This window comes from Pristiophorus japonicus, chromosome 12 (assembly GCF_044704955.1).
Source record: "Pristiophorus japonicus isolate sPriJap1 chromosome 12, sPriJap1.hap1, whole genome shotgun sequence".
Classification (NCBI taxonomy): domain Eukaryota; kingdom Metazoa; phylum Chordata; class Chondrichthyes; family Pristiophoridae; genus Pristiophorus; species Pristiophorus japonicus.
Window position 1 is genome coordinate 121,296,981 of NC_091988.1, and position 72,089 is coordinate 121,369,069.

The 72,089-nt window shown below is 46.3% G+C and overlaps 1 protein-coding gene and 2 non-coding genes across 3 annotated transcripts; 2 read left to right on the top strand and 1 right to left on the bottom strand.

Moving 5' to 3' along the window:
• Positions 1-11,945: 11,945 nt before the first annotated feature.
• tpx2 (TPX2 microtubule nucleation factor) lies at positions 11,946-60,078 on the bottom strand. Its single transcript, XM_070895899.1, has 16 exons — positions 59,757-60,078; positions 57,432-57,581; positions 55,605-55,710; positions 49,776-49,889; positions 49,128-49,220; positions 47,112-47,248; positions 43,076-43,224; positions 41,887-42,064; positions 24,451-24,586; positions 22,806-23,025; positions 22,303-22,401; positions 19,681-19,857; positions 18,712-18,858; positions 18,275-18,386; positions 16,085-16,260; positions 11,946-12,223 (listed from the first exon to the last, which is right to left on the bottom strand). Exons 1-16 carry the CDS (start codon positions 59,854-59,856, stop codon positions 12,110-12,112), a joined length of 2,208 nt encoding a protein of 735 aa, XP_070752000.1. The 5' UTR covers positions 59,857-60,078; the 3' UTR covers positions 11,946-12,109.
• Positions 31,481-31,553, top strand: trnav-aac (transfer RNA valine (anticodon AAC)). The gene has a single exon. It is a non-coding gene; the product is annotated as a tRNA-Val (tRNA).
• On the top strand, positions 31,561-31,649 carry trnar-ucg (transfer RNA arginine (anticodon UCG)). The gene is given in 2 exon segments: positions 31,561-31,597; positions 31,614-31,649. It is a non-coding gene; the product is annotated as a tRNA-Arg (tRNA).
• Positions 60,079-72,089: the final 12,011 nt, after the last annotated feature.

Here is a 72,089-nt window from a genome sequence, read left to right on the forward strand (position 1 = left end):
CAATTTCTGCGGTCTGGAGGAGTCCGTGTTCCATGTTTTTATGGAGTGCACAAGGTTGCAGCCCCTGTTCCATTATTTGAAGGGGCTGCTCCTGAAATTCTGGCTGCACTTCAGTCCCACTCTCCTGATCTTTGGGCACCCTGTGCGGAGGGGAGCGGGTAGGTCCGAAGACCTCCTCGTAGGACTGCTCCTGGGCACGGCCAAGGGTGCCATCAGCCGGTCCAGGCAGCGGGCGGTCGAGGGGGTCGTTCAACCTGACTGCCTGCCTCTCTTCCGCTCTTAAATCCGGTCCAGGGTGTCCTTGGAGATGGAGCACGCGGTGTCCACCGGTACGCTCGCGGCCTTCCGCGAGAGGTGGGCACCGGAGGGACTGGAGTGCATCATCACGCCCGGCAACCAAATTTTAATTTGATTTTACGTTTTTTAAATTTAATTTGTTTTAATTGCCGGTGCTTTTAGTGTCCCCCTTCCCTTTTATAGGGGGCACTGGGGAAAATTGTGATTTTAGTGCCCAAAAAAAAAACCAAAAAAAGAAAAACACAAAAAAAAACAAAAAAAGGGGGGAAAAAAAAAAGGGGGAAGAAAAAAAAAAAAGAAAAAAAAAAGGGCCTTGTAAATGTCTGGAGTGTCACCCAGGTCGGGTGGTACCGTTTAATGTTTTATGTTTTTGCAGGTGAACTCCAAAAAGAGTTTCATGCACAAGGTCCCCCAGGTCCTTCTGCACCGCAGCATGTTGTAATTTCTCTCCATTCAAATAATATTCCCTTTTACTGTTTTTTTTCCCAAGGTGGATGACCTCACATTTTCTGACATTGTATTCCATCTGCCAAACCTTAGCCCATTCTCTTAACCTATCTAAATCTCTTTGCAGCCTCTCTGTGTCCTCTACACAACCCGCTTTCCCACTAATCTTTGTGTCATCTCCAAATTTTGATACACTACACTCCGTCCCCTCTTCCAGATCATCGATGTATATTGTAAACAGTTGTGGTCCCAGCACCGATCCCTGTGGTACACCACTAACCACCGATTTCCAACCCGAAAAGGACCCATTTATCCCGATTCTCTGCTTTTTGTTCGCCAGCCAATTCTCGATCCATGCTAATACATTTCCACTGACACCGCGTACCTTTATCTTCTGCAGTAACCTTTTGTATGGCACCTTATCGAATGCCTTTTGGAAATCTAAATACACCACATCCATCGGTACACCTCTATCCACCATGCTCGTTATATCCTCAAAGATTTCCAGTAAATTAGTTAAACATGATTTCCCCTTCATGAATCCATGCTGTGTCTGCTTGTTTGCACAATTGCTATCTAGATGTCCCGCTATTTCTTCCTTAATGATAGTTTCAAGCATTTTCCCTACTACAGATGTTAAACTAACCAGCCTATCGTTACCTGCCTTTTGTCTGCCCCCTTTGTTAAACAGAGGCATTGCATTAGCTGCTTTCCAATCCGATGGTACCTCCCCAGAGTCCAGAGAATTTTGGTAGATTATAATGAATGCATCTGCTATAACTTCCGCCATCTCTTTTAATACCCTGGGATTCATTTCATCAGGACCAGGGGACTTGTCTACCTTGAGTCCCATTAGCCTGTCCAGCACTACCCCCCTAGTGATAGTGATTGTCTCAAGGTCCTCCCTTCCCACATTCCCACATTCCTGTGACCAGCAATTTTGGGCATGGTTTTTGTGTCTTCCACTCGAAGCAAAATAATTGTTTAAGGTCTCAGCCATTTCCACATTTCCCATTATTAAATCCCCCTTCCCATCTTCTAAGGGACCAACATTTACTTTAGTCACTCTCTTCCGTTTTATATATCGGTAAAAGCTTTTACTATCTGTTTTTATGTTTTGCGCAAGTTTACTTTCGTAATCTATCTTTCCTTTCTTTATCGCTTTCTTAGTCATTCTTTGCTGTCGTTTAAAATTTTCCCAATCTTCTAGTTTCCCACTAACCTTGGCCATCTTATACGCGTCGGTTTTAATTTGATACTCTTCTTTATTTCCTTGGTTATCCACGGCTGGTTATCCCTTCTCTTACCGCCTGGAATATATTTTTGTTGAGTACTATGAAAGAGCTCCTTAAAAGTCCTCCACTGTTCCTCAATTGTGCCACCGTTTAGTCTGTGTTCCCAGTCTACTTTAGCCAACTCTGCCCTCATCCCACTGTAGTCCCCTTTGTTTAAGCATAGTACGCTCGTTTGAGACACTACTTCCTCACCCTCAATCTGTATTACAAATTCAACCATACTGTGATCACTCATTCCGAGAGTATCTTTTACTAGGAGATCGTTTATTATTCCTGTCGCATTACACAGGACCAGATCTAAGATAGCTTGCTCCCTTGTAGGTTCTGTAACATACTGTTCTAAGAAACAATCCCATATGCATTCTATGAATTCCTCCTCAAGGCTACCCTGTGCGATTTTGATTTGGCATATCGATATGTAGGTTAAAATCCCCCATGATTACTGCCGTTCCTTTTACACCTGCCTCCATTATTCCCTTGATTATTGCCCACCCCACCGTGAAGTTATTATTTGGGGGCCTATTAACTACGCCCACCAGTGACTTTTTCCCCTTACTATCTGTAATCTCCACCCACAGTGATTCAACATTTTGTTCATTAGAGCCAATATCGTCTCTCACAACAGCCCTGATATCATCCTTTATTAACAGAGCTACCCCACCTCCTTTCCCTTCTTGTCTATCTTTCCGAATTGTCAGATACTCCTGTATGTTTAATTCCCAGTCTTGGCCACCCTGCAACCACGTTTCTGTAATGGCCACCAAATCATACCCATTTGTAATGATTTGTGCCTTCAACTCATTTACTTTATTTCGAATACTGCGTGTGTTTAGGTAGTGTTTTAATACTAATTTTTAAACCATGATTTTTAGTTTTGACCCCTCCTGCAGCCCCTGTATATTCATACATATTGTCCCTTCCTATCACCTTGTGGTTTACACTTACCCCAGTGCTATTCTGCTCTGTTGCCTCCTGCCTTTTGCATTCTTTCTTGGGGTCCTGTTCATCTGAGCTCTCACCCACTCTGACTAGCTCAGAGCCCTCTCCTGGGTTCCGAATACTCCTCGCATTGAGGCACCGAGCTTTCAGGCTTGCCTTTTTATTACACTTTGACCCTTTAGAATTTTGCTGTACAGTGGCCCTTTTTGTTTTTTTGCCTTGGGTTTCTCTGCCCTTCACTTTTACTCATCTCCTTTCTGTCTTTTGCTTCTGTCTCCATTTTGTTTCCCTCTGTCTCCCTGCATTGATTCCCATCCCCCTGCCATATTAGTTTAACTCCTCCCCAACAGCACTAGCAAACACTCCCTCCGAGGACATTGGTTCCGGTCCTGCCCAGGTGCAGACCGTCCGGTTTGTACTGGTCCCACCTCCCCCAGAACCGGTTCCAATGCCCCAGGAATTTGAATCCCTCCCTGCTGCACCACTGCTTAAGCCACGTATTCATCTGAGCTATCCTGCGATTCCTACTCTGACTAGCACGTGGCACTGGTAGCAATCCCGAGATTACTACTTTTGAGGTCCTATGTTTTAATTTATCTCCTAGCTCCTTAAATTCATCTCGTAGGACCTCATTCCTTTTTTTACCTATATCGTTGATACCAATGTGCAGCACGACAACTGGCTGTTCACCCTCCCTTTTCAGAATGTCCTGCACCCGCTCCGAGACATCCTTGACCCTTGCACCAGGGAGGCAAAATACCATCTCGGTTGCGGCCGCAGAAACGCCTATCTATTCCCTTTACAATTGAATCTCCTATCACTATCGCTCTCCCACTCTTTTTTCTACCCTCCTGTGCAGCAGAGCCAGCCACGGTGCCATGAACTTGGCTGCTGCTGCCCTCCCCTGATGAGTCATCCCCCTCAACAGTACTCAAAGCCGTGTATCTGTTTTGCAGGGGGATGACCGCAGGGGACTCCTGCACTACCTTCCTTGCACTGCTCTTCCTGCTGGCCTTCCATTCCCTATCTGGCTGTGGACCCTTTACCTGCGGTAAGACCAACTCGCTACATGTGCTACTCACTGCGCCGAGATGGTCATGGCCATTGAGGCTTTTGACAATGCGGGCTCCCCCATCACAGCCCACCAGATCAAACTCTGGACCAACAGGGACCCCCTCCTATCCATGATAAAGAAATGTGTCCTGACTGGGGACTGGGCGCCCGCACACAGGGCGTGCCCCGAGGAAGTCAGGCCATTTCAGAGACGGATGGATGAGCTCTCCATCCAAGCCGACTGCTGCTATGGGGCAGCCGGGTAGTCATGCCCCAGAAAGGAAGGGAAGCGTTCATCAGGGAACTCCACAGCGAGCACCCTGGCATCGTGTTAATGAAGGCCATTGCCCGGTCACACGTGTGGTGGCCAGGGATTGACTCAGACCTGGACTACTGGGTTCGCAGGTGCACGACGTGTGCCCAGCTGGGCAATGCCCCCAGGGAGGCCCCACTCAGCCCGTGGCCCTGGCCCACCAGGCCATCGTCACGTATTCACGTGGACTATGCGGGCCTGTTCATGGGAAAAATGTTCCTGATCGTTGTCGATGCATACTCGAAGAGGATCGAGTGCATCATATTGAACTCGTGCACGACATCCATCACTGTGGAGAGTCTGCGTACGGTTTTCACGACCCATGGCTTGCCGGACATCCTGGTCAGCGATAATGGCCCATGTTTTACCAGCCCATGAATTCCAGGAGTTTATGTTGGGCAATGGGATCAAGCACGTCCGGACAGCGCCGTTCAAGCCGGCTTCCAATGGCCAGGCGGAACGTGCGGTCCAAGTCATAAAGCAGGGCATGCTACGCATCCAAGGACCCTCCCTTCAGTACCGCCTATCGCGCCTCCTGCTGGCCTACAGGTCCCGGCCGCACTCACTCACGGGAGTCCCGCCAGCGGAACTCCTCATGAAACGCACGCTCAAGACGCGGCTGTCCCTCATTCACCCAGACCTGGCAGACATTGTTGAGGGCAAGCGTCAGCCCCAAACCGAGCTCCATGATCAAGGCTCAAGGGGGAGGTGTATAGAAATAGATGACCCAGTATTTGTTCTTAACCATGCTTTGGGACCCAAATGGCTTGAGGGCACCGTAATTGGCAAAGAAGGAAACAATTGTTGGGTTGTATCAGGGAAAATTGCTGGGTTGTATTGGGGACAACTGCTCGGTTATATCAGGGACTGTTGCTGGATTGATTCTGTGGACAATTGCTGGGTTGTATTGGGGGACGATTGCTGGGTTGTATCGGGGGATACCTCACTTGTCATCGCCGGCTGCATCGCCACTGTACTGTTTTTTGTACCAGAAAACTTGCATCTGGAAGTAAGAAAACACAGCTCACACAGTTGTAGTAGAAAGCAAACGTGGTTTTAAGGCTCAGCGGCTGTGGGGGTCGGTTGGAGGATCAGGGGCTCGGGGCTGCGGGGGGGTTCAGGACCTGGCAGAGGCTCAGGGCTCGACACTGCGGGGGGCTCAGGGCTCGGCATTGCGGGGGGGCTCAGGGCCCGGGTGGAGGCTCAGGGCTCGGCACTGCGGGGGACTTGGCACTGCTGCTGGATGGATCGGAGGCAACATGGTGTTGGATCAGGCCAGTTCTGGTTTCAGCTCAGGCATCGGGGGTTGGTGGGGATGGAGACTTAGTACAATTAGTTACTCTACCATTTTATATATCTGTAGAAGCTCTTACTATCTGTTTTTATATTTCTTGCTAGCTCACTCTCATATTCTATCTTCCCTCTCTATAGTTTATTTTAGTTGTCTGTTGCCGATTTTTTTTAAATTCCCAATCCTCTGGCCTCCCACCAATCTTGGCAATTGTTTTTGTATTTTATAGTCTCTTGAACACTTAACTCTATTTATTTGGGAGATCTCAGACAGCCATGTGGAGCTTTAAGATGGCGTTCCTTCACTGACCCTCTCTTTCAATACAGCTCCCTATACCTCCTAGCTAGAGGGCACTATACATTATCTCATTACACCTTTCCTTTCATAAGAAACAAAAATAAATTAGTTAGCTTCAATATAAACTGGTAATTAACCTCTTATGAATACATGTAGTAAACAACTACAAGTTTAACAAACAACAACAAAACTTTGTCTTATTGATTCTTTATCCATGTTTTACACTTTGAAACATAGTTTTTTTTATGTCACTGTTCAGTCCTGGCCAGTAAACAGATTCTCTGGCACGTCGCACCAGTGTGAGCAGCTTGAAGTCGCTGACGAATGTCGGATCTCAGGGATTTTGGGATGACAGAGCAATAGCCTTTGAAGACTATGCCATCCTGTGTTGGGAGTTTGTCACGAACTTTGCAGTATGCATGTGTTTCAGGCTGGCATTTATGTGTGGTTTCTGGCCATCCCGTTGTGATTTGTTGTATGACCAGTTGTAGTGTGGAGTCGCTTGCAGTTACGCGTTGTATCGTAGTCAGTCTTTGTTTGGAGAGTGGGAGAAAGTTCACCATGTGGATGCATTCCACTGCAATTTCTGTCGGTGATCTCTCCACGTTTTCAAGGTCTGCGGGCAAGAGGGTGTCTGCTAGGTACATTTCTTTTTCTGGTTGATACTTTATTTTGACGTCACATTGGTTGAGCTGAATGAGCAGAATGTAGTCGCTTGCAGATAACGGCTTGTGTCATATAGCAACCAAAGGCTTATGGTCTGTCTATAGCGTGATCTTGAGAAATCGCTATAAATATTGATGGTTTCGTTCCATTCCGAAGACTTGAGCAAGCAGCTCCTCTTCGATTTGAGAGTATCGCGTTTCTGCTGGAGTGAGCGCTTGGCTCACGTATGTGATTGGTTGTCCCTGTTGCAGAAAGACGAACCCGAGACCCTTGCTCGAAGCATCTCCTTGACCTTCGGTTGCAAGTTTGTGGTCAAAGTACCTGAGCACCGGAGAATCTGTCACGGGTTGTTTAATAGCTTCAAACGTTTGTCTTGTTCTTCAGTCCATTTCCAGACCGTGTCTTTATGAATAAGCCATCGCAGAGGCTCACTGAGGTCTGAAAGATCTGGCAAGGTATTGGCGAGGTACTTTGTCATGCCGACAAATCGTTGTACACCTGCGACATCCTGCAGTTTTTGCATTTCGTTGATTGCGACCACTTTGCTTGGGTCGGCTTTGAGTCCATCACTAGATAGTATGTGTCCCATGTATTTCACTTGGGAAGTCTTGTATTTGAACTTATCGAAGTTTAGTTTGATGTTTTGTTCTCTGCACCTCTGCATGAATTTGCATAAGTTTGCGTCAATATCATGATTGGCCAGTGATCAAGATATCATCTGCAATCTTGTAGACTTCATCTAGACCCTCGAGGTTCTGGTCTAGCTTCTGCTGGAAGACTTTTGGGGCAGGACTGATGCCAAATGGCATTCTATTATACGGATATCGTCCCCATGGAGTCTAGAAGGTCGTGAGGTAGGTGGACTCTGTGTCTAGTTCACATTGCAAGAAACCCTCCTTACAGTCTGCTTTAGTGAAGACCTTTACATTTGACATCAGTGGCAAGATGGCATCGATCACAGGAAGTGGATAGTGTCCACGTTTCAGGGCATTGTTCAAATGTTGAGGGTCGATACATAGTTGTATCTTTCCATTTGGTTTTTGTACAGTCACTAGACTGGATACCCAGTCCTTCGGTTCAACCACTTTCGTGATGATTTGTCCTTTTTCCAAACGATCGAGTTCCTCTTTGAGCATTTGTTTGATCGCTATTGGTGTTGCTGATTCATTAAGTTCAAGGTGAATTGTCCCTGGCATGCGTCCAGGTCCCTTAAACACGAGCGAGACGTTTGCCTTGTTCGTAGTTTGTGATTCGCGTGATTCATTTATCACCATGATATTCTGATGCTGCACTTTTATCAGTTGTAGCTGTTGAGCAGTGCATGAGCAAATCAGTGGTGCACTTTGGCACTCAATGATCAAAGAGCACAATGTAATTTTGCTTGTTCTTTATATTTTCCAGTGGCACATTGTAATGTGTCCCTACCACTGGCATAGTTGCATGGTTGTCATATAGTGACAGTATTGCCTTAGATTCTTTTATCTTTAAGCCTTTCTAAGGAGTATCTAAGAGATAGCACATTGCACGTGGCCCCACAATCTGTTTGCATTTTTACCATTTGACTTTTAATGGAGAAGGTAGCCATAATCTTAAGATACTTTCTGTCAGCTTTGTCCTTGATTGTGTGGTCAACTTTACCAAGCATCTTTACATTATTTCAAAATCAGAATCAAAACTCTTCATAGTGCATGAACTTTTGGCTTTATAAGGTTCAAAAATCCACGGCCGCATTTTATTTAAACACCCTAAGGACAAGAAAACTAACATGGGATCGTTCTATTCATTTTAAATGAAAATTTTTGGCCACCAAACCCTCAGACCAGGCAGGCTGGGAAGCATGTGGGCGGATAGACATTGTGGAGTCTGGCTCACTGGCCAATGGGGGAAAAGTGCATTCTGGCAGGCCAATCAGGGGTCAAGTCGGGCCTGAAGCGGGGAAATCCTCAGCCAATAGGGACTACCTGGCCCAGTTTGAAAATATGACTCACCCCTAATAAATGTGGACCATCATCTACCTAATTAATATGGACAGTGGACAATAATGGCCCATCAAAGGGGAGGCCCAAAACGATTGACTCCCAGGACTGTAACAAAGGACCAGCAGACTTTTAGGCACTAATGTGCACTGAAACAATACCCCTATCCTCACACCTATCTGTACCTGTGACATCTTCTGATTAAATATTCAAAGCTATCTCCCCGCCCAAACTTACACAATGGACCACCAACTGAGTTTGAGTGCGAAAAGGCTAGAACTAAATTGGTTATAGGACCCACAGAACCACCGGGGGTGTAGAAGCAGCAGGAGAGCTTGGAGCTTGGATCGAGAGAGAGCTCCCTCTCGCTCTCGCTCCACCAGAGAAAAAAGCGGCAGTTCCGCAGGCGAAGCCACCGAGACTGAAAACCAGCAGGCAGTGGCACTGACTTCCCACAGCTGAGCTGAGCAAGGAAACCAATCAATCAGAGATTGGAGGTTGGGGTCAGCTTTTGGTTGTTGGGAGTCAGCTTGTGGGAGTTGAGTCAGCTTTTCACAGGGCCCTCGCCCTGGGGAAGGTGTGCTTAACTCCAGCAGCTTTTTGCTTAGGAACCAACCGAAAGGCAAAGAGAAGAAACCGACAACATCGAGGAGGAAAACTGAACCGACCAACAACGTAAAACCCACCCCAGAGGGACCCCGAGCTGAAATAAGTGCCCCCAGAACCCCGGAGTTGATAGGATTGTGAGTATAGCCCAAACCCCCTCAGACTCAATGTAGGATCGGAATTGGTAAGAAGGGTGTGAGTGGAATGTTTTAACCTCTTATTTTCCCCTTCCCTGTTGAGATTTTTCATGTCGAGTGAGATTGTGCCATTACTGCTATTTTATGACCTCTTCCTATGCCCTCTATCTTTGTGTTTACTATTCTAAATAAACAACATTAGCCATTTTGTACTCTTACCCACTGTGTCTGGTGCCTCATTACTCACCCATCCTCATAAATCGCACGTACAGAACCCACACCCCAAGCTCCCCTAACAGCTTGCCCTTATATTTAGGGTTACGTGTAGACTTCTGCCTCGATCCACTTTATCTGAACTTTTGAGAAAAGTGAATTTGTTTGCTGCAACTTGTGCAGGTTTTCCCATATGCTGGGCATTTAGTTTTTGACAGCTCATGTCTTGTCACAATTTCTGCAATTGTTCGTGAACTCTGAATTTTTTGTGGGTCGGGGTATCTGACAGCTTTGACATCTTGAGTCTGTTTTAGTGAGCTTCATGGATTTCATTTGCGCAACTGTGGCCTCTGTAGCTTTACAGAGCATCACACATTTATCGAGTGTTAGGCTTGATTCTTGCAACAGCCTCTTACGCAGAGTGTTATCGGATATTCCGCACACTATGTTGTCTCTGATGAAATCATCCCTCAAATTGCTGAAATCACATGACTATGCCAGCTCTCTCCCTTTCATGATATATGTCAAACCGCTCGCCCCCTTGTACACGGTTGTTAAACTGGAACCGTTCATAGATGTTGGTTTTACCTTTAGTGCTCATCCCAGAGCTTCAAAATAATCTCAATTTCCTGCTCGTCTTCCTCTGATTTGTAGGGAAGATTATTGTGGATATTTAGGGCATCGCTGCTAATGGCAGTGATATACGTTGCAACCATAATTGTTTTTCCCACAATATTCCTGATAATTTCACAGCTGTTTAGCAATTTTGAAAGACAACTGGAAAAAATTCAGTCACCTGCAATGGAGGTGGGAGGGGAATGTGCACAGGAGTTGGCACGGTGGTGGTTATAGCTCACTACAGTTTAGGACTTTGAGTTTGTCACATACATGTACACAGCTCAAATAACCAGAGGACTAGAACAAGTCTAATAGTAAAATATCGCTATATAATTTTAGAAAGTTTTTCAATCGAGGTTCGACAATAACTTATGCCACTAAGTTTACTTTACTAATGTCTCTAGGATTATTTTACAAGCTTATGACTATTTGCACATGGATCCATGAAGGGCAATAATGTATGGGAAGCACACTGCACAATTCAACGACAATTTTGATCGGCTCAAAACAGTCTTAGTTCCAATTCTTTGGTCGTAGATGCGTTCGATGAAAGATCGGAAGTCTCTGCTTCTGTTTTTTTTTTATAGTTTCTTGAACACTTAGTTCAACTTAACTATTTGGGAGATCTCAGACAGCCATGTGGAGCTTTAAGATGGCAATCCTTCAGAGACCTCAATACAGCTCCCTTTACCTCCTAGAGGGTGCTATACATTCTCATTAGTTCTCAGATACCATCCTTTACTTTGTTAGCCATGGATGGTTCTCTGAAGTCTTCTCACTGGAATATATTTTTATTGAGTGTTATGAAATATCTCCTTAAAATGTCACTGCTCATCAACCATCAGACACTTTAATCTATTTTCCCAGTTCACTTTAGCCAACTCTGCCTCTTTAGTCTCCTTTATTTAAGATCAGAACACTGGTTTGAGATCTGACTTTCTCACCCTCCAACTAAATTTGAAATTCAACCATGCTATGATCACTAGATCATTTATTAATCCCATCTCTTCTGCAGCTGGTCAGTGACACCAGGGAGGCAATGTACCATCCTAGAGTCACAACTGCAGAAGCTTATTTTAAGTACAGCCAGCCTTTCTAGTTTATTAATTCTTAACCCATCCAAACTTTGTCAGCTATCCCAATATTGCCATGTGGCTTGGTTTGTTTGATAAAACATCAAGGTACTTCATGGGTGCACGATGTTAAAGTGCTATATAAAATGCAAGCTGTTAGTGAAGACCCCAAAACAACTAGCCAATCCTTTGAAGGGATCCAAGAGAAAGTAGCAAGTTGGATCCAAACTTTGCTGAGTGGTAGGAAGGGTTGGTGGGGGTCTGGAACTCTGTCTGAAAAGGGAAGTAGAGGCAGGAAACCCACATCACATTTTAAAAAGTACTTGGATATGCACTTGAAGTGCCATAACCTAAAAGGCTACAGACCAAGAGCTGGAAAGTGGGATCAGGCTGGATAGCACTTTTTCAGCTGTTAGACACAATGGGCCAAATGGCATCCATCCATGCAGTAAATTTCCATGATTCTATCATTCATAAGCAGCAGAGAGCACATCCTGGTGAGGTTCGACAGTTTGATACATAGAAACAGTGCACCACACAAGGAGCAGATCGATATCATTGGCCCATGTCCAGGAACTGGAATGAGATTGCTCAGACCTTTACCTACCAGTCTTCACAGGTTAGAACCCAAGTGCCAGGGTTAAAGCAAGACCACTTTCACACTAACAATGCACCACTTGTATGTGGAAAGTAATAACATAAAATGATAGACTCTAGCCAAGAATGAGTAATTAAAAAAAGTTAACTTTATTGAGCAAAACAAATTCTGAACTAATGATTACAAAAAAAACTTAGTGAAAGTTATAGCAATAATTGAAGTTAGAAACATCAGACAGCACCAAACCCACTCTTGGGATTCTGAACAGAATACTGAAGAGTTAGTATACATTACAGCCGGTAAAATCTATCAGAAAAATTTGGAGTGCGTGGAATGGTTAGTTGCTCCTCACTGGCTTTGATTTCCACTTTCTTGTAATGTCGAATAGGATTTGCTTTGTGCACCTGCAGAGAGAAAAATGAAATGGTCCAACAATTACTCAGATTATCCAAAAGCTGCAGATTCATGTTTACAAACTGACACCAAGATTCCCAGGTTAAGGATATCCAACCTGCCACAACACCATTAGTACAATTATTACACTAGAAAAGTGTGTGTTTTATCAGTCTCAAGAACATAATCAGAGCAGTAGTAGGCCATTTAAGATGATCGTGGCTGATCTGATCTTAGAATCATCTCCATTTCCCTGCCCACTCCCCATAACACTTCACTCTCCTAAAATCACTCAAAAATCTGTATCTCCACCTTAAATATATTCAATGACCCACCCTCCACAGATCTCTGGGGCAGAGAATGCCACAGATTTACAACCCTCAGAAGAAATTCCTCCTCAAATTTTAAATGGGCAGTCCCTTATTCTGAAACTATACCCCCTAGAGTGGAAATATACTCTCTGAATCCACCTTGTCAAGCTCCCTCGATCGTATATATTTTGATAAGATCACCTCATTCTTCTGAACTCCAATGAGTATAGACCCAACCTATATTAAGTCAACCCCCTCATCTCCAGAACCAACCTAGTGAGCCTTCTCTGAACTGCCTCCAATGCAAGTATATCCTTCCTTAGATATGGAGACCAAAACTGTACACAGTACTCCAGGTGTGGCCTCAAATACCCTATACAGATGTAGCATTCTAATCTCCAAACAGTTAGGGTTTAGGGGGAAGGACAATTTTTTCTATAGAATACAAATCCTGCACAAAGTGGGAATTCCTTTCAATGGTGGCAGGTAAAATTCACATTAGCTCAGTTTTTCAAAGCAATGTTTTAGCATTTTACTAACCCCATCTGCTCAGAGCAATACTTTCAAATGCAGAGACAGATATATCCACTATACTATAACCCAATTACACAGCATCTTACTGTGGCCTCCAATCACTGTCAAATTACTTCTGAAAACAATCAACTGCAGTGCATGTTACATTTCCTAAGAGAATTGATGATCCTGCAACAACTTTTTATATAGCACCTTTAACTAGTAAAACCTCCCAAGACAACACAGAAACTGGACACTGAACCATATAAGGAATTACAGCAGATGACCAAAAGCTTGGTTAGAGGTAGGTTTTAAAAGGAGCATCTTAAAAAAAAAAAAAGAGGAAAGAGGGATAGAGAGGCAGAGACTTAAGGAGGAGATGCAGAGCTTTGGGCCCAGGCAACAGAAGGCACAGCCACCAATGGTTGAGCAGTTATAATCAGGGATGAAGAAGGACAGAATTTGAGTAGTGCAGACATCTCAAGGGTTGAGGCTGAAAGATGAGCGATAGGAGGAGTGAGGCCATGGAGGGATTTGTAAACAAGGATGATAATTTTGAAAGCGAGGCATTGCTTAACTGGGAGCCAATGAAGGTCAGCAAGCACAGGGGTGATGGGTGATCAGGACTTGGCTGCCTGTGTCCTAACTCACACCAAATTTTGGATGACCAAGTTTATGTAGTGTAGAATGTGGGAGGCCAGTCAGGAATAGTCAAGTCTAGAGGTAACAAAGACATGGATGAGGGTTTCAGCAGAAGCAAGCAATGTTAGAAGTGGTTTCATTACCCCAGAAGATTGAAAGTAGTGCTGAACAACCAATGGATAAACAACTTCTTCCCCCCCCCACCAACTCAGAACAGAATCATAGAATGGTTATAGAACAGAATGCCATTTGGCCCATGCCAACTCAGCGAGTCCCACTCCCCTGCAAATGCTGTTCCTTCAGATACTTATCCAACTCCCTTTTGAAAGTGATGAGTCTGCCTCCCTTTCAGGCTGTGCACTCCAGATTTTAAGCACACTGAAAAGAATCAAGGTGACTCGAACTTTTAAAAAAAAAAACATCTTAAATCTGCATCCTCTAGCTCTCGACCCTTCCGCCAATGGGAATAGTTTCTCTATCTACCCTTGTCCAGACTGTTCATAAATTTGATCAACTCTCTTCAATCTTCTCCAGTCCAACATAATAGAAGCCCCTCATTCCTGCAATCATGCTCAAACCTTTTCTACCCCACCCTCCAAGGCCTTCACATCCTTCCTAAAGTGCAGTGCCCAGAATTGGACACAATACTCCAGTTGAGGCCATCAACATCTTCCTGAAATCCATCACTCTCCTCCTCACTGTACTTCCAAGTTGTGGGTCATCAGTGCGGGGAGTTTTCAAAATGAAAGCCAGAGGAAACCTGGCTGCCACAATTGATTAGAACTTCTATCCACTGTGGGTCAGTCGGTTACAAGAGCCAGGCCATCGAGTAAAAGCTCCACACTATAGGACAGAGAATCAGTCTGGACCAGTAGTCACTAGAACAACTACTTAATTTTTCTCCAATGTTGCTCTTCAGCCCCAAGACCCAAACTCAGGGGTCTAAGTTGAAGGGAACATCACAAGCAATGCAGCCCTACAACACCCACCTCCCCAGAACAAACATTACTGTTTGGGTGTGCCAGGTTTCACTGAGCAGTTACTCCATCTATACTCAGCTCTCACCATCCCCCAGCACTGACAGATGCACCTTACCAAGCTCAGGAAACTGAGCAAGTCCTTGACAGACTCCTAGGCCAGTACCATATACCTGAACATTTGGTAAAGAACTCTTGTAAGCATCAAATCATTCAAGACGATGAGTTTAAAAACTATCTAGTTAAAGTCCATGGCCCATTTTAACAATGCAAGAACAGTCTGTTCTGGCCTTCAAACTGAAAGGCCAAGCCACATTCAAACAGTGTTGTTTGCAGAGTTATGCGACTGCCAGATACATGTGAATCTGTGGCAGTTATGCAAACCCAGAAAGTCACTGCAGTATTTAACAAGCCTGGCTGAGCAGTCAGTTGGAACCCATGACAGGCTAAACTACCTTGTTAGATGAAAATAAACTGTTGATAATGGTTATATACAGAATAGCTTGACCTTTTATTTCAGTTAGTACATGAATTTGTGCAGCCACTGGTTCATCTATTCAATAAATTTGCACCTTAAAAATCTAAAACTAGCCCAGATATAATGTTCAATCAATTCTCAGTATAGAGTCGCTATAGCTACTGAATCTATTAGGCAGTCCCTCAAAACGAGGATGACTTGCTTCCACACCAAAAAGGGATGAGTTCACAGATGTTTCAATGAAGGACTTAATATTCCAGGTCCCGAACTACATCGTGAAGGGTGGAAGATGCCTGTACTTGGATTTTTTTAAAAATTTATTAAAACGTGGGGTGACCGTTGCACACCAGCCACCACGGGCTTGACAGAGCGAGGTCTTGGTCCAGTGGCAAGGATTACCCAGGACGACTGGAGACCAGCTCTGCTGCATGGACCTAGTGCGCATACATATCGCAGTGTGGGCTGGCCCATGCTGCCCCTGAACTCTTGCCTCTCCTGGGCTTTGATCACATCCCTCTACATTCTTTCGCCGCTCCTGCTGAATCTGCCCACGCTCCAATCACCAACCTGGACCTTGATGTCCCTCTTCGCTGCAGTCACCCTCCTGCACCAGCTCACGTAGTACCTTGCTGTGGCATGGCGCCACGCTGCCCATGGCTGCTGCTTCTTTTATGGCCCCGACCTGCTGCTGATGGTCTCTCGGGGCTGGATCTACCTTGTAATTGGCAAAGAGTTTCCACCCATTGTCCCAGGCACACCATCAGAAACTTTCCTGCTGTCACAGCCAGTGCATACTATCGAAACTGTAGCAAGCTACAACTCACCAGAGAGCATTCTAAAATGTAGAATCTGAAAGATTTGTACAACCCCAGGAGTAGTGAAATTACAAATGCTAATAGAACAATTACACCCAGTCCCTGCCCTAGAGCAGGCAGATAACCAGCTACTCACTAGTTCCTGCCGAAGTCGGGTAGTTTCTGCTCTTTCATTCTCTTCAATTTCTTTCCGTCTTTCCTGGTTGACCTTCTCTCGCATGGATTCTTTCTCTGCTTTGTACATTTCGAATTCCATGCGCTCTTTTGCACGCTTCTCTGTTGCCAACTCAAAGTTGTCCTGAAGCACAGAATCTAATTTTGGAAACAATGAAAAACAAAGGTTCAAAGATATTTGTGAAAGCAGGGGAAAAAAAAAAAACTACATTAAAAAGGAAAGCGATCCAAAAATACAAGGAAAAGGCAGCAACACAAAAAGGAGCTGCCTCTTGCAGTACCTTATCTATGGCAGACTGCCTTTAAATGTAGATAAAGATCCACTGTACTCCAACCCCAGCAAAAGGTCAAATCTCTTTCCCTCCCCCAACTCTATCATTTGTATATTAAAGGTGGCAGTGTTCCAGAATATTGGTCTTCACCTCTGATCTTGAGGAACTGCCATGTCTCCATTGCTAAAACTGCCAAGCAGCACTTTCCCCTTTAACTGCTAGCACTCGAATATTGCTTCCAAATTTAGGGAAGCTCCAACAACTCATGCTCTTAGCAAAGATACCAGGAAAAGCTGGTCCTTTGATAGAGATCTTTCTCCCCAATCATAGGCAGTCCCTCGGAATCGAGGAAGACCTGCTTACATGCCAAAATGAGTCCTTAGGTGGCTGAACAGTCCAATATGGGAACCACAGTCCCAGTCACAGGTGGGACAGATAGTCGTTGAGGGAAAGGGTGGGTGGGACAGGTTTGCCATATGCTTGGTTTCTGCATGCTCCCGGCGATGAGACTCGAGGTGCTCAGCACCCACCCAGATGCACTTCCTCCACTTAAAGGTGGTCTTTGGCCAGGGACTCCCAGGTGTCAGTGGGGATTTGCACTTTCAGGGAGGCTTTAAGGGTTTCCTTGTTACATTTCCTCTGCCCACCTGGGGCTCGTTTGCCGTGAAGGAGTTGCGAGTAGAGCGCTAGCTTTGGGAGCCTCGTGTAGCATGTGAACAATGTGGCCTGCCCAGCGGAGCTGATCAAATGTGGTCAGTGCTTCAATGCTGGGACGTTGGCCTGGTCGAGGATGCTAATGTTGGTGCGTCTATCCTCCCAGGAGATTTGTAGGATCTTAGACATAGTTGGTGGTATTTCTCCAGTGACTTGGTGTCGACTGTACATGTTCCATGTCACAGCCACACAAGAGGGCAGGTATTAATTACTACAGCCCTGTAGACCATGAGCTTGGTGGCAGAGGAGGGCCTGGTCTTCAAACACTTCCTCAGGCAGCCGAAGGCTGCGCTGGTGCACTGGAAGCGGTTTTGAACCTCGTCGTCAATGTCTGCTCTTGATGAGGCTCCCGAGATATGGAAAATGATCCACGTTGTCCAGGGCCATGCCATAGATCTCGATGATCCGGCCGGGGGGTGGGGGGAAACAGGTTGTCTTACGGATGTTTAGCGCAAGGCCCATGCTTTCCATTCTCCCCACTACCAATGTTCTTCTGAACTGCTCATTCCTCCCAAATATGCCAACCAACACTTTCACAATGAATGTCAATACTCAGCACTTACTTCAATCATTTCCCCCAGAACCTCAACTTACTTCTCTATCTTTCACTCCTTTTAAAGCCCAATCTTGGAATCACAAGTTTCCTTTTATTCATCCTCCCTCCTACTTTACACATATCTTGCACTACAAGTCATGGATGCAGACCTCTGCTTCTTCAGTTTGCTTCAATAATAGAGCCCCAAGGTTCTTCCTGCAAGTCTCACTATCATGCATGCATTAACACACTACCCCACCCTTCAAGTCAACTACAACTAGACAATCTTCAGACTACACCACTTGCATATTACACAGCAATAATCAGCTTCAGAAAGAAGGTATTTAGCAACTGAAGATTTCAGAGGGGCAAGAAAAAAAGCCATGCTTTTTGGGGCCAACTAAGTTAAATGCAAGCCACTCTCCACCATCTACACAAGTTAGTGACCTTGGGTAATCCCTGTAAGTCTCAGCTTACAAAACATTCACACTACGAATGGGATTTAAATATTTAAAACTAATTGAGATGCAAGTTGCTCAAAAACTATGAAATTTCCCCACAAGGTTCCTTCCATTTTCTTACCTCCTTCTTCCAATGGAGAAATTCAAAATGAAAAAGAGTTAACGAATACCTGTCAATGACCGATCTGCTTTCTTTGGTAGAAATGGCTCACGGTAAATAATAGAATTGGGATTGGCTTTAAAGCACACCGCATCCTTTTGTTGTCTCAACTCTTCCTTCATCTGTATAAAGAAATCAAATATGTTAAACATCCTTCGATGGAGCCAAGTGTCCACGAGCAGTACTTATGACCATGATAAATCACAACAGCCTTGACCCATCCTTTTCATGTTATACATGCACTTCCGAAGAGTATGTAAATAGCAATTAATTGCAGCAACCTGGCCAATTTTTCTCTTCCCAACTGAAGAGTACTGAAGCCAGCTCACCAGACTAGAGCTTGGTCTAGGATTCATTTAGTAGACACACTGGACCATTGGAGCAGCCAGGGCAAAAACATTCAATTCAGCAAAGTAAATATAGTCACACAGGATGAGAGAAACATACCATCTGCGCCCAGCGCTGATCTCGGATAGCACCACGTTCTTCCATACGCAGATGGAACGGCTGCACTTTGGTCACAGGCTTAATCACCTTCTCCGGTAACCGGGCAGATTCAAAATCAGGAAGCAGCTGTGCTTTAAATGCAGGGAACTGCACAAGATAATGTCGACACTAATGACCATTGCTCATCAAACAGTTTAAAAAATATATTAGAGACAACTTGAACCAAGGAAATGCCAGTGTATATTCAGAAATGTTATTCAACAGTAATCACACAGGTCCTTATCAATTAACCATGGCATAGAATCAAAGAATCTTATAGCACAGAAAGAAGCCATTCAGCCTATGCTAGCTCTTTGAAAAAGCTGCCCAATTTAGTCACATGTGCCAGCCATTCCCCCATAACCTTGCAAATTAGTCTTCAAATACATGTCCAATTGCTGTTAAAAGTTCCTATGGAATCCAATGCCACCACCCAGTCAGGTAGTGTGTTCCAGATCTTAACGCCTTGAAAAAATTCAGTTACCCTCTAGTTCTTTTGCCAATTACTTTAATTCAACAACCTCTGGTTACCAACTTGTCAGGAAATAGTTTCTCCCCACTTGTTTAACAAAACCCCATAATTTTGAATACCCATTAAATCTCCCTTAACCTACACTGTTCCAGAGGGACCAATCCAAGCCTGGTAAACCTCCTCCTCCACCCTCCTGTCCCTCTCCATGGCCTTGACATCCTGTTCGTGTGGGGCCCAGAATTGGATACAATGCTCCAGCTGAGGCCTAACCAGAGATTTGTAAAGCTTTAGCATGTTTTTGTATTCAATGCCTCTATTTACAAAGACAAATATTGCATACACTTTAACCCCTTCTGAACTTGCCCTGCCAACTTTTGTAAATATGCACCTGCATAATGCAATGCGGAAACCTCTCAAAGTAAATTTTGGAGTTGTCATTTGCAAATGCATTAGATTACCTCTGTCATTTCCTTGCGCAATTCCTGAATTTTCTTTTCCTTTAACACCTCCCTCTGTTTATCCCGGGCCTCGAATGAGAACGGCTGGATTTCTACAGTCTTGTCTTCTGAGGATTTTGGCTTGAATGGAACAGCATAGTGTGGCATGGGATTTGCTTTAACCACATGCTTTTCCTCCTGCAAGTTTCAATAGGAGGGGAAAACACAAGCTCTGCATTCACAATACAAAATAAGAAAAAAAGAACCACTGGACACAAGTTTGTGCTGTTTTAGCAACACTAATGAAGGGTACACCATTTCAGAACCGATACTAGTCAAAACCATTAGTATTCTGGGTCTCTGCAAAGAAACCTTTCCAAGGCAGTTTGATGAATGTTATGACTAATGCCGCAATACTCTTGGCCTTCTGCCCAAGACAGTGGATTTTAAAAATCTAGTAAAGGGTTACTGCAAGAGCCACCCATCACCATTCCCTCACTATATTCAGACTGCATACAAGAATTAGACTCTGGTCTGCTTGTGCTGGGCTCATGGGACCATGGGGTAATATATTAGCATGGATTGAGGATTGGTTAACAGACAGAAAACAGAAATAAACAGGTCTGCAGGCTGTAACTAGTGGGGTACCACAAGGATCAATGCTCAGGCCTCAGCTATCTACAATCTGTACCAATGACTTGAGACAAGTGGAGAGAGAGTATAATGTATCCAAGTTTGCAGAAGCTACAAAGCTAGGTGGTAAAGCAAGTTGCAAAGACAGACAGGTTAAGTGAGTGGGCATGAACACAGATGGAATAGAATCAGAAGGGTTACAACCCAGGAGGCTGCCATTTGGCCTGTGCCAGCTTTCTGCAAGAGCACTTCAGCTAGTCCCATTCCCCTGCAAATTTTCTCCTTCAGGTACTTATGCAATTCTCTTTTGAATGCCACGATTGAATAGCCTCCATCACCTTTTCAGGTTATGCATTTCAGATCTTAACCACTCACTAAAATGTTTCTCCTCTGGTCACCTTTGGTTCTTAATCTGTGTCCTCTGGTTCTTGACCCTTCCATCAATGGGACCAGTCTCTATCTACTCTTAGAGCCCTTCTAGCAAATCACCTTTCAACCATCTCTACTCCAAACAAAATAGCTCCAGCTTCTTCAGTCTATGTATGTAACTGAAGTCCTTCAAAATTAGTAGGCCATACGGCCCCTCGAGCCTGCTCCGCCATGCAAGATCATTGCTGTCCATTTTCCTGCCTGATCTAGGGGAATCCAGGGATATGGAGATTACAAAAAATCTATCAGCCTTGAATATATTCAGAGACTCCACATCCACAGACCCTCTGGGGCAGAGAATGCCAACCCCAAGTGAAGAAATTCCTCCTAATTGGTCTTAAAATGACCTACCCATTACCTTGAGACTGTGCTCCCGAGCTCATCCCTGGAACCATTGTAAATCTTCTGCACCTCCGTGAAGGCCTTCACATACTTCCTAAAGTGCAGTACCCAGAATTGGGTATAAAATATTCCAGCTGAAGTCAGAAAAGTGCTTTATAAATTCCTTGCTTTTGTACACTGCCTCTATTTTATAAAGTTCAGGAACCTGCATGTTTTTTTAAAACCACTCAACTTCCCCTGGCACCTTCAACAATTTGTGCATATACCTCCAGGATCCTCTTCAGAATTTAATGTGGAGAAATGAGAAGTTATCTACTTTGGTATGAAAAGTAGAAAAGCAGAGCATTTGAAAAAATATAAATAAAAGGTACAGAAATTGATATATATTGGTGTTCAGGAGGGACCTGGGTGTCCATGTACACGAATCACTGAACATTAACTGTGGGTACAGCAAGCAAATAGGAAAGCAAAATGGTACACAAGACTTTATTGCAAAAGGATTGGAGGATAAGAGTAAGGAAGTCTGCAATTATACAGGGCTTTGTGGTGAGACCACACCTGGAGTATTGTATAGTTTTGGTCTGCTTACCCAAGGAAGGATATACTTGCCTTAGAGGGAGTGCAACAAAGGTTCACTAGAATGGTTCCTGGAATGACAGGATTGCTCTATGGAGAGATGGAGACTAGGCCTATATTTCCTGGAGTTTAGATGAATGAGGGAGATGAGCTCATTAAAACATAATTCTTACAGGGCAAATGTTGCCCCTGGGTTGGAGAGTCTAGAACTAGTGGTCAGTCTCAGAATAAGGGGTTGGCCATTTAGGAAGGAGAAATTTCTTCACTCAAGGTTGCAAATTTTTGGAATTCTTCACCCGAGAGCTGTAGGTGCTCATTGAGTACATTCAACAGAGATAGATAGATTTTATATTAAGGGATATGGGGATAACATGGGAAGGTGGAGTGGAGGTAAATCAGCCATTATCCTGTTGAATGACCCTGCTCCTATTTCAGGTCTCATGTAGGATTGGAGCAGCAACAAAAGCCCCCATGCGGGTGACACATGGATTAAGGTCCTGCTCGGAGCAGGATGTCAAATTGGAATAGGCCAGTGTGCTGACTTATCCCTTTCCACCACCCCACAGGAATAAGTCAGTTGGTTTGTATTGGCAAACAGTTTCTGTATCTTTAATCTATTTGATTATTCTTGGGCATCCATAAAAGTGTAACCTTCACCCCTACCTTCTCTTCCACCTTGTGTGGAATTCTCATACGGTTCCTCATTATAAAAGCTGGAGATTTAGGCATGGTTATCGGCAGTTGTCTTTTCTCTGGGACTCCCTGCAAGAAAGTAATTTGCAGCTTTTGAAACAACCACAAGCAATGAAACTTATTTTGATGCAAACAAAAGTATCAACTACTGATCAGGAACTTAACTGAACATTGCTTCAGTCCAATTGAGCTGCATATTAACCCTGGGAGAAGGAAAGTTGTCCCTCAATGAAGGTCGATTGCAAATCTCTACACAGGAACTTTTGGACCAATAACCAATTTTATTCTGCATGATTTAATTAGTTACAAACAAAAGGCACTAACAGCTCAATACAACCTTGGACAGTGCAGAATTGGAATGAAATTGAAATTCTGAATTGTCTGTAGTGATAAACTACTACAATAATGCCTGGAAATCTCCAACGGCACAGTTTCTTCCAAGGGCAAGAGGTAGAGCAGAAGAGAATCCTTACCACAACATCTTCTAGTATCCGGGTAGGACATGGCCGTGAGTGGAATTTGTAATCGTCCTCTGGTTCGGGCTTCCGGTTTTCCTCTCGCTCCCGGATACGCTTCTCTATCTCCAGATCAAAACCAATAGGTTGTGTTGGCTCCTTCACTTGTCGCTTCTTTGGAAGAAGCGGGCCACCTTCCAGAATCCGAGAATTTACTTCCTGGGCTTTGAATTTGTATCTGCAAAATCAGGAATCAGTTCTGAACAAAGTGTGGTCCCATCTTGGCCATAAGCCATTAAAATCCAAACCCCAGAGCTTCAACCATGAAATTCAGACTGCTGACCCAACTGTTTCCCTTCATTCAACAGGGGGAAAACACTACTTGGGCACTGCTCCTACAACCAACTACACTCAGCCACACTGAGGTACATCCTCAGCAAGAAATAGGAACTGGAGTAGGCCATTTGAGTCTGCTCAACCAGCCATTCAACAAGATCATGGCTGATCATCTACACCTTCCCACACAAGCCCATATCTCAATTCTAAAACATTTATCGATTTCGGTCTTGAATATACTGAATGAGCATCTGGGGCAGAGAATTCCAAAGATTCACAGCCCGAAGAAACCACCTCTCATTTCAGTCCAGAATGGCCTACATTTTATTCTCTCCATACCCCAGTGTTCTAGATTCCACAGCCAGGGGAAACATCTCAGCATTAACCCAGTCAAGGCCAAGAATTTCATATCTTTCAATTAGATCACGCCTCATTCTTCTAAACTCTCGGGAACAGTGGCCAAGGCTATTCACTCTCTCCCCATAGGTGAATCCCCCAACCCCAGGAAGCACTCCCTCCACAGCAAGTATATCGTTCCTTCATGCTAATTCTGATTCATGTACAAGGACACCCAGGTCCCTCCAAATGCAAACATTTCCCAGGCTCACCATTCAACAAAAATTCTGCTTTTGTGTTCTGCCCCACCAAAGTTCCTTTGTTCAGTGAGAATCAAGCCTGACAAAGCACTGAAATATACCCATTTAATTTTGGAACACACAACCAAACATGTAAGGTTTGAAAATAAAAACCGAAAAACTGTAACCATGAGAAGTAGAACTTTCAAACAATTCCAAATCCCATTGAGGCAGAAAAAGTTAATGTGACAGGTTGCAATGATCGATAGATGGCACAGGTTTGATGGAATGAACGGTCATTTGTAGTTCCAGTCTTGGGCTGTAGCTGTAATGATCTGGATGGTTCTCTAGTCTGTATTAAGTTGGCTCTGGAGGAACAATGACTGCTTCACCCTTCACCCCCCACCCCTGTATTTATATTAAAAAGCTTGTGTAGGGCAAGGTGCGCTGTAAGCCAATCTAAACCACAAGCTATAGCAATTCCATTATCTCTCCATGTTGTAGTGGCAAACAACAATCCTCACATCCTATTTTAGTGGTCGACTACCCAAGAGGAGGAATCTTACTGGGGCCAGGTGCAGCACTGCACTCCTAGTGGTGAGGCTGAACCAGTTTTAAAGTCTACACCAGCCACCCCCCTACCCCACCGTTCGCCACACATTCACATGACAAACTACTATCTGACAATTGAGCATCAACAGATGGAGGGAGAGGTGTTCTAGGCTCTAGGCTCTCTGGAAAATTGCACTTACGACTGCATTTCCTCCAGTTCTTTAGCTTCTATTTCAGCTGCACTCTTGCAGGTGATTGGTCGAGCTCGGCTCTTAGTTGCCAGCAAAGGAGTATGAGCTCTAGTCAGTTGCAGCCTCACAGGCACCTTGGCAGGACCTAGGAAGAGGGAAAAGCAACCTTTTAGCTTCCATCATGTACATTTTCAACAGACATGAATCTTTAGTTGAGGCTATTACAAATAGAAAAAGCATGTGTACTTTGTACAAGACCATGGTTAAGAACATAATAGGAGCAGGAGTAGGCCATTGGGCTCCTCAACCCTGCTCCACCATTCAATAAGATCATGGCTGATCTTCTAAACTCCATTTACCTGCACTATCCCCATATCCCTCAATTCCCTTAATATTCAAAAATCTATCAATCTCTGCCTTGAATATACAAAGACCGAGTCTCCACAGCCCTCTGGGTTAGAGAATTCCAAAAATTCATAGTGAAAATGTTTGTTCAAAATGGCCAACCCCTCGAGACTGACCTCTGATTCTAGACGGAACATCCTCCCTGCATCTACCCTGTCAAGCCAATAATATTATATGTTTCAATGAGATCACCTTTCATTCTCCTAAACTCGAGAACATGGGCCTAATCTACTCAATCTCTCATTAGGATAATGCCTCCATCCCAGGAATCAGTCTGGTGAACCTTTGTTGCACTCCCTCAATGGCAAGTACATCCTTAGATAAGGCGTCCAAAACTGCAGTTCTTGTACTCAAATCCTCTTATAATAAAGGCCAACATACCATTTGCTTTAATTGCTTGCTGTACCTACAGATTAGCTTTCAAAAACAATTCTTAAAAAAGCTGGAAGAATTACTGGAAGATGCTAATATTGTTGCATACAAAAGACTGGTACCATGGTCACCATCCCCTGGAGCTGGATTTGAAAGCACCAAGGTCCTGATGCTTAGTTGCAACTTTGATGAATGGGACAGGCTCAATGGACCCACTGGTCTTTGTTTCAGTGTATGTTTACTGATCATTTGAAAATTGGATTGTACACTGAACATCTTTCAAAGCAAGTCTGGTCAGTGTATGTACTTTATTCCACAGTACCAGAGTAAATGCATTTGGTTTTATATCAGAATGATGATTCACAAGTTATCCAATGATAATAAACAAGAATTAGGAGCAGGAGTAGGCCATATGGCCACTTGAGCCTGCTCCACCATTCAGTAAGAGCATGGCTGATCTGATCTTGGCCTCTCCACTTTCCTGCCCGCTCCCCATAACTTTTGATTCACTCATCTATCTCCACCTTAAATATATTCAATGACCCAGCCTCCACCGCTCTCTGGGGTAGATGCAGTGATCGTGACCATCTTTAAAAAAGGTTACAAGTCAGACTGTGGCAATTAGAGGAATCTCAGTATCAGCTACTGGGAAAGTCGTCGTTAGAATCCTCAACCATCTTCTCCCAGTGGCTGAGGAACTCCTCCCGGAGTCAGTGTGCAGATTTCGTCCCCTACGGGGCACAACCAACATGTTTGCAGTGCAACAGCTGCAGGAAAAATGCAGGGAGCAGCACCAGCCCTTATTTGATCTTACAAAGGCCTTTGGACACTTAACTGCGAGGGTCTATGGAGCGTCCTTGTAGGGTCTTACATTCTTAGCAGTTGACAAGACTAGTCCGGTGGTAGTATTCAGGCAAACTTTATTGGCTCAGTTACATCTTGAAGTTACCAAGAATAAAGCGCACTCTACCACATGTTACAGCTTCAGTTATAGTCATGAAGTCCCTGATTGGCCCCCCTGCTGTTACTGGGGTCAGTTTGTCGACTCCGGAATGGCCGCTGGTTATGACCCAGCTGTCCATTGCAGATAGCAATCGCCTTGGTCATGATGTGATTACCACATCATGCCCCTTCCTCCTGCTGTTCACTGTTTCGCAGCATGTTCCTGTTATCTGGTTGGAACAGCGTTTAACCCTGTGACTGTGCTTTGGCCCCAACCACGCTGCAACCTTTTCCATTGTGAGCACATACACAGCTACTCTATAATTATCAGGTCCCACAGTCCTCCTCCGTTTTGGATGCCCTCAAAAGTTCGTCACCATGCTCCGCCTGCCCCACGACGACATGCAGTCCGTCACCCTTACCAACGGATCCACTACAGACCTAATCCACATCCGGACAGGGGTCAAGCAGGACTGCGTAATTACCCCAACCCTCTTCTCAATCTCCCTCACTGCCATGCTCCATCTCAGTCAACAAGCTCTCCGCTGGAGTACCAGTAGGAACCTGTTCAACCTTTGTCATCTCCAGGCCAGGTCGAAGACCACCCCCAACCTCTGTCAGAGCTACAGTACATGGACGACACCTGCATCTGTGCAGAGGCTGAACTCCAGGACATGGTCGACAGATTTACTTAGGCATATGAAAGCATGGACCTTACGCTAAACATCTGCAAGAAAGGTCCTCCACCAGACTGTCCTCGCACCCTCCCCGCCACCCCACCTCCCAATCAAGATCCGCAGCGTGGCCCTGGACACCTCCCATACCTCAGGAGCAGACAGACGAGATTCAACACCGCCTCCAGTGCGCCAGTGCAGCCTTCGGCCACCTGAGGAAAAGTGCGTTTGAAGATTAGGCCCTCAAAGCTGCCACCAAGCTCATGGTCTACAGGTCTGTAGTAATACCTGCCGCCTGTATGGCTCAGAGACATGGACCATGTACAGTAGACAGCTCAAGTTGCTGGAGAAATACCAACGATGCCTCCGCAAGATCCTACAAATCCCCTGGGAGGACAGATGCACCAACATTAGCATTCTCGACCAGGCCAACATCCCCAGCATTGAAGCACAGAACACTGGATCAGCTCCGCTGGGCAGGCCACAGTTCGCATGCCAGACACAAGACTCCCAAAGCAAGCGCTCTACTCGGAACTCCTTCACAGCAAACGAGCCAAAGGTGGGCAGAGAAAACGGTACAGGGACACCCTCAAAGCCTCCCTGAAAAAGTGCAACATCCCCACTGACAGCTGGGAGTCCCTGGCCAAAGACCACCCTAAGTGGAGGAAGCGCATCCAGGAGGGCACTGAGCACCTCGAGCCTCATCGCTGAGAGCATGCAGAAATCAAGCGCAGGCACCCTTTCCCTCAACGACTATCTGTCCCACCTGTGACAGGGACTGTGGTTTCCGAATTGGACTGTTCAGCCACCTAAGGACTCAGAGTGGAAGCAAGTCCCTCGATTCCGATGATATTCAATGACCCAGCATCCACTGCTCTCTGGGGTAGAGAATTCTAACGATTTATGACATGGAAATTCCTCCTCATTTCTGTTTTAACTGGGCAACCCCTTATTCTGAATCGATGTTCTCCTAGTTCAAGATTCCCCCACAAGGTTAAACATCCTCTCTGCATCTACCCGGTCAAGCCCCCTCAGAATCTTATACATTTCAATAAGATCATACTTCATTCTTCTAAACTCCAGTGAGTATAGGCCCAACTTTTCTTAAGACAACTCCCACTCCAAATCCCTATTCAAATAATTTTTGTAACTCAATTTCATAGGCAGTCCCTCAAAATTGAGGAAGACGTGCTTCCATTCTGAGAGTGAGTTCAGGTGACTACAGTCCAATGCGGGAATTACAGTATGTCACAGGTGGGATAGACTGTGGTTGAAGGAAATGGGGAGGGGAAAAAAGGAGTCTGGTTTACTGCAAGCCCCCTCCACTTGTTTTCTGCATGCTCTCAGCAACAAGACTAGGTGCTCAATGCCCTCCAGAACAGGAGGGGTAATTTCATTACCAGCAATAACAGTACAAGTTTAAAGGGCAAAGAGAGGGAGGAATTCCTGAAATGTGTACAAGAGAACTTAATGTATTTCCAGACCAGAGGAAGGAAGCAGTGCTGAATCTAGCTCTGGCAGAATGAAGTGGGGCAAGTTTCATTGTGGTGGGTGGGACCATTTGGGGGAAACAGCGATTAGAATATTTAGAGTAGTTATGGAAAGTGAAAAAATAAATGTGAAAACATTCAACTGGAGGAGAATTCACTTCAGAGTTAAAAATGTGAAAACATTCATCTGGTCATGGTGGATTGGAATCAAAGATTAGCAGGTTTAAAAAACCCAGTAAACTAGCAATGAGGCGCCTTAAGAGTTAGTTCAGGTACAGAAGTACAGACTAGACATTCCCATTAAAGGGACAGGAAGTGCATCCAAACTAGAGCTCCCTGGGTGATTAAGGTAGAGGCTAGTGATAAATGTTCATGAGAACCAAGCAAAGTACAAAAAAGTATAGGGAAAAAATTGAAAGGAAACGAGGGGCAGAGTGTAGGAGGATAGATTAGTGGGTAACAAAGTGAACCCCAAAAGTCTTACAAATATAAATACTAAGGGCAAAGGAAGGGTGGAACTGATTATGGAGCAAAAAAAATATCTTGGAGACAGAGGATGAGGTACTATATGAATACTTTGCATCAGTCTTCACTAAATAGGATGCTACCATGTCACAATAAATTGAGGTTTTTTATTGGATAGAATGAAAATAGATAGGTACTTTAAAAGGTGGCGCTCAAAGTAGAAGTCACCCAGTCATGACGTGATGCATCCTCGGTTGTTGAAGGAAACAAGGCTGGAAATTGCAGAGACTCTGGCCACAATCTTCCAATCCTCCTCAGAAATGGGAGTGGTACCAGAGAACTATAGGCTTGCAAAAGTTACACCCCTGTTCAAAAAAAAGGGAGGTGAACAAACCTGGCAATTACAGGCCAGTCAGCCCAACATTGGTGGAGGGGAGCCTTTGAGACATTAATCCAGGACAAAATTAATTGGCACTTGGAAAAATATGAGCTAATAAATGGAAGCTAACAGGGATTTGTTGAAGGCAAAGTGTTTGACTAACTTGAGTTCTTTGATCAAGTAACAGAGGGTGGATGAAGGTAACATGGTTGATGTATTTATGGACTTTTGTTAAAGTACCACCACATACTATTCTAGCTAGCAAAATTGAAGCCTGTGGGATTAAAGGGGCAGTGGTTGTGTGGTTCAAAAGTGGCTACGGGACTGAAAGCAGTGAGGAGTTGTTTTTCAGAATGCAAAGAAGTGTGCAGTGGTGTCCCCAGGAGTCTGTTGAGACCAAAGCTCTGATGTACATTATGACCTGGATTTGGATATACAGGGCATAATTTTCCCATTTGCAGATGACAAAATTCAAATGGAGTTAAGTGAGAAGGATAGTAGTAGGTTTCAAGACAGACAAAATTTAATGGAGAATTGCAGCAATTCATTTTGGCAGGAAGAATGAGAGCCAGAAGATTTTTTATATAGCTCCTTTCACAACCACTGAACATGCCAAAGAACGTTTGAAATGCAGTCACTGTTGGAATGTCGGAAACACAGCCGGTGTGCACACAGCAAGCTCCCACAAACAGCAATGTGATAATGACCAGATAATCTGAATGATGGAAGGGTAAATATTGGGCAGGACTCAAGAACTTCCCTGCTCTTTGAAATAGTAGCATAGGATCTGTACTCAACACTACACTGAAGTGTCAGCCTAGATTTCTGTGCTCACATCTCTGGAGTGAGACTTGAACCCACAACAGAGAGTGTGCTACCCACTGTAGCACTGCCAACAACCATGGCAAGATAAACTAAATGGTTCAATTTTAAGGGGGTACAGGAACAGAGGCGAGTTGGTACATACACAAGTCTTTGAAAGTGGCAGGTAAAAGTAGATCAGACCCTTGGCTTTATAAAGAGGCAGGGTGGAAAAGCAAGCAGGTTATGCTAAACCTTGTAAAATACTGGTTATGCCCCAGTATTGGGGCAAGTGCAAAGGAGATTTATTAGAATGGTACCAAGGATGCAATACAGAAATACCAGAGAAATTGGCTTGTTTTCCTTAGAGCAAAAAAGGCTAAACAGAGAATGGATAGCAGTTCAAAATCATGAGTAGGAGTAAGCCATTCAGCCCCTCAAGCCTGCTCTGCCATTCAAGATCATGGCTGATGATCTACCTCAATGTCACTTTCGTGAACCATTCCCCAAATCCCTTAATATTCAAAAATCTATCAATCCATGCCTTGAATATACTCAACGACAGCCTCCACAACCCTCTGGGGTAGAGAATTCCAAAGATTCATCACCCTCTAAATGAACAAATTTCTTATTAGTCCTAAATGGCTGAGCCTTATTCAGAGACTGTGCACCCTGGTTCTAGACTCCTCAGCCACATCCTCCCTGCATCTACCCTATAAGAATTTTGTATGTTTCAATGAGATCACTGTTATATATGTAAACTTGTATTTACTCTATACAGCCTGGAGTCCCAAGGGATCCCATAAGCCCTTGAACATAAGAATTAGGAACAGGAGTAGGCCATCTAGCCCCTCGAGCCTGCTCCGCCATTCAATAAGATCACAGCTGATCTGGTCGTGGACTCAGCTCCACTTACCCGCCCTCTCCCTGTAACCCTTAATTCCCTTATTGCTTAAAAATCTATCTTTGACTTGAAAACATTCAATGAGCCAGCCTCAACTGCTTCCTTGGGCAGAGAATTCCACAGATTCACAACACGCTGAGAGAAGAAATTCTCTCAACTCGGTTTTAAATTGGCTCCTCTTTATTTTGAGGCTGTGCCCCCTAGTTCTAGTCTCCCCCACCAATGGAAACAACCTCTCTGCCTCTATCTTGTCCATCCCTTTCATGATTTTAAATGTTTCTATAAGATCACCCCTCATCCTTCTGAACTCCAAGGAGTAAAGACCCAGTCTACTCAATCTATCATAAGTTAACCCCCTCATTTCTCAAATCAGCCTAGTGAATCGTCTCTATACCCCTTCCAAAGCTAGTATATCCTTCCTTAAGTAAGGTGACCAAAACTGCACGCAGTACTCCAGGTGCGGCCTTACCAATACCTTATACAGTTGCAGCAACACCTCCCTGCTTTTGTACTCCATCCCTTTCGCAATGAAGGCCAACATTCCATTTGACTTCCTGATTACCTGCTGCACCTGGAAACTAACCTTTTGGGATTCATGCACAACAGCGTTTCCGTAGTGTAGTGGTTATCACGTTCGCCTAACATGCGAAAGGTCCCCGGTTCGGAACCGGGCAGAAACATTATAGAGGCCGTGTGGCCTAATGGATAAGGCGTCTGACTTCGATTACAACCGCAAATTTATCAGAAAATTGCAGGTTCGAGTCCTGCCGTGGTCAACTTAGCTCGCTACGTGAAATTTTCCAAAAAAGAGTTTCATGCACAAGGACCAATCGTGGAGCAGTGGAGGCGTGTCCTGCTCAGTTGGAGCTGTGAGCAGTGAGAGGAGCAGCTATCAACTTGAGCTCCTGCCTGGAGAGCCCCGAGACCAGCCCAGGAAGAGAAGGAAGGAAGGGGCTTCACCTTCAACTTTCACCCAGAGGGAGGAGGAAGCAGAAAACATTTCAACTTTTTACCATTTCTGCAAGGAGTTGGAGAGAGGGGGAAAGACCAACAAACATCCAGTGTGGAAGGAGGGAGACTCTACCATTCTACAGGTGGGTGTATTGGTGCAGTCCCAAAAAGACTTTGTTGAATCGGTGGGGGGAGAAAAGAAGACCACTGAGGGCCGGAACATCGCGGGGGGTGTGTGTGTGTGGAAAGTGTGTGTGGGGGCCTTGCTTACAACTAGGCCCCACACACAACTGAACCCTCCCCCCCCCCAATTGCCTAGCCTGGGATAGCTGGAGCTACCAGGCTGAAGTTTTTCCTTAATCACCCTATACATTATTAGGAGTGTGTGCCTGGTGGCTCGAGCTGCCCCAGGTGAAGACATCTTCTCCCCTCACCTGAAGACCACCCCAAAGACTTTGTGTTTTGCCATCTGGGGATTGCACCCACCCACAGCTGCGAGGGGAGACCTGCCCTCGCAGTTCCCCCCCCCCCTTCCCACCCCCCTCTCTCTTTCTCTGTTACTCTGTTTCTCCCCTCTGAGGCCCCTTTCTCCTAATTTAAAAAAAAACAATTGAGACAACTGAGCAGAGGGAGCAAGGCCCCTCCCCAATTGCCAACTTGGGGAGAGGTGCCTCGTTAAGGGCTCCTCTGCTCAGTTAATATACGAGGCCAATAAAGACTATTAAGGCCTGTGACTTTGGGGTGGGTGTAGCCCTTAAAGGGACCCCGTGATGGCGACCCCATCCACGCCGGTGGCAGGGCCAGCAAGGACATATGCGCAGGTGGCAACCGCTTCCACAGCACCTCCTGCCCTGCCACCATTCAGATTAATCACCAAAAAACACGGGGTCAAGAGCTACACTCACCCCACAATGACCATCGAGGAGTGCGTGCGGGCGGTGGCTGGGGTAGTCGGCCCCTCGGCCATTGTCGCAGCCTCCAAGATGTCTGGGAAGGCCGTGTTCTTCCTGGGGTCGGAGCGGGCGGTGTCCCTGGCCCTTGAAAAGGGGCTCACGGTGGGCGGGACGTTCCTGCCGGTGGACCCTCTCGAGGCCACCGCGCAGAGGGTCATCGTGTCAAACGTCCCGCCCTTTGTTTTCGCTGAGCTCCTCCTCCCTCACCTACACCAACTGGGGGAGGTAAGGTCGGGGATCAACCCCATACCGCTCGGCCTCAGGGAGAACAGCCTGCGCCACGTGTTCTCCTTCCGCCGCCAGCTCTTTGTCCGGCTGGCGCGGGAGGACATGACGGAAGGGCACTTTAATGTGGTGCACGAGGGGACTGCCTACCGCGTCTTCTGGACGTCGGACGGCGTGCGGTGCCATGCCTGCAGAGAGGTGGGGCACATTCGCAAGAACTGCCCCGCCTCCAAGGCCGCCAAACCACCGAAGGCGGCCAAGGCTGGCGCCGCCACCACCCCTCCCCCTAGTTGCGTCCGCGTGCCGGGAGCCATAGGTGCGCGGGCATCGCCGGGGGCCCTTGCTATTACGGCCTCCGGCGGGGGGGGGGGGGGGGAGGAAGAGCATCCGATCGGAAGGAAGGCGCGGGAGAAGGCAAAACATCCAGAGGCGGGTCCCCTTGGTGCACCAGACAATTTGTTTATCGCGCTCAGCCCAACCCAACCCAGTCACCGGCGAGCGCGGGGTGCCCCGAGCCCTTGAACACCAGAGGGGCCCGGGCGCGGGCAAGAAAAGGAAAAGGGGGGGGCGGAGCGGGAGGCTTCGGCAGACATGGAGGTCTCCCTGCCTCCGCGCACCCCCAGGAACAAAAGGAGGCGCGGCTCCGATGAGGCGGAAGGGGAACAACATCCCTCCGCGGAGGAGTCGGTGCCCGCCGCGTGTCCCGCGTCCCCAACCAGCGGCCCCAAGCTGCGCCGTAGGCGAGGAGTCTGTCCCCGGGGAGGGTGAGACAGTCGAGGCTGCCCAGCCTCTGCCTCCCGGGGATGACGTGGAAGATCTGCCTGTCGTGGGGATCGCGGAGGAATGCATTGCCGCCGGGCCGGGCGTCCCGGGAACTGAGGCGGGCGGGGCCGAAAAGGCCGAACCTGAGCCCGCCCAGCCAATACCCAACTTCCCCCGGGAGTCGCTCGACCCGGCAGAAAATGAAACAAATGTTTATAATGACACTGTAGATGCTGGGCCGGGGGGTGGCAGCGGGGAGGGGGAGGAACACCCACCCTCGCCTCTTGCTGTGGAGCTGGAGCACTTGGAGAGCCTGGGGATTTCCTATGGCCGGGTCTCTCCTTGTTCCCCGGTTCCTGGGGCGGAGGGGGAACCCCTTCCTTTCATTTCCCGACCCAGCACCATTTTTAAAAGAGCCCAGTGGGGACTCCTCTGCCGACGATCCTGGGGGTGGGATCGGGGCAGAGCCAGGGCCGGTTGGAGCGGCCGGTTCATTTGCCGTACCTTGTGCGGTCGATGGGCCGGCTGCTGGCGGCCACCTCCCGGAGGAGGAAGGGGACTCGGTGGTGGACGCGGGTGAAGACCTGGAGACCACCGCCAGCGAGGCGGTGGATCTGCTCGCGGCCGCCGCCGAGACCATCCTCATTCCTGCAAAGGAACTCCGGGACTTTTTGGCCCAGAGCCGGGGTCACTGCAACCAAGCCCGACTGGCCCTGGAAAAATGGTCCGAGCCAGAGCTGATCAAGGGGTCCGTCCGCGCCGCCGTTAAAACCTTTGCCGCGGGCGGGCCCTTGACAAAGGCGCAACACCTTGAGCTGCGCGAGCGCGAGGGACTCCTCGCTGGGCAGCGGAGTTCAACAAAAGACTCCGCTCCCTCCCCCACAATAGGTTAAGGTAGAGGTTGCACTATGCTTTTGCCATGAAGATAACCATAGCCAGCCTCAACATCAACGGCGGCAGAGGGGCACGCTGTAGATTTGACAATTTTTCACTCCTGCGGGAGGGGAAATATGCGGTGTGCTTCCTGCAAGAAACCCACACCGTTCCGGGAGACGAAGCCACGTGGCTCCTGGAATGGCAAGGAGAGGTCCGCATGAGCCACCTCACCGCCATTTCTAGTGGGGTGGCCAACTTGCTGGGCCCGCATTTTCAGCCGGAGATCTTGGGGACGAGGAGCCCGTGCCAGGCCGCTTGCTGCACGCAACAGTTCGCCTGGGGGACGTGCCGCTCCATCTCGTGAACGTGTACGCCCCTCAGCCCCACCCGCAGCAAACGCGCTTCTTTGAAGAGGTGTCCGCTCTTCTTGGCTCCGTCGACGACTGCATTGTCCTCGGGGGGGATTTTAACTGCACCCTCAAGGCGAGGGACCGCTCCGGTGCCCCGCAGTGCATGACGGCGATGGAGAAGTTGAGGGACCTGGTCGGGTCCTTCGACTTGGTGGACGTCTGGCGAAATCTCCACCCCGACTCCAGCGCCTTTACTTGGGTGAGGCCTGGAGTTGGATGGTCTAGAGTCGACCGCCTTTACGTGTCTCGGGCGTACGTTTCCTGCGTCCTGGCGGCCTCCATGCGGCCGGTGCCGTGTTCGGACCACCACCTGGTGTGGGCGGAGCTCGCTTCGCTCCGAGCGATGACGGGGTCCGCGTACTGGCACTTTAACAACCGGCTGCTGGAGGACGTGCGGTTCCAGGACTCGTTCCGTCGATTCTGGTCCGACTGGAGAAGGAAGCAGGGGTCTTCCCCTCCTTGAGGCTATGGTGGGACGTGGGCAAGGCTCACGTCCGCGTCTTCTGTCAAGAGTACGCGAGGGGGTCGACCAAGAGGCGGGCGGCCAGAGTCGGGCGCCTAGAAAAAGAGGTGCTCGACCTGGAAGCCCGTCTCGGTCAAGTCGTCCAGGACCCGGCCCTGCGGACGGTGTACGAAGCGAAGAAGGCCGCGCTGAAGGACCTGCAGCTCGTCGGGTCCCGAGGCGCGTTAGTGAGGTCGCGTATCCGGTTCCTGCGGGATCTGGACCGCGGCTCCCCCTTCTTCTACTCGCTGGAAAAAAGGCAGAGTGTCCGTAAGCAGCTCTTGACGCTGCTGGCCGACGACGGCTCTCTCGTCTCGGATCCGGAGGGCGTCAACAACAGGGCCCGTGAATATTACGGGGCTCTGTTCTCTCCGGATCCATCCAGCGAGGAAGCGCGTAGAGTTTTGTGGGAGGACCTGCCGAAGGTCAGCCCGGAGGGCGCCGAAAATCTGGAAGCTCCGCTAAGCCTGGCGGAGCTGACCGGTGCCCTCGCCCGGCTCTCGAGGGGAAAATCCCCGGGGCTGGACGGGCTGACCGTGGAGTTCCACAGGGCGTTCTGGGACGTCCTGGGGGGCAACTACGCGCGGGTCCTGGGGGAAAGTCTGGCGACCGGGGAGATGCCCCTCTCTTGGTGTAGGGCTGTCATCGTCCTGCTGCCTAAGAAGGGCGATCTCCGCCTCCTTAAGAACTGGCGCCCGGTCTCCCTCCTCAGCACGGACTACAAAATCTTCGCCAGGGCGATGTCTGCTCGCCTTGGTGCCGTGCTGGACCACATGATCCACCCCGACCAGTCCTACACGGTCCCGGGCCGGACAATCCACGATAACATCCATCTGGTCCGGGACCTCATCCATTGTTCCCAGGAGGCTGGTCTGTCGGTCGCCTTCCTATCCCTCGACCAAGAGAAGGCGTTCGACAGGGTGGATCACGACTATCTGCTCGGAACTCTGCGCGCTTTCGGGTTCGGGACGCATTTCGTCGCCCGGATCCGACTTTTGTATGCCGCCGCGGAGTGTCTGATTAAGGTTAACGGGTCCTTGATGGCGCCCCTTCGCTTTAGGAGAGGGGTGCGCCAGGGATGCCCCATGTCCAGCCAGTTATACGCCGTTTGCGTGGAGCCTTTCCTGCGCCTCTTGCGGACGAGGTTGACGGGACTGGCTCTGCAAGGGCCGGGCGTGGAGGTCGTCCTCTCGGCTTACGCCGATGACGTGCTCCTCGCGGTAGAGGATCCCGCTGACCTGCGGAGGATGCGTGAGTGCCAGGAGATTTACTCGGCCGCGTTCTCCGCCAGGATCAACTGGGAGAAATGTTCCGGACTCCTGGTGGGTCAGTGGCGGGTGGACTCCCTGCCGGAGGAGCTCAGGCCTTTTGCCTGGAGCACGACCCATCTCCTCTATCTGGGAGTCCACCTTAGCCCCGACGAGGGAGCGTGGCCGGCGAACTGGCAGGAGCTGGAGGCCAAGGTCGCCGCTCGCCTCGGGCGCTGGACAGGACTGCTCAGAGTGCTGTCCTACAGGGGTCGAGCGCTAGTCATAAACCAGCTGGTGGCCGCAATGCTGTGGTACCGGCTGGTCACTTTGACCCCTCCCCCTACGTTTGTCGCCAAGATACAGAAGAAGCTGGTGGACTTCTTCTGGAACAGGAAGCACTGGGTCTCTGCTGCAGTCTTGAGTCTCCCGCTTGAGGAGGGCGGTCAGTCGTTGGTGTGCGTCAGCGCCCAGCTCGCGACTTTCCGTCTTCAGACCCTGCAGAGATACCTTTACGTCGAGCCCCCTCCTAGGTGGTGTGCTCTGGCGAGGTATTTCTTCCGCCAGTAGCGCGACCTCAATTATGCCACGCATATGAACTTGGGGGGTGCCAGGACCGCCCTCCGGGAGCTGCCTGTCTTTTACAGGGAACTCATCAGGGTCTGGAACAAAGTCTCCACCAAGCGCAGCTCTCCGCCGGCTGGAGTGGCGGCCGTCCTGCAGGAACAGCTGCTCGAGAATCCGTACCTCCACGGCCGAGGTTTTATGTGGCGGTCGGAAGAGAGGGCTGTGGCTGGTGAGGTGACCAGGGTCAGGGACCTGCTCGATGGCGGAGGAGCGGGCTGGATGGCGCCAGACACGCTGGCGCGGCGCCTAAACTCTGCCAACGTCCACCACGCGGCCGATGCCATCGAGTCGCTAAAAACAGCTCTGGGCCCTGACTCCGTTAGGTGCATCGAGGAGGCTCAAGCACGTGGGGAGATCCCGTCCGAACTGACCCCCGTCCGGACGGAATTCCTCATCGGCGCCAAACCCCGGAACCTCCCTCGGGGGCCGGCGCCTCACAACTCGAGCCGCCTCGGGGAAATCCCCTCCGTGCCTTTCAGTTCCGCGCGGAGGGGTTTCCTGTACGGGCTGCTCCCGCACACCCTCAACTTTGCCAACCTCGCCGGCCGTCCGGACACGCCATGGCGTACCATCTTGCCGTCCGGAGGAGGCGGGGGTCCCCGATGGAGGGCACTCTACGCAGGGGCCCTCCCACTATTCATCGGGGACTTGGCCTGGAGGGTGGTGCATGGAGCAGTGCCGTGCAACAAATTTTTAAGCCGGTTCACGGACTCCCAGGCCGCCTGCAATTTCTGCGGTCTGGAAGAGTCCGTGTTCCATGTTTTTATGGAATGCACAAGGTTGCAGCCCCTGTTTTATTATTTGAAGGGGCTGCTCCTGAAATTCTGGCTGCACTTCAGTCCCACTTTCCTGATCTTTGGGCACCCTGTGCGGAGGGGAGCGGGTAGGTCCGAAGGCCTCCTCGTAGGACTGCTCCTGGGCACGGCCAAGGGTGCCATCAACCGGTCCAGGCAGCAGGCGGTCGAGGGGGTCGTTCAACCCGACTGCCTGCCTCTCTTCCGCTCTTACATCCGGTCCAGGGTGTCCTTGGAGATGGAGCACGCGGTGTCCACCGGTACGATCGCGGCCTTCCGCGAGAGGTGGGCACCGGAGGGACTGGAGTGTATCATCATGCCCGGCAACCAAATTTTAATTTGATTTTACGTTTAAGTTTAATTTGTTTTAATTGCCGGTGCTTTTCGTGTCCCCCTTCCCTTTTATAGGGGGCACTGGGGAAAATTGTGATTTTAGTGCCCAAAAAAAAAAAAAAAGGGGGAAAAAAAAGGCCTTGTAAATGTCTGGAGTGTCACCCAGGTCGGGTGGCACCGTTTAATGTTTTTGCAGGTGAACTCCAAAAAGAGTTTCATGCACAAGGAGACTGGAGTGCATCATCACGCCCGGCAACCAAATTTTAATTTGATTTTGTTTCAAGTTAATTTGTTTCAATTGCCGGTGCTGTTAGTGTCCCCCTCCCCTTTTATAGGGGGCACTTGGAGAAGGAGAAAAAAAAGAAAAAAAGCCTTGTAAATGGTTGGTGTTTCCCCCCAGATCGGGGGGGGGGGGGGCACGGTTTAATGTTTTGTTTACTCCCAAAAAGAATTTCATGCACAAGGACCCCCAGGTCCCTCTGCACCACAGCATGTTGTAATTTCTCCCCATTCAAATAATATTCCCCCCCCCCCCCCGCCCAAGGTGGATGACCTCACACTTTCTGACATTGTATTCCATCTGCCAAACCTTAGCCCATTCGCTTAACCTATCCAAATCTCCTTGTAGCCTCAGTCCTCTACACAACCCGCTTTCCCACTAATCTTAGTGTCATCTGCAAATTTTGTTGCACTACACTGTCCCCTCTTCTAGGTCATCTATGTATATTGTAAACAGTTGTGGTCCCAGCACTGATCCCTGTGGCCCACTAACCATCGATTTCCAACCGGAAAAGGACCCATTTATCCCGACTCTCTCCTTTGTTCGCCAGCCAATTCTTTATCCATGCTAATACATTTCCTCTGACTTCGCGTACCTTTATCTTCTGCAGTAACCTTGTGTGGCACCTTATCGAATGCCTTTTGGAAATCTAAATATACCACATCCATCAGTACACCTCTATCGACCATGCTCGTTATATCCTCAAAGAATTCCAGTAAGTTAGTTAAACATGATTTCCCGGTCATGAATCCATGCTGCGTCTGCTTGATTGCACTATTCCTATCTAGATGTCCCGCTATTTCTTCCTCAATAGTTTCAAGCATTTTCCCCACTACAGATGTTAAACTAACCAGCCTATAGTTACCTGCCTTTTGCCTGCCCCCTTTTTTTTTTTTTAAAAACAGAGGCGTTACATTAGCTGCTCTCCAATCCGCTGGTACCTCCCCAGAGTCCAGAGAATTTTGGTAGATTATAACAAATGCATCTGCTATAAATTCCACCATCTCTTTTAATACCCTGGGATGTATTTCATCAGGACCAGGGGACTTGTCTACCTTCAATCCCATTAGTCTGTCCAGCACTACCTCCCTAGTGATAGTGATCATCTCAAGGTCGTCCCTTCCCACATTCCTACAACCAGCAATTTTTGGCATGGTTTTTGTGTCTTCCACTGTGAAGACAAAGCAAAATAATTGTTTAAGGTCTTGGCCATTTCCACATTTCCCATTATTAAATCCCCCTTTTCATCTTCTAAGGGACCAACATTTACTTTAGTCACTTTTCCATTTTATATATCTGGAAAAGCTTTTACTATCTGTTTTTATGTTTTGCACAAGTTTACCTTCGTAATCTATCTTCCCTTTCTTTATTGCTTTTTTAGTCATTCTTTGCTGTTGCTTAAAATCTTCCCAATCTTCTAGTTTCCCACTAACCTTGGCCACCTTATATGCATTGGTCTTTGATTTGATACTTTCCTTTATTTCCTTGGTTATCCACGGCTGGTTATCTCTTCTCTTGCTGCCCTTTTTCACTGGAATATATTTTTGTTGCGCATTATGAAAGAGCTCCTTAAAAGTCCTCCACTGTTCAATTGTGCCACCGTTTAGTCCTTGTTTCCAGTCTACTTTAGCCAACACTGCCCTCATCCCACTGTAGTCCCCTTTGTTTAAGCATAGTACTCTCGTTTGACACAACTTCCTCATCCTCAATCTGTATTACAAATTCAACCATATTGTGATCACTCATTCCGAGAGGATCTTTTACGAGGAGATCATTTATTTTTCCTGTCTCGTTACACAGGACCAGATCCAAAATGGCTTGCTCCCTTGTAGGTTCTGTAACACTGTTCTAAGAAACAATCCCGTATGCATTCTATGAATTCCTCCTCCAGGCTACCCCCTGCGATTTGATTTGACCAATCGATATGTAGGTTAAAATCCCCCATAACTACTGCCGTTCCTTTTTCACATGCCTTGGGAGCACAGGTATTTAAGGAGGACAGGTTGGAGAGGCACTCTGGAGACCTGCAATAAAAGACTACGGTCACAACTTACTTTGAGCTCAGTGTTCAGTCTGACTCTTTCATACACGACAATCACCTCACATTCTTTTGAACTCTAGGGAATACAGGCCTAATTTACTCAAGCTCCTCATTAGGATAATCCCTTCTCCCCAGGAATCAGTCTGGTGAGCCTTTGTTGCAATCCATCATGAAGGGTTTTGATAGTGTAAAATAGTTTCAAGTGGCAGAGATGTCAGTAACCACAGATTTAAAGTAATTGGCAAAAGAACCAGAGGAGATACAAGGAAAAATAAAATTACGCATCGTGATGTTCCGGAATGCACGGCCTGAAAGGCTGGTGGAAGTAGAACAACTTTCAAAAAGGGATTTGGATAAATACTTCAAAATCAAACATTTGGGGACAGGGCAGGGGAGTCAGCTAATTAGATAGCTCGAGAGTCAGCATAATGTGCCAAATGGCCTCCTCCTGTGTTGTAGATGAAACAGCACTCGAGATGAGGACAATAGCATATTAAAAATTGTTACTTTACATAGAATCTCAACAGCTGAACAGAAGACAGTTCACAGCAAGGCTACCTATTTTCTATTGCATCACAACAAAATATTAAGTAATGCAAACACTGCCCATTGATAGGGACCTCCTGCACTTCAAAAGTCAGCATCACTAGACTGACTGGCACTTTTAGAAAGTTAGAACACACTGCTCTGATGGTTCCACACAATTCTCAAAGGAAGACAAAAGCACATTTAAACAGTACCCCGACAAATCACAGGCACTAGCTCGTGACACATCAGAATACGACACCACAACACCAATTTAGTACCAGAACCACTGTGCTGTGAAACCTGATGCACAAGACAACTGTGGCAAGTACTAGTTGATGTGCGCTCAGTACAACACCGGGTGGCTGACCTTGGAGAATCAAATTCTAATATGGATGGTCTACCTATCATTTTTTTGGATTAATTCAACCATGCAAAGAGATACAACATAAATCTACATGTCCAGTGGAGGAAAATTTCAAATTACCTTCCTCCACCTGATGGCTGCTCCTCAACTGATATCGTGATGGTGTACGAGATTGAAATGCCGCAACCTGCTGTGCCAGAGAAACGTATTCTTGACGATCTGTATCCGAAAGCTTCCTTTTGATCCCACACGAGAGGTTGAAAGGCTTCGGCACGGTCGTACTTTTGTGTCCACGAGCCTGGGGTGGTAAGTGGTCAGTATTGTTAAATAAAAGCAACAGCAATATTTTGTAATAATGTACACCAACATTTATTATCAGCTGTCGATTCTGTATCAGACAGATTTAAAGTATCAAACCAATTTGCAGTACTGAACTCTAAGATCAGTCTGCAAATAGGCCAAGCATTTAAGAATCAAGTGTTCCTCAGATAGTACAAATATAACACTGTTTATCCACTCCCCTCCAGCATCGACCATCTTTGAGAAGGTGCTCAGTTATCTCAACAGACGGAACAGGCTGCAGCTTTTAAAAAAGGCAAGGGTGACCCAAAGAAGCTTAAATAGTAATTACAGCACAGAAACAGGCCATTCAGCCCAACAGGTCCCTGCTGGGTTTGATGAGGGGTAAAGATGATGTGTCCACTTGAGTCCAAAACTAGGGGTCATCAATAAAAGATTAGTCACTAATAAATCCAGTAAGGAATTCATTCACTCAGAATATTTTCTACCAAACGAAGTAGATGAAAATAGATGCATTTAAGGGAATGCTAGAAAAGTAAATGTGCAAGAAAGGAATAGAAGTTAATGCTGATAGGGCGAGATGAAATAAGGTGGGAGGAAGTGTGGAGCATAAATATCAGCACAGACCAGTTGGGCCAAATTGCCTGTTTTAAACAGTAGACACAAGAGAAAAATGAAATAAAATTCCAAAGCCAGACAAGAATTGCCACAAGAGTGACAACCACCATCAGGAATCTCCTCAGGCAGATTACCCAAAAGCTTCAATACAGTAAGATTGTAATACAAGCACCAACAGCTCGAGTCAGAGGGGAAAAGACCATGTAGAGATGCATGGAAGGAGTTACCCGATCACTTATGCAATTTAAACTTCAACTTCCAGTATGATTAGTTATTGACATCGAGGTGAAGGGGCAGAGAATTCAGCCAGTATTTCCTTTCCCCTCCAGTCCCTGTTCATTGCAATACCCTGTACAATTCACAGATCTAGTGAAAGATACAATATACTCACAGGAGACTGGAGATGTTTGCGCAGTTCACTGGTGAAGCTCACTTCCTTGTACACTTGGCCTTCATCGTGTGATTTAATGCGCTTATCAGTATGAAACTTGATATCCATTGGTATTGTGGGCGGTATTGGTGCCCTTTTCTTACTCTGACCTGAAAATTCATAGGTCAAAGCTGAAATAGGTATTTAAACTATTGCATTAAACATAACCTTGTCTAAACAGCATTATCAGTCCCCTATTCATTAGAAAGGGAGAATGGCAATATGTACAGAGTCTGAGAATTTGTGCTTTTTTTAAAGGCTTGCTAAGAAAACAGTGTTAATACCACAGAAGCAATTTTACCACATACTTTTCCAAAAGGAGAATTTGATGAGGCTGGTATTAAGATTTTATAAAGTAAAATAAAATCATTGTACATCACCCCCAATGTTTCCTATTTTGGCAGATGGATCACCAGTCCCACTATCATTTCTTGTATACAGGCTGGTTACATTGTATTACCACAGAAGAGACTGTCAAAAGTTCTTCCAAACACCCTACTTTGCAAGTCCAATTCAAGTCACCCAATAATTGAATTAAGCAACATTACATCAAGAGTAGACTCAACAGTGGCAGGCAGGGGAAAGAGTATAGTCTTGCACCAGGCCCAGCATTCCCAGTGGGTCTGTGCCTTCCTCCTTGGAGAATAGTTACCACCTGCATACATAGGGTGAGTGAATGAGGAGCAATTCACAACACAGACTACAACATTTTGCATTCAAAATAATAACTTTCGACAGTTGGTAGCTTACATTTGTTCTCAAGTTGTGGTAGGGCACTCAGGCAGTATAACATTTAAATGATGCTGTGCAGTTTAAAGAAAAAAGTCCAGAGAATAACTACAGAAATAAAAAGAGTAGTGTTCGAGCTCATGTCTGTGGAATGTTTCCCTTTTAAAAAAAATTCTAGAATGAGGTTTATTAAAAAGGCACACGATTCAGAAGATAGTGAGGTAGAGTTTGCGCTTAGCAGCACAATAGATCATGGAATTTCAAGTGCAAGTTATGTTTACTGTGAAGAGTTTGAGATCTTTTGCATTGGTTTAATAGAAGATAGATTACGAAGGTAAACTTGCGCAAAACATAACAGATAGTAAAAGCTTTTACAGATATATAAAACGGAAAAGAGTGACTAAAGTAAATGTTGGTCCCTTAGAAGATGAAAAGGGGGATTTAATAATGGGAAATGTGGAAATGGCCGAGACCTTTGCTTCCGTCTTCACAGTGGAAGACACAAAAACCATGCCAAAAATTGCTGGTCATAGGAATGTGGGAAGGGAGGACCTTGAGATGATCACTATCACTAGGGAGGTAGTGCTGGACAGACTAATGGGATTGAAAGTAGACAAGTCCCCTGGTCCTGATGAAATGCATCTCAGGGTATTAAAAGAGATGGCGGAAGTTATAGCAGATGCATTTGTTATAATCTACCAAAATTCTCTGGACTCTGGGGAAGTACCAGCAGATTGGAGAGCAGCTAATGTAACGCCTCTGTTTAAAAAAGGGGGCAGGCAAAAGACAGGTAACTATAGGCCGGTTAGTTTAACATCTGTTGTGGGGAAAATGCTTGAAACTATTAAGGAAGAAATAGCAGGACATCTAGATAGGAATAGTGCAATCCAGCAGACGCAGCATGGATTCATGACCGGGAAATCATGTTTAACTAACTTACTGGAATTCTTTGAGGATATAACGAGCATGGTGGATAGAGGTGTATTTAGATTTCCAAAAGGCATTCGATAAGGTGCCACACAAAAGGTTACTGCAGAAGATAAAGGTACATGAAGTCAGAGGAAATGTATTAGCATGGATAGAGAATTGGCTGGCGAACAGAAAGCAGAGAGTCGGGATAAATGGGTCCTTTTCCGGTTGGAAATCAGTGGTTAGTGGGCCACAGCGATCAGTGCTGGGACCACAACTGTTTACAATATACATAGATGACCTAGAAGAGGGGACAGAGTGTAGTGCAACAAAATTTGCAGATGACACTAAGATTAGTGGGAAAGCGGGTTGTGTAGAGGACTGAGGCTACAAGGAGATTTGGATAGGTTAAGCGAATGGGCTAAGGTTTGGCAGATGGAATACAATGTCAGAAAGTGTGAGGTCATCCACCTTGGCGGAAAAAAAAACCCAGTAAAAGGGAATATTATTTGAATGGGGAGAAATTACAACATGCTGTGGTGCAGAGGGACCTGGGGGTCCTTGTGCATGAAATTCTTTTTGGGAGTAAACAAAACATTAAACCGTGCCCCCCCCCCCCCGATCTGGGGGGAAACACCAACCATTTACAAGGCTTTTTTTCTTTTTTTTCTCCTTCTCCAAGTGCCCCCTATAAAAGGGGAGGGGGACACTAACAGCACCGGCAATTGAAACAAATTAACTTAAAAACAATCAAATTAAAATTTGGTTGCCGGGCGTGATGATGCACTCCAGTCTCCTTGTGCATGAATCCCAAAAGGCTAGTTTGCAGGTAATCAGGAAGGCAAATGGAATGTTGGCCTTCATTGCGAAAGGGATGGAGTACAAAAGCAGGGAGGTCTTGCTGCAACTGTATAAGGTATTGGTAAGGCTGCACCTGGAGTACTGCGTGCAGTTTTGGTCACCTTACTTAAGGAAGGATTATACTAGCTTTGGAAGGGGTACAGAGACGATTCACTAGGCTGATTTGAGAAATGAGGGGGTTAACTTATGATAGATTGAGTAGACTGGGTCTTTACTCCTTGGAGTTCAGAAGGATGAGGGGTGATCTTATAGAAACATTTAAAATCATGAAAGGGATGGACAAGATAGAGGCAGAGGTTGTTTCCATTGGTGGGGGAGACTAGAACTAGGGGGCACAGCCTCAAAATACAGAGGAGCCAATTTAAAACCGAGTTGAGCAAGAATTTCTTCTCCCAGAGGGTTGTGAATCTGTGGAATTCTCTGCCCAAGGAATCAGTTGAGGCTGGCTCATTGAATGTTTTCAAGTCAAAGATAGATAGATTTTTAAGCAATAAGGGAATTAAGGGTTACAGGGAGAGGGCGGGTAAGTGGAGCTGAGTCCACGACCAGATCAGCCATGATCTTATTGAATGGCAGAGCAGGCTCGATGGCCTACTCGTGTTCCTAATTCTTATGTTCTTATTTAACAAATAATTCTGCTGGAAGCTGGCCCCACCCCCAGATTGATTTAGTCACCATGCCGAGTTTCTGCTAATTGCAGCCATTTTAGGAGGCCCTGAAAATTTAGCTTTTTGGTGCAAGGGCATAAATAAGCACTTTTTAAATTGAAATATATTTAATTTACTAACTGACTACTGTACAGCAATGAAACTAGTAAATAGTTCTGTACTTTTTCAAAAAGTAATTTTCAGTTATTTAAAAATCAGGTTTCTTGTTTTGGACTAGACAAAAAATGCTGCTCTTGAGATAAACCCATTTTCAGCTGCATTAATAAAACACCAGGTTACCACAATACTTTTTTAATGCAAAAAAATTCTTACACTGCCCGATTGCACTGGCTCGTGGACAATTTTACGTGTGATAATGCAAATCAGTTTAAATGGAAACTTGAACGATAAAACCAATTCAGAAAACTAGCACAATTTGCACCCAGATTGCTGATCCAGTTCTTTATATTGTAGTGCAAGTATTCACTCCTACTATCCAAAGTAAGTAGCCTGCAACTCCACCAATTCATCGTCCAGCTTTCCCCAGTCGTTCCAGAAAGTCTGATGTCCAGGTTTGCGATGAGTTACACAATCTTAGGAGCGTTGCTACAATTAAATACATCACCCCTCCACTAGCAAGGAGCAAGAAATGGTGCATCCACTCCAGATCATTGCACCATGGCCCTGCTTAACAGCATGAAAGGGGTCAGCTGTGAATGGCTCTAGGTCATAGCCTGCCATTTAGGTTGAAATATCTAGAATGGCCTACTTGGGCAAGCTACCAGACAGCATGTGTGGAACCACACAGCCTTCAGGAGGAACAAAAGAGAAGTTCAGATCTGTTAGTATACCTGCACCAGATATGGCCAGCTTCAGCGACTCCTCATTAAGCTTCCTCTGCTCTGCCACTTCCTTCTGAAATTGAGCAATCTTTTCCATCTCCAACTCCTCTGTGCTTTTTCCCTTTGAGCCCATATGTTGCTGCCTCCTATAGGGATGGGAAGCATAGATGTATCTGAACATACATCTCAACAACCAACAATTCATTTTCTACAAAAAGGTGCTCATCATTTACATACGATGCAGTTCTGTACACAGCAAAAGTGGAATAAGAACATTTCTAATCTAAAGAATAGACCCTTATTCTTATGGAAAAAAGTTCAACTCTGGCAATATTCTAGGGGTGGGGGAGAGAGGAGAGAGAGAGAATTACAGAATTTACAGCACAGAAATAAGTCATTCAGCCCAACACAATGCTGGTGTTTATATGCCAGCCGCCTCTTTCCACCTCAATATCCTATTTCTCCCTCATGTACTTACCTAGCTTCCCTTAGGAGGAACACATCTCCAGGGACATCATACCCTTATATACAAAAATAGTTGTGCTCAGCAAGTTCCCTGCCCCTTCTGCATCAGCTTTACTTTGAATATAAATCAGAATTTTAAAAGATCTATAGGATCAACATGAGCACACAGCCATTTTAAAGCAACAAATTAAAACTAAGCAATATAACTAAAATGTAATCACAGCTCCAAGATACACACGCCAACGTGACAACCAATACAACTACACTGGGTGACAAAGGCTACAGCAGTGGAATGGATACAATTGGCTGGCCCTAGTTGGCACCCAATGCCAACAAACAGCTAAAGTTAGGGCTGGAGGGAGGAAATGGAGTAGCAGTCAGAGGGTTCTTGAATGACTGGAGCCAAGAGATCAGACAAGCAAGTAGCTTAATTGCAGTCTTCTGAATGATATCTATTCTCACATTCAGTTATGTTGGTTGTTATGGAGGTTAATGAGAGCTGGGTCAATGAACCTTAAACATTCTGTAGGCTAGGATTCCTTTTGGCAATTAAGTCAATCAAAATCAAGCCTGTAACGGGCAGAAGGCGTTTAGAAGTGGTGATAATGGAATGCAATAAAGACTGGTGCCGAGAACAGTGACAATACAGATTTTCAAACCCGAAAAGGCTGGATTAAAAGCAGAAGATACCAGAAACATTGAGGGGGGGGGGGAAGGTCAATGATCCTTCACCTGGCTGGAGCGAACTACAGGTATTAAGCATCTGTCCAAAATGGCAAGTAAACTAGTTTGGACTTTTACTGGAAAAAAAACAACTTTCTACCTTAGACACTATCATAGAAATGTACTGTACAAAAAGAGGGCATTCAGCCTGTGCTGGCTGAAAGAGTGGTTGTGCTTAGTCCCACATCCCTCCTTTTTGTCCATAACCTTACAAGTTCCTCAATTATCTGTTCAACGCCCTTTTAAAATATACAGAATCAGCTTCCACTACCTTTTCAAGTAGAGCATTCTGGATCCTGACAACTCAGTGAAAAGACATTTCTCCTGAGCATTCCTCTAGATTTTTTGCCAATGATTTGGAATCTATGACCACTGGTTATTGACCCACTGTGGAGACACAATTTTAGCAAACTGGCCCAATTGCTACTTATATGTGCAGGCTGAAGGAATTGGGAATTGGAGGACAATCTAAATCGCAGCAAATGGTTATTTTTGAAATGTGCAATGCATTTAGAAACGAAAACTAAAACTTGACATCAGGGAAGCCGCAGGAGTATCGGAGGGAAATGACTCGTGATCAGTGCCCACCATTTAACAGGCAACCTGAGAAATCTGGTGATGTGCTGGTATTCCTATCTCATTCTCGTGCACATCACCCGATACTTAGGATTTCAGGTTATTTAATGCAAAATTTAGACAACTAGGGATTGTATTAAATTGACAGTTTACATAAAATAGTTAGCATAAACTTCGCCACTGCTTACATTAATAGTGGTGTCAAAAGACAACTTAGTGCATCCTAAAAACTTGCATCATTACTTTAGTAGTAACACTTACTTGAGAACTGTGGGCGTGCCAGGTAAGGTTAAACTGGGATGGTTGCGAGTTAGACCATCCACTCTACTCCCAGAGCGCTTTCCAGTTGAAACCCTAGATTTAGTAGAAGGAGCATTTAATTTTTTTATTACCCATGCTACCAGCTCAAACTAAACATTTGTTAATTAGATATATGTTAGTCCAATCATCACAACCTCAATTGCCACCAAGTAGCAGAATTTTGATTCCAATACTGGCTGGGCAAGAACAGCAAGCAAACTATGCATCCTCATGCCATTTTTAAATTTGCCTCAACACCAAGGGGCAACTTCACTGTTTAACAGGCCATGCACAAAGAACAAGGAGCAAGCAAGAACTAAGAATTGCTTATACGGTGCAGTGTTTGCCAAACCCCGGTCAGAGTGAAAGGATACAGACTTGGAAACTTTGTTCTCCCATTAGTATTTCCCAACATGAGGAATTCTGCAGTTTCAGAGGAGGGAGACAGAAAACCAGGCAATTCCACGAGGCAGGGAAGACCAGCATGATCCTTGATTGCTCAGCTTACAAAGCAGCATTGCCAGTGGTCTGTTCCCAGAACACACTTCTCCCCTCAGGTGACATATACAAAACCTGCAAAAGGACAAATTTAAACACAAAGCAACGTACACTCTAGCTTTTTTGTTAACTGGAGGCTCTGTTGATTCCACAGCTTGAGATCTTCTCATCGCTCGAATTTTGCCCAACTGTTGCCTCAGCTGCTCAGATGGTCTCCGGGCCGATCTAGTGAAGATTGCAATTTAAACACGTTACAAGTCAAATAAAACTTTGCCCTGACAATCTATTCACAGAATTTTGGAGTTAGGGTTTGGGCCCAGACCTTGAGTGATGAACGATCACCCTCAGGTTTCTTTCTAAAGCTGTCAATGCAAACCCGTGTATTGTATACCAAGCCCACACAGCAATACTGTACAATTCAAGTGCAGAATTTCACTTGCCAATCACCCAATCCCATAACCGATCCAAATGTATTAATCTTGTGACCATTACTCCACTTAGGGCATATTTAACAAATTCATATTTGGCTCATATTTGGAACATACAGGGTGCAAAGACTCACTGAACTCTGGCACTCCATCCCTAGTCATTACATTTTACCTGAAATTAGTTTTTAAAAGTGCAAATACATCCTCTATTTTTAAACATACTCAAAGCTGCATCATAGGAATCCCAATATCTACCTTAACTGCAACATTCTCAAAGTAGTCAGGGGGACTGGTCACACAAGATGCCTCCTTCTAGATCGATGCTGGCTGATTCACTCATGCATTGCTATACAGGTATTCCTCTAGCCTATCCCTTGGAACAGATTCCATTATTGATGCTAGATTGATACATCTGTAGTTGCCTGGGTCATCCATTGCCATCTTAATAGAAAGCACCATCGTTGCATTCTTCAAGTCCTGCAAAACTCTCAAAGCCCAGTGAACCCTGCATTATAACCAGGTATCCACAGTTTCATTCAGAACCTTACATAAACAAAGTATTTGTTCAATTGGTTTGCCATTTCCTTGTTCCCCATTATAAATTCACCTGATTCTGACTGCAAGGGACTTACATTTGCCTTGACTAATCATTTTCTTTTCACATATCTATTAGAAGCTTTTGCAGTCAGTTTTTATGTTCCCTGCAAGCTTACTCTCATACTCTATTTCCCCCCTCCTAATTAAACCCTTTGTCCTCTGCTGAATTCTAAAATTCTCAGTCCTCAGGTTTGCTGTTTTTTCTGGCCAATATATATATATGTCTCTTCCTTGGATGTAACACTATCCCTAATTTCCCTTGTTAACTACAGTTGAGCCACCTTCCCCATTTTATTTTTACGCCAGACAGGGATGTACAATTGTTGAAGTTCATCCATGTGATCTTTAAATGTCTGCCATTGCCTATCCGTCAATCCATTTAGTATTATTTGCCAATCTATCCTAGCCGATTCACGTCTCCACCATCAAAGTTACCTTTCTTTAATTTCAGGACCCTAGTCTCGGAATTAACTGTCACTCTCCATCTTAATGAATTCTACTATATTATGGAAACTCTTCCCCAAGGGGCCTCACACAAGATTGCTAATTAATCTCCTCATTACACAAGACCCAGTCTAGGATGGCCAGCTCTCTAGTTGGTTCCTCGACATATTGGTCTAGAAAACCATCTCTTATACACTCCAGGAAATCCTCCTCTACCATATTGCTACCAATTTGGTTAGCCCACTCTACATGTCGATTAAAGTCACCCATGATAACTGCTGTACCTTTCTTGCACACATCCCTAATTTCCTGTTTGATGCCATCCCCAACCTCACTACCACCATTTGGTGGTCTGTACACAACTCCCACTAGCGTTTTCTGCCTTTGGTGTTCCCTCCTTTTTAAAAAAAAAAGTGGAGTTACATTAGCTACCCTCCAATCCATAGGAACGGATCCAGAGTCTCTAGAATGTTGCAAAATGGCCACCAATGCAGCTCTACCCATACAGATTCCACATCATTCAAGCTAGTGTCCTTCCTTACTAGTGTGTTAATCTCCTCTTTAACCAGCAACACTACCCCACCTCCTTTTCCTTTCTTCTATCCTTCCTGATAAATAACCTTCCGGAAATACTAGGGGACTCGGGGTCTAGCGAGAAGGAGGAACTGAAGGAAATCCTTATTAGTCAGGAAATTGATGGGATTGAAGGCCAATAAATCCCCAGGACCTGATAAGTTTTCTGGGATGGCTGTGGAAATAGTGGATGCATTGGTGGCCATTTTGCAACATTCTAGAGACTCTGGATCAGTTCCTATGAATTGGTGGGTAGCTAATGTAACGCCACTTTTTTTTTTTTTAAAAAAAGAGAAAACAAGGAATTATAGACTAGTTAGCCTGACATCAGTAGTGGTGAAAATGTTGGAATCAATTATTAAAGATGTAATAGTGCATTTGGAAATCAGTCCAAGTCAGCATGGATTTATGAACAGGAAATCATGCTCGACAAATCTTCTAGAATTTTGTGAGGATGTAACTAGTTGAGTGGTTAAGGGATGTGGTGTATTTGGACCTTCAAAAGGCTTTTGACAAGATCCCACACAAGAGGCAAGTGTGCAAAATTAAAGCACATGGTATTGGGGCAATGTATTGACATGGATAGAGAACTGGTTGGCAGACAGGAAGCAAAGAGTAGGAATAAACAGATCCTTTTCCAGAATGGCAGGCAGTGACTAGTGGGGTACCACAAGGTTCAGTGCTGGGATCCCAGCTATTTACAACATACATTAATGATTTGGATGAATGAATAGAATGTAATATCTCCAAGTTTACAGATGACACCAAGCTGGGTGGTAGCGTGAGCTGAGGAGGATGCAGGGTGACTTGGGCAGGTTAGATGAGTGGACAAATGCATAGCAGATGCAGTATAAAATGTAGATAAATGTGAGGTTATCCACTTTGGTGGCAAAAACAGGAAGGCAGATTATCTGAATAGTGACAGATTAGGAAAAGGGGAGGTACAACAAGACCCAGGTGTCATGGTACAAAAATCATTGAAAGTTGTCATGCAGATACAGCAGGCGGTGAAGGCAGCAAATGGCATGCTGGCCTTCATAGCGAGAGGATTTGTGTATAGGAGCAGGGAGGCCTTACTGCAGTTGTACAGGACCTTGGTGAGGCCACCTTGAATATTGTGTACAGTTTTGGTCTCCTAATCTGAGGAAGGACATTTTTTCTATTGAGGGAGTGCAGTGAAGGTTCACCCGACTGATTCCCAGGATGGCAGGACTGACATATGAAGAAAGACTGGATCGAGTAGGCTTATATTCACTGGAATTTAGATGAATGAGGGGATCTCATAGAAACACAAAATTCTGATGGATTGGACAGATTAGATGCAGGAAGAATGTTCCCGATGTTGGGGAAGTCCAGAACCAGGGGTCACAGTCTAAGGATAAGGGGTAAGCCATTTAGGACCGAGATGAGGAGAAACTTCTTCACTCAGAATTGTGAACCTGTGGAATTCTCCACTACAGAAAGTTGTTGAGGCCAGTTAGTTAGATATATTTAGTTAGATATAAAATGGAGTTAGCTGTGGCCCTTACGGCTAAAGGGATCAAAGGGTATGGAGAGAAAGCAGGAATGGGGTACTGAAGTTGCATGATCAGCCATGATCATATTGAACAGTGGTGCAGGCTCAAAGGGCCGAATGATCTACTCCTGCACCTATTATCTATGTCTACGTTTATATGTACATCACTGAATCATTTTAGTCTCTAGTCCCTTTTAACTTAAATATATCTGCCAAATTAACATTTTTCAACCTATATTTTTTTAGGAGAGGGGTGTACCTAAAGAGTAGCAAACAGTTACCCTTTGGTGATTACTTCCAGAAGCTATTTAGTATTTTATGCTCTCAAATTTCATTTTTGGAGTTCTTACTTCCTCGCTAACAATTTAGCTACAACACCAAAAGAATGTTAGTGTGAAGTTAACTTTTGTTACTCAAATTCCTCTATTGTTCAGATTTTTGCCCCTGCATATTGTTTGTCAATTGCTCTATTCAGTCATTTTGGAAACTGCTTACTTTTCTATGGAATAACCTACCCATGATCATGGTCCTCGACCGTGGCCCTCCCCCTCAAACACGACAGTTCCCATTGTCCTCACCTTTTACCCCACCAGCCTCCACGTTCAATGGATCATCGTCTGCCATTTCATCCACCTCCAGTGTGATCCCATCACCAAGCACATCTTGCCCTCCCGTGCAAGCATTCCAAAAGGGACCACTCCCTACACGACATCTTGGGTCTATTCTGCAAGTCACCTAGCACCCCCTCCCACAGCACTTTCCCTTACAAGCACAGGAGATGCAACACCTGCCCTGAAATCGAGGCGTTGTTTAACCAGGAGCCAATGAGCACAAGGGTGATAGGTGACCAGGACTTGATGAGAGTTAGGATATGGACAGCCAAGTTTTGGATCACCAAGTTTACATAAGGTAGAATGTGGGAGGTCAGCCAAGAGTGCATTGGAATAGTCAAGTGTAACAATGGCATGGAAGAGGGTTTTAGCAGCAAATGAGCTGAGGTGGGCAATGTTATGGAGGCAGAAATAGGCAGTCTTAGTTGTACTGCAGATGTGGTCGCAAGCTCATTTCAGGATCAAATATGACACCAAGGTTGCAAACAGTGGTTTAGCATCAGAAGTTGGGGTGAGCAATGGAGTCAGTGGCTAGGGAACGGAGTTTGTGGTGGGGACTGAAAACATTGGCTTCTGTCTTTGCAATACTTAATTGGAGAACAAGTCTGCTCATCCAGAACTGGATGTTGAACAAGCAGTGAGACAATTTTGAGACCGTGGAGGGGTCATTAATAGAACTGCATTAGGGGGGATGGAAAAGAATATAGGAAGCATCAGTGAAATGATTTAGATGATTATTTTTTTCCATTTTGTGATTTAAGGTAAAGACATTAAAGAAACAACTGGACACAGTGGGAAGCCTGAGGAACAGGTGAGAAAGAGAGGGATGCAAAAAAACTCCCCAGTAAACCTGGGATCAGCTTTTAAATTAAAACGCAAGATGTTGGCAAGGTACAGCCACCTGGACCAGTTTAATTCTAGTACCCAAGATAGCAACAGTTTCAAACACTTTCGTGGGAAGATCTTTAGTGTTTTAATGTATGGTGAAGGATAGCAACTTGTAATTCACTGTAAACATGAAATGGAGTACTATTCATTTACCTGCTCATTACACTTCAGCTTACAGCCCAAGCCACCACCTGATTAGTGTATACAATCCACCTACTGAAGACTTGGAGAATCACATGGTAAATTCCAATCAACCAGCTACAGGCATGGCAAGGGTTGCCTGTGGTCTCCTATCATTCAGCTAGATATTGGGTAGGTAAAGGCACACACCGGATTGCAGGTTAGGTTGGTCAGAGGCTGAACCCAACTAGAATATCTAGTGCAAGACCCAAACATGCAAACGATCCATCCTCACTGCTTTCATTCATCATCAATTTCTCAACATGTTCTTTATGTCCCTTCGCTAGGTTGAAGTTTGAGATCCAATGGGATATAGCAGACTACAAGAACCCATCACACTCACCAATCCACACAAGCACATTAACCCAGCTCTCCAGGTCCAACATCTTCAACTCTTGATCAGTAAACACAGGCATCCACATCACCAGCTAGTACCTCACTTAAGTGCTCATTTTCTGTGCATCAACTTGTGCAGGAGGGGGAAATCATCACAGGTTTCTATCCTGTTCTCAATGTACTTCCTGCCTGGGTCAGAAATTGAAAACAAGTAACCATGCTGATTTTTTCCACTCTCTGGCACAAGTGCTGACACCAAACTTAGTACCACTGTCATCTCAGTTGACTGCAACTAACTCAAGACTCAGGATCTTTGTTCAGCAGCTACAAGTTTTGCCATATTCCTGAAACCACATTTATTACTTGCCTTCTCAGCAGCATTGGTTGGCCATGAACAGCAGTCTTGTTTGTCTTGGCTTGCCATTCTTCCAGAGTGGTTACCAAGTTGGGTGGTGGTCTATCAGCTGTGTCTTCTGAAGAAAAGAAACACAGTAAAGCTCTGAACAACATTTAAAAAAAACTAATGTATTTGAAAAGTTAGTTCCCACAAAAATAAATTGCAGTTTAAAAATCAGATGTATTCTACAAATAATACAAGATTGCACAATTCTAACTAGGCAATACAGATTCAGTACAATCGATTACACATGTACCAAGCTGTGGTTTAGTTAGCACTCTCGTCAGAGAAGGTTGGGGTTTCACAAAGTCAGCCAACACTTCAGCATTGATGGAGTGCTGCATGGTCAGATGAGACATTGGACTCAAAAGTATCCCACGGCACTATCTTGAACTACAGGAAAGTTCTCCCTCATGTTCTGGCCAATATTCATCCTCATCCAACCTTACATCTAGATTATCTAGTCATTATCTCTGCTGTTTGAGAGACCTTGCTGCACACAAATTAGCTGCCTCGTTTCCTTCATTACAAGCGACTAGACTTTAATAAGTACTTTGGGACAATAGAGATTGTGAAAGGCTCTATTTCTTCTAACTTACATTGGACTTAATAGCACTGATTTGCAGGGTTGTGATAAAAAAATATTTTCCTCAGTTTTCCCATGATAAAATTTTAAGATTCTATCCTTCCCAATTAGATTTTCAGATTGTAAACCCAAATTTCAGGAGCATAATTCACTCTGGCACATCTCAGAGAGATCACCCTAACCAGTTTTGTGTTCCCATCTCCTCTCAAGACAGCCAATCATACTGGTCACAGTGCCCAAGATCTTACTACATGCTTATGGTGTGTTTCCAATGCTCTTCGGCTGGCCTGCCAGCCTTTACCTTCCATAAACTCAGTTCATACAAAACTTGGTGTACTTTCTCTCACACCAAGTCCCACTGGACAGTTCTCAGATAGGAAAGACCAGATAGCCAAAAACCACAGATTAGCCAGTGCAATGCACTTTGCACCAGTCAATACAGAACCTGCCATAGGTAGCCATTGCCACCATCTTAAGAGGAATATACAATAAAATAGGATAGGAAAGTCCCAAGAGAGACTCTCCACCAAAGCCCTGCTCTTTCTCCTGTGAAACACTAGACATTGAATTTAGTGGCCAGGAATGCTCTTTGTTGACCGCACGAATCAAAGATTGATGTCAGATCAAAGACTGCAACAGTTAGGGAAATTAAAACAAATGCAACATTGTTAAACAGTGAACTGCTAGTTGAACTAAGTTAATAAGCATTTCAAATTTTCATCCTAACAGGAACTCAAGCAGAAGTTCCATGCGCACCAGCTGCCTTCCACACTTCATTCTTCACTCCAGACAGCGAGTGTTGGTAAACTATTCAACTGTTCAGGAGGGGCACAGTTGAAAGAACTCAGTTCAAACACCACACATACGTACCAAAGGGTGAAGGGGAGACAATCTCACCTAGAAAGAGTTTATGGAAGCACACAGACTTGTCCCAAATCAGTTTCCCTATTTAATGGGCAACCTTGGAGGTTAAATAAATGAGGAATTATAGTTCTGTTCAGTAAGTAGAGTCCATTATAGGAAAGTTAACTGAGGTTAGAAACGATGGTAATTGGTATTGCAGTGTAAGTTCACCTTTACCGGCATCAGAATTTTCACAGAAATTATATAGACAGTTGGTTCTACTGCTATTATACAATGTTGACTTAGGCTGGTTTATGCAGCATTAACTATCCCTAAATGTAGTAATACAAAGGAAACCAAAATCTTACTTGTAGGTTCCAACTCTTGGCTCAGTTGGCTTGGAATAGATTGTGGTTGTCCTACTTCATGTGATGGTGCTCTCAAATCCTGGGTTTGTGTGGCAGGTACTCCCATGGGAGCAGGGCTATGTGTTACCCCACCTTGCTCAGATTGTTTATCTAGTATCAAGAGACAATATATTCATTAAGATGCAACAATAGTTTGCAGACTTCAAATTTTAGCTCACTTCAACTCCTTAACATTGCAGCAGTCTGCCACTTTATGTAACACCTGCACTTGGCTAGTACAGTCAATCTGAGGTCTGCAAGGTTATCAGATTTCAATCTGGCTAGAATTAGACAAAACAGCACCTCAAAATCAGGATCTGTACAATACCATCTAGACAGAATCAGGCAAAATCTCAAGATTGTATTTTTTTTACTCCATTTTTCTATTAAAATTCTCAGAAACATAAAATTCTGGCAGGTTAGATGCAGGAAGAATGTTCACAATGTTGGGAGAAGTTCAGAACCAGGGGTCACAGTCTAAGGATAAGGGGTAAGCCATTTAGGACTGAGATGAGGAGAAACTTCACTCAGTTGTGAACCTGTGGAATTCTCTACCACAGAAAGTTGTTGAGGCCAGTTTGTTGGATATATTAAAAAGGGAGTTAGATGTGGCCCTTATGGATAAAGGGATCAAGGAGTATAGAGAGAAAGCAGGAATGGGGTACTGAAGTGGCATGATCAGCCATGATCATATTGAATGGTGGTGCAGGCTCAAAGGGCCAAATGACCTATTCGCAAACCTATTTTCTATGTTTATTGGAATACAAAAATGAGGATGTAATTCTTCAAATTAATAACAGAATTCTAGAAGTTCTCAGATCAGGCAATATCAGTGGAGGTGGGTGGTAAGCTTCACATTTGAAGTGAATCATTCGGTTTTAATTTCAGACAGAGTACATTATTTTGCTTTTTGAAGTTATGCTTCAGTTGCAGAGCCTTGGCAAGACCAATACCATCTGGAGTTCAGTTTTGGTCATCAGAAATACTGATGCTTAAATTATGAAAACAGGTTCCATAAACTTGGGTAGCATTCCCTGGGGTTTACAAAAGGTAAAGGATGATCTAATCTGCTAGGAATCCAGATCAGACCATAACACTGAAATAAGGAAACACTTACTAGCATCACCTGGAACTTTGCTTCAAAGGCAGTAAATGTTGGGTCAACTGAAATTTTCAACACAACAGATTTGTATTTGGTAAAAAGATATCAAGGGAAATGGAGACTAGGCAGGAAAATAGTGTTACAGTACAGATCAGCCATACCAATATAAAATAACAGAACAGATTCAAGGGGCTGAATGACCTACTCCTCCCCCTAATTCTACATTTGTTGCTATATTACTGATGAACACTTTCCTCACCCATGTTTAGTTTTGGGGAGAGAGGAGAATCCTCAAAGTTAGAACAGAACAGGGGGGCAAACCTGGCACCATGTCCACAATGGATAGCAAACTGGCTACAAGACAGTCTAGGCATTACTGGTAGCTACTCAGACTGGCAAAAGGTGGGAAGTGGTGCTCTAAAGTGGAAATCAGTGCTGGGACCACAGTTCACAATTTATAATAGTTTGGACTCATGAATCAGAAGTACAATTTCAACATTTGCAGACAGTACTAGATTGGGGGGTAGGGGGGGGGGGGAAGAGGAGGAGGAGGAGGAGGAGGAGGAGGAGGAGGAGGAGATACAAGGAAGACATTTTAAAAGTTGAAAAATGGGTGCACAATTAGCAAATTAATTTCAATATAGGCAAGTGAGGTGGTTCATTTTGATAGGAAGAATAAGGAGGCCACACACAGCTTGGATAATGAGCTTGAATGAGATGCAGGAGCAGAAGGATCTGGGGGTACAGATACGCAAATAACAAAAGTAGCAATGCAGGTTAATAAAAGCTATTTACAAAAAAAGCAAACCCAAGCACTGGGCTCATTTCTAGGATAGAATTGAAAGGAGAGAAGAGAATTTATCCTAAAGGTATGAACCGGAGTTAGACCACACTTGCAGGACAAGTGTACAATTCAGGTCTCCATATTATCGACAGGATTATAGAGTGTGGGCTGAATGAAGTTGCTGCTCAGCACAGACAGTAGGGGGGCGGGGGAAGAGGGAGAGGGTGAAGCAACAGCCCCACCGCCCGAAGGCCCGTTAGCGGCTCGGTGCACGGCCAGCAGCGGGTGTTGGGTGGTGTGTGTGCGGCCGCGGAGAGGGGCGATGGGGGGGGGAAAGCCCATTTCACGCTCTCCCTGCTCGCCCAGCCCCGGGTCAGCCCGTCCTGCCGCCGCCGCTTACCGAACCAGTAGTCGGCCGTGGAGTCATCGTGCTCCTGCAGCTTGCTGAAATCGATGTGGGTCGGGGCATCGTAGTTCCAGGTGAAGTTAGAGGCCGCCATAGCTCTCGCTCTCGCTGGCGCTCACAGTTTGAATCAAACGCCCCAACCGCTCCACTTCAAATGGGCGCTGACCAATCACAGCCCACATTTACTCAGAAGCAGCAGCTGATTGGGCGGCGGCGAGATGACGTCGCCCGTACCCCGGGATACGGAGCTCTGGGGAGAGGGGGAGAGAGAGGGAGGGGTACCTCCCTGAGCCCGATGGTGAAGGCTGTCGGAGCGATAATTCCCGCCGCCGGTGAGATTATACTGCGAAAGGAATATTTTAAACCAAGTAAACAGGTTTCAATTTTGACAGTGGCCTATCAGGAATCACTCAATTATATTAGCCAATCATCAACTACAGCGTTTAGAATTGGCCAATCAGCGACTGCTCGAACTGGCACTGGGCGAGCAGGCGCGCGCTGGTTAGCCAATTAGCGTCGGACAAAGACCAGTTAAAATTTAAGTTCGCCAATCAGAGCTGAGAGGGCGGGGCCCGCAGCTCAGACCAGCCTGAGTCAATGGGTGAGGTGAATTTAAACTACACAACTGACCAGAGATCGTGGTCAAAGCTGACACTGGCCCCAAATGGGACTTTAAAAGTCCCTAAACATAAACCTATAACTTGAAAACAAGGAATGATATAGAAACATAGAAGATAGGTGCAGGAGCAGGCCATTCGGCCCTTCGAGCTTGCACCACCATTCAATAAGATCATGGCTGATCATTCACCTCAGTACCCCATTCCTGCTTTCTCTCCATACCCTTTGATCCCTTTAGCCGTAAGGGCCACATCTAACTCTCTTTTGAATATATCTAACGAATTGGCCTCAACAACTTTCTGTGGTAGAAAATTTCACAGGTTCACAATTCTCTGAGTGAAGAAGTTTCTCCTCATCTCGGTCCTAAATGGCTTACCCCTTATCCTGAGACTGTGACCCCTGGTTCTGGACTTCCCCAACATTGGGAACATTCTTCCTGCATCTAACCTACCCAGTCCCGTCAGAATTTTTAATGTTTCGGTCCAAGAATTTTATATGATCGGTCCAAGCCAGCATTGATTTATGAAAGGGAAATCATGCTTGACAAACCTTCTGGAATTTTTTGAGGGTGTAACTAGTAGAATGGACAAGTGGATGTGGTGTATTTGAACTTTCAAAAGGCTTTTGATAAGGTCCCACACAAGACATTAGTGTGCAAAATTAAAGCACATGGTATTGGGGGTAATGTATTGACGTGGATAGAGAACTGGTTGACAGACAGAGAGTTGGAATAAACGGGTCCTTTTCGGAATGACAGGTAGTGACCAGTGGGGTGCCGCAGGGTTCAGTGCTGGGACCCCAGCTATTTACAATATAAATCAATGATTTAGATGAAGGAATTGAATGTAATATCTCCAAGTTTGCAGATGACACTAAGCTGGGTGGCAGTGCGAGCTGTGAGGACGATGCTAAGAGGCTGCAGGGTGACTTGGACAGGTTAGGTGAGTGAGCAAATGCATGGCAGATGCAATATAATGTGATGTTATCCACTTTGGTGGCAAAAACACGAAGGCAGAATATTATCTGAATGGCGACAGATTAGGAAAAGGGGAGGTGCAACGAGACCTGGGTGTCACGGTACATCAATCATTGAAGTTTGGCATGCAGGTACAGCAGGCGGTGAAGAAGACAAATGGAATGTTGGCTTTCATAGCTAGAGTATTTGAGTATAGGAGCAGGAAGGTCTTACTGCAGTTGTACAGAGCCTTGGTGAGGCCACACCTGGAATATTGTGTTCAGTTTTGGTCTCCTAATCTGAGGAAGGGTTCTTGTTATTGAGGGAGTGCAGCGAAGCTTCACCAGACTGATTCCAGGGATGGCGGGACTGACATATGAGGAGAGACTGGATCAACTGGGCTTGTATCCACTGGAGTTTATAAGAATGAGAGGGGATCTCATAGAAACATATAAAATTCTGACGGGATTGGACAGGTTAGAGGCAGGAAGAATGTTCCCGATGTTGGGGAGTTCCAGATCCAGGGGTCACAGTCTAAGAATAAGCGGTAAGCCATTTAGGACCAAGATGAGGAGAAACTTCTTCACTCAGAGAGTGGTTAACCTGTGGAATTCTCTACCACAGAAAGTTGTTGAGGCCAGTTCGTTAGATATATTCAAAAGAGAGTTAGATATGGCCCTTACGGCCAAAGGGATCAAGGGGTTATCGAGAGAAAGCAGGAAATGGATGATCAGCCATGATCTTATTGAATGGTGGTGCAGGCTCAAAAGGCCGAATGGCCTGCTCCTGCACCTAATTTCTAAGTTTCTATGAGATCCCCTCTTATTCTTCTGAATATAAGCCCAGTCGATCCAGTCTTTCTTCATATGTCAGTCCTGCCATCCCAGGAATCAGTCTGGTGAACCTTCGCTGCATTCCCTCAATAGCAAGAATATCCTTCCTCAGAACTCACTTTCAGAATGGAAGCAAGTCTTCCTCGATTTAGAGGGACTGTCTCTGATGATGATTCACAATCTACATTAATGATTTGAAATTTTTTTAAATATGTTCTATTTGAGTTTAAATAAACTTATCTTAATGGACAGGGTTTTTAATATAAAAAATAGTAATAAAAAAATTTAATTTTTCTATCTTTTAAAACTCTTTACACTGGTAAAAGCAGGCCTTGCGTCTGTTTTTACCCCCTGCACCCCGATGGGCCACTGATCCTCCCAATGCCTGCCCTCAGCCAAGCCTCGGATCACCTACCACCAAGGGCGTTACCCAGCGCCGAGCCTATGGCCAACATCTCGCTGTAGGCAACTAGGCCCATATAGCAGTGCCTGGTTTCCAGTCGTCTTAGACCCCATTGCCACTGGATCAAGACCTCGCTCAGCTAATCTCGTGTGGTAACCAGTGTGCAACAACCACCCCACGATAAAAGAACTCATGCACAGGCATCTTCCACTCCGTTAACATGAATTTCGGGACCTGGAACGTCAGGACCCTCATGGACAACCCCAACAGCGATAGTTCGGAAAGCCGCACCGCCATAGTTGCCCGGGAATTTAGACACTTTGATATCGACATCGCCGCCCGAAGCGAGACCCGGCGGGCAGGGGAAGGCCAGCTCAAGGAACAAGGTGGAGGTTACACCTTCTTCTGGAAAGGGAAACCAGAAGAAGAACGGCGCCTCCACGGAGTCGGCTTTGCCGTCAAAAACGAGCTGGTTGACCGCCTCAAAGACTCCCCCTGCGGGGCTAACGAACGCCTCATGACTCTTCGACTCACCCTATCCCGGAACCAGTGCGCCACAGTCATCAGTGCATACGCTCCGACACTCGATGCAACTGATGAGGCCAAAGAGGGTTTTTACACCAACCTTGAAAAATCCCTGACCTGCGTCCCCGCGCGTGACAAACTGATCCTCCTCGGTGACTTCAACGCCAGGGTCGGCAGGGACACAGACCTCTGGGGAGGCGTGATTGGCAGAGAGGGGGTAGGGAAAGCCAACTCCAGTGGTACCCTACTCCTGACAAAATGTCTACAGCACGAACTTGTCATCACCAACACCTTGTTCTGCCAGAGGGACAAATACAAGGCATCATGGCAACACCCTTGCTCCAAGCACTGGCACTTGCTCGACTATGTCATCATCCGAGCCGGGGATCGCAAGGATGTGCGCATCACCCGCGCCATGACAGGAGCCGACGACTGCTGGATGGACCACCGCCTAATCTGATCCATCATCGACACCAACATAGCCCCAAAGCGGAGGGGGCAGCAGAAGCAGTGCCGCAAAAAAAAGTAAATGGCAGAGCATTTAAGGACCCAATTAAGAGAGCCCTATACAGCCAGCGCCTCACAGCTAACTTGGCGTGCCTTGACGACCCTGAGTGCCCACAGCACTTGGTCTGCCCTCCAGGCCTCCATAACCAGTGCCTGCAAAGAGACACTCGGTTACTCAACCAGGAAACACCAGAACTGGTTTGATGAGAATGATCAGGAGATCCAAGAGCTAATAGATCGCAAGCGCAGGGCATTTCTGAGCCTTAAACAACAACCCAACGCGTGAGCAGCAAAGCAGCATTACAGACGGCTCAAGGCTGAGGTCCAACAAAAAACCCGAGACCTAAAGAACAGGTGGTGGATGGAGAAAGCACAGGAGATACAGCAGCTGGCCGACAACCATGATGTGCGAGGATTCTTCATCGCAGTCAAGGCCACCCACGGCCCAAATACCCAAGGCCCCACCCCACTGCTGGCCAAGAATGGGGAAACACTCATCAAGGATACCGAGGCAGTCAAGGCCCACTGGAAGGAGCCTTTCGAAGATCTCCTCAATTGAGACTCTGCCTTTGACTCGCATATTCTCGACTCCATCCCGCAGCATGTGACCCGCCACCACCTCAGTGAGACCCCAACGCTGCACGAGACAGTTTAAAAACAACAAGGCTACGGGTGCGGACGGAATCCCTGCTGAGGCATTGAAGTATGGCGGAGAGGCACTGCTGGCACGAATACACAACCTTATCTCTCTCACCTGGAGGGAGGAGAGCATGCTGGGAGATCTCAGAGACGTGGGTAATCGTGACCATCTTTAAAAAAGGGAACAAGTCCGACTGTGGCAACTATAGAGGAACCTTCCTGCTATCAGCCACTGGGAAAGTCGTCGCTAGAGTCCTCCTCAACTGACTTCTTCCCGTGGCCGAGGAGCTCCTCCCGGAGTCACAATGTAGATTTTGTCCACTGTGGGGCACAACGGACATGATTTTTGCAGCACGTCAGCTACAGGAAAAAAGCAGGGAACAGCGGCAGCACTTATACATGGCCTTCTTCGACCTTGCAAAGGCCTTTGACACTGTCAACCACGAGGGTCTATGGAGCGTCATCCTCCATTTCGGATGTTCCCAAAAGTTCGTCACCATCCTCCGCCTGCTCCACGACGACAGGCAGCCGTGATCCTTACCAACGGATCCAGCACAGACCCAATCCACGTCCAGACCGGGGTCAAACAGGGTTGTGTCATTGCCCCAACCCTCTTCTCAATCTTTCTCGCTGCCATGCTCCACCTCACAGTCAAAAAGCTCCCTGCTGGAGTGGAACTAAACTACAGAATCAGTGGGAACCTGTTCAACCTTCGCCGTCTCCAGGCCAGATCCAAGACCTCTGTCGTCGAGCTACCGTACGCAGATGACGCCTGCGTCTGCGCACTCTAGGGCATTTACTGAGACGTACGAAAGCATAGGCCTTACGCTAAACATCCGTAAGACAAAGGTCCTCAACCAGCCAGTCCTCACCGCAGAGCAATGCCCCCCCAGTCATCAAGATCCACGGCACGGCCCTGGACACCATGGATCATTTCCCATATCTCGGGAGCCTCTTATCAACAAGAGCAGGCATCGACGACGAGATCCAATACCGCCTCCAGTGCACCAGTACAGCCTTCGGCCGCCTGAGGAAAAGAGTGTTTGAAGACCAGGCCCTCAAAACTGTCATCAAGTCCATGGTCTACAGGGCGGTAGTAATACCTGCCCTTCTGTATGGCTCAGAGACATGGACCATGTACAGTAGACACCTCAAGCTGATGGAGAAACATCACTAACGATGTTCCCCGCAAGATCCTACAAATCCCCTGGGAGGACAGGCGCACCAACATCAGCATCCTCATTCAGGCTAACATCCCCAGCATTGAAGCACTGACCACACTTGATCAGCTCCGCTGGACAGGCCACATAGTCCGCATGCCAGACATGAAACTCCCAAAGCAAGTGCTCTACTCGAAACTCCTTCATGGCAAACGAGCCAAAGGCAGGCAGTGGAAACGCTACAAGGACACCCTCAAAGACTCCCTGATAAAGTACAACATCCCCACTGACACCTTGGAGTCCCTGGCCCAAGACCGCCCTAAGTGGAGGAAGTGCATCCGGGAGGGCGCTGAGCACCTCAATGTTGAGAGCATGCAGAAAACAAGCGCAGACAGCGGAAAGAGTGTGCGGCAAACCAGTTCCACCCACCTCTTCCCACCTGTGACCGAGTCTGTGGCTCTCGTATTGGACTGTTCAGCCACCAAAGAACTCAGAGACACTCAAAGAGCCTGTTAAGAAAGCCCTATTCAGCCAGCGCCTCACTGACAATCTGGCGACCCTCGATAACTCAGAGACGCAGAGTGCCCACAGCGCTTGGTCTGCCCTCAAGGCCACCATAATCAGCACCTATGAAGAGACGCTCAGTCACTCAAGATTGATTCGACTACAACAACCATTAGATCTAGGAGCTAATTAACCGCAAGCGCAAGGTATTTCTTAACTTACAGCAACCCAACACGAGAGCAAGAAAGCAGCTCTACAGACGGCTGAAGGATGAGATCCAACAAAAAACCCGCGACCTAAAAAACAGATGGTGGGTGGAGAAAGCACAGGAGATCCAGCAGTTAGCCGACAACCACGACGTGCGTGGATTCTTCAGCGCAGTCAAGACCACCTATGGCCCAAGCACACAAGGCCCTACCCCACTGCTGGCCAAGAATGGTGAGGTACTCATCAAGGATAGCGAGAGACAGTCAGTATCCTTTGGAAGGAGCATTTCGAAGATCTCCTTAACCGAGATTCTGCCTTCGACGTGAGTGTCCTTGACTCCATCCCGCAGCATGTCACCCACCACCATCTCAGCAAAACCCCAGCCTGACACGAGGTGGAAAAGGCCATCTGTCAGCTCAAGAATAAAAAGGCAACAGGAGCAGATGGTTCCCGCTGAAGCACTAAAGCATGGCGGAGAAGCACTTTTGGCACAAATACATGACTTCATCTCTCTTATCTGGAAGGAGGAGAGCATGTCGGGAGATCTCAGGGACGCCGTAATCGTCACCATCTTCAAAAAAGGGGACAAGTCCGACTGCGGTAACTACAGAGGAATCTCCCTGCTGTCCGCCACAGGATAAGTCATTGCAAGAATCCTCCTCAATCGTCTTCTCCCCATGGCTGAAGAGCTCCTCTCAGAGTCGCAATGCAGATTCCACCCACTGAGGGGTACAACGGATATGATCTTCACCCCGCGCAACTACAAGAGAAATGCAGGGGACAGCGCCAACCCTTGTACATGGCCTTCTTTGACACTGCCAACCATGAGGAATATGGAGCGTCTTCCGTTTCGGCTGCCCTCAAAGGTTTGTCACCATCCTCCACCTGCTGCAAGTTGACATGCAAGCCATGATCCTGACCAACGGATCCACCACAGACCCAATCCATGTCCAGACCGGGGTCAAGCAGGGCTGCATCATCGCACCAACGCTCTTTTCTATCTTCCTCGCTGCAATGCTACATCTCACCCTTAGCAAGCTCCCCGCCGGAGTGGTGCTAAATTATAGATCAGATGGGAATCTGTTCAATCTCCGCTGCCTCTGGGCCAGATCCAAGATCGTCCCATCCTCTGTCATTGAACTACAGTACACAGACGACACTTGTGTCTACGCACATGCGGAGGCCAAACTCCAAGCCATCATCAACACCTCACCGAGGCATATAAGAGCATGGGCCTTACGCTAAGCATCTTCTACCAACCTGACCCCGCCACACAGCACTGCCCCCCGATTATCAAAATCCACGACGAGACCTTGGACAATATGGACCACTTTCCATACCACGGGAGCCTATTGTCAGCAAGAGCAGACATTGACGACGAGGTTCAACACCGCCTTCAGTGGCCAGCGCAGCTTTTGGTCACCTGAGGAAGAGAGTGTTTGAAGACCAGGTCCTCAAGCTCATGGTCTATAGGGCAGTAGTGATACCCGCACTCCTATATGGCTCAGAGATGTGGACTATATACAGCAGACACCTCAAAGCGCTGGAGAAGTACCACCAGCGCTGCCTCCGCAAGATCCTGAAAATCCATTGGCAGGACAGATACACCAACATCAGTGTTCTCGCTCAGGCCAACATCGCCAGCATCGAAGCACTGACCACGTTCGATCAGCTCCGTTGGGTGGGCCATATCGTCCGCATGCCCGACATAAAACTCCCAAAGCAAGCGCTCTACGTGGAGCTTCGACACGGCAAATGAGCCCCAGGTGGGCAGAGGAAATGTTACAAGGACACCCTCAAAACCTCCTTGATAAAGTGCAACATCCCCACTGACACCTGGGAATCCCTGGCCCAAGACCGCCCAAAGTGGAGGAAGAGCATCCGGGAGGGCGCTGAGCACCTCGAGTCCCATCGCTGAGAACAAGCAGAAACCAAGCGTAGACAGCGGAGGATGCGTGCGTCAACCCAGGCTCTCTGACCACTGTTTCCTTCAATCACTGTCTGCCCCACCATCAACATCCTGGGGGTTACCATTGACCAGAAACTTAATTGGACCAGCCACATAAATACTGTGGCTACAAGAGCAGGTCAGAGGCTGGGTATTCTGTGGCAAGTGTCTCACCTCCAGACTCCCGAAAGCCTTTCCACAAGGCACAAGTCAAGAATGTGATGGAATACTCTCCACTTGCCTGGATGAGTGCAGCTCCAGCAACACTTAAGAAGCTCGACACCATCCAGGATAAAGCAGCCCGCTTGATTGCCCCCCATCCATCCACCTTCAACATTCACTCCCTCCACCACCGGCACACCATGGCTGCAGTGTGTACCATCTACAAGATGCACTGCAGCAACTCTCCAAGCACCTCCCAAACCCATGCCCTCTACCGCCTAGAAGGACAAAGGCAGCAGGCGCATGGGAACACCATGCAAGTTCCCCTCCAAGTTACACACCATCCTGACTTGGAAATATGTCACCGTTCCTTCATAGTCGCTTGGTCAAAATCTTGGAACTCCTTCCCTAACAGCACCTTCACCACACGGACTGCAGCGGTTCAACACTGCAGCTCACCACCACCTTCTCAAGGGGCAATTAGGGATGGGCAATAAATGCCGGCCTTGCCATCCCACGAACAAATAAAAAAAACAGACTACAGGAGCACATAGACTGGTAAAATGGGCAGACACATGGCAGATGCAATTTAAGCAGAGAAGTGTGAAGTGATGCATTTTGGTAGGAAGAATGAGGAGAGGCAATATGAACTAAATGGTACAATTTTAAAGGCTATGCAGGAGCAGAGAGATCTGGGGGTGTATGTATACGTCTTTGAAGGTGGCAGGACAAGTTAAGAAAGCTGTTAAAAAATACACAGGATCCGTGGCTTTAAAAATAGAGACATAAGAGTACAAAATCAAAGCAGTTATGCTCAACCTTTATAAATCACTGGTTGACCCCAGCTAGAGCATTATGTCCAAATATGGGTATCACACTTTAGGAAGGATGTCAAGATCTTAGAGAAGAGATTTACTAGAATGGTACCAGGGATAAAAGACTTCAGTTACATGGAGGTAGTAGATAAACTGGGGTTGTTCTCCTTAGAGCATAATGTTAAGGGGAGATTTAATAGAGGCATTCAAAATCATTAATGATTTTAATAGAGTAAATAGGGAAAAATGTTTTTCACGGGCAGAAGGGTCATTAATCAGAGGACACAGATTTAAGGTCATTGGCAAAAGAACCAGAGGGCAGATAAGGAGAAATGTTTTTACACAGTGAGTTGTTGTGATCTGGAATGCGCTGCCTGAAAGGGTGGTGGAAGCAGATTCAATAGTAACTTTCAAAAGGGAATTGGAAATAGTTGAAAGAGCAAGTGAATGGGACTAATTCAATAAACTCTTACAATGAGCTGGCACTGGCACGATGGGCTGAATGGCCACTTTCTGTGCTGTATCATTCTGTGATTCTCAGTAAAGTTTTCACATTAAAATATTATCAGATGCCTAATGTTTTACTTTGGAGAGATAGACTGTCTTACAGAGAAAGGCATTGATTACAGAACTTGTGCTTTCTTTTGTTTGTATTGAAAATGTTATGTTCCGAATAACTCCACAAGACTGTATATCTTAAGCTCAAACTGTTGTGGCCTTGGTCTCTTTATTGCAACTCCAGAGTGAGGTAGCAGCACGGTAGTCTGCCTTTTATACCTGCTTGCCCAGGGTGTGCCGGTGACCCTTGGGTCTCCCACAGGTGCGCCCGCCGGTGGCTAGTCTTACACATTGGTAATATTTACATACATAACATCATTCCCGCCCAAAGTCTTAGATACAAGTTATTTACAAGTTGAGGCGATCCGGGGCTCTGCGTTCCCGGGTTGATCGCCTGAGTTGAAGTCCTGGCGTGGGTGAGTCGGTCAGATCCTTGCTGTGCTGCAGTGTGACTGGTCTGATCAGACTGTCGGGCATGGTGGGTTCATCCTCGTGGTTGACAGCGAGGTCGATTAATGGTTGGGTGTATGTGGGTGGATCAATGATGGTAATGTTCTCTTCAAACTGTTCTTGGTTGTCAGTGAACCGCAGTTTGGTCTGATCCAATGCTTTCTGCATGTTTGTCCAGTCAAAAGTTTGACAACAAACACTCTGTTCCCGTCCTTGGCTAACACAGTGCTAGCAACCCAATTGGGACCATGACCGTAATTAAGAACAAACACAGGGTCATTGATCTCAATGTCACGTGATACAGCCGCACGATCGTGGTACATGTTACGCCGGCGATGCCGGCTTTCTACATGATCATTGCGATCTGGGTGGACTAAGGAGAGCCTGGTTTTGAGTGCTCTCTTCATTAACAATTCTGCAGGATGAATCCCGGTAAGCAAGTGGGGTTGTGTGCGGTAGCTGAGCAGAATCCGAGATAACCGGGTCTGCAGGGAACAGTCCTTCATGTGTTTCAAGCTCTGCTTGATGGTTTGGACTGCCCGTTCCGCTTGACCATTGGATGCGGGCTTAAATGCGCAGGCCTGATATGCTTGATGCCATTGCGAGTCATGAACTCGTTGAATTCCGAGCTGGTGAAACAGTCCATTGTCACTAACAAGGACGTCGGGCAAACCATGGATGGAGTACATGGCCCGGAGGCTTTCAATGGTGGCAATGGCGACATTATTATACATTTAATCCATTTAGAGTAAACGTCCACTGCTACTAGGAACATGTTTCCTAGAAAGGGGCCAGCGAAATCTACGTGGACCCTGGACCACGGTTTGGAGAGTCATGACCACAGACTCAGTGGAGCCTCTCTTGGTGCATTGCTCAACTATGAGCAAGTGTTACATTGGTGTACGCATGACTCCAATTCCGAGCCAGTGCCGGACCACCAAACGTGCGACCTGGCGACAGCCTTCATCATGACTATGCCTGGGTGAAGGTCACGTTTTAACGTTTCCCTGACTTTTTTGGGCAAAATTACATGATTCCCCATCAGAGACAATCCGAATGGATGGACATTTCTTCCTTACGTCGGCTTAATTTCGTCTTGCATTTCCCCTGGAACCGCTGACCAGCTCCCTTTGAGGACGCACCTTTTTACTAGTGATAGCACCGGGTCCTGGCTAGTCCAGGTCCTGATCTGGTGAGCCGTGACAGGTGACCCCTTGCTCTCAAAAGCATCCATTACAAGGAGCAAGTCTGTGGGTTGTGCCATTTCCACCCCGGTGGTGGGCAATGGTAGCCAACTGAGGGCATCGGCACAGTTCTCAGTGCCTGGTCTGTGGTGGATTACATAGTCATACGCTGATAATGTTAGTGCCCATCTTTGGATGAGGGACGAAGCATTGGTGTTAATATCTTTGCTTGCTGAGAACAACGAAATGAGCGGCTTGTGGTCGCTTTCGAGCTCGAACCAGAGTCCAAATAGGTATTGGTGCATTTTCTTAACCCCGTATACGCATGCTAATGCTTCTTTCTCAACCATACTGTAGGCTCTTTCAGCCTTACATAAGCTTCTGGACGCATATGCAACCGGTTGCAGTCTGCCTGACCCATTGGCTTACAATAACACACAACCAACCCCGTACGAAGATGCTATTACTAAATGTTTACGCGGGTCATACAATGCAAGTAACTTGTTAGAAAATAGCAGGCTTCTGGCCTTGTTAAAGGCTGTCTCTTGAGATTTACCCCAAATCCAGTCGTCACCCTTGTTAGACTTGCCACCAGGGGACACAAGTGTGGGAGACTTAAGGGTCACTTGTGCACCCTGGGGCAAACAGGTATAAAAGGTGACTCATCATGCCTCTTTCTCACTCTAGAGTCTGAAATAAAGAGACCAAGGTCACAACAGATTGAGCTTGCGATATATTCTGAAATAACAAATTGGCGACGAGTAACAGATCATGAACTTTCACGCAGTAATGGCTGCCATTGGTATTCTTGAGAGATTTGTTGAGGGTGAGGGTGATGATTGGGAAGCCTTCATTGAGC

Coding starts and splice junctions, on each gene's coding strand:
- tpx2 (XM_070895899.1), bottom strand. CDS start 59,856: ATGGCGGCCTCTAACTTCACCTGGAACTACGATGCCCCGACCCACATC. Junction 49,890..55,604: donor CAACCAATGCTGCTGAGAAG/GCAAGTAATAAA, acceptor AATCTTCACTAG/ATCGGCCCGGAGACCATCTG. Junction 24,587..41,886: donor CAGCCATCAGGTGGAGGAAG/GTAATTTGAAAT, acceptor CCCTCTTCCTAG/GTCCTGCCAAGGTGCCTGTG.